Genomic DNA, 67974 nt, shown 5'->3' on the forward strand with positions numbered 1-67974 from the left:
TTTAATTGTTTTAATATGTTAGTTTACGTAAGTGGAATTTTATTAAAGGTAATTAAGTGTAGTTTAGGTTTTTCAACAGCAGTGCGGGTGATGTGTTTGCGTAATAGTGGCATTCTTCTCTAAGTGAGACGAAAGTTTCAAATTCAGGACTCCTTCACTTTCTCGTCTGCTGCACGACATATTCCGGTTACCTCTCTCCCTTTTTGATGCATATGTTCTCAGGATGCACCCTTGATATTCATTCAAGGCATTTTTAGAAGTAGTTAAGAGATGTAGTTTGCCATGGGAGAACGCAGAAATGGATGCAATTTACTCTTTGCAACTTATTCTACGCGATTCTTTTAAGCATGTTGAGGCAAGCAATTCTAAGGCTGTCGTGCATGCTCCGCCGGGAGAATTGGAATTGCAAAGAATGGATGAGCTGAACTTTGTTGCCAGAGGAATGGTTAGATTGATAGAAACTGCAACCACTCTGATATTTTCTGTAGATGCTGAAGGACGCATAAATGGGTGGAATGCGAAAGTTGCTGAGTTGGTGGGGTTGCCAATTGAAGAAGGCAAGAAGCAATTGGAAAGTCATTAGTTCATGATCTTGTTCATATGGAATCACAAGAAACCACCGATAAGCTTTTGTTTAATGCTTTAAGAGGTTATCACTTTCTGTCTATGTTTAGTTTATTGTGCTATACCGTATCATATAATCCTTATGTGTTATAAATATAGTTAAGTGTGGACATTATGAATTGATTATGCAATTGATGTAATGGTCGCATTTATGTATACCATTATTACCTTCCATTACAAATGTATATTATATATATGTATTGTTGTAATATGTAATGACAAATGAATGAATAAGAGATTCTCCATTTCCTCCCTTATCTCTCTATTCTGTTTTTCCTTTTAACATTATGCAATTTCTTTGGACCCCATTGACTTTAAAACTAACTTTATTTTTCACCACATCTGAAATGCAAAACCACATTTCACCCATTGGTTCTTTAATTTGAGTTGTTATTGAACTTTAAAGTGATGTTGAAGCATGTGAGTATAATTCCTCAAGATGGCACATACGCATGACCACAGATGCACTACAACTTGTTTAGCCAGTTGTACTTATAGAAATTAAGTCTGCACGGTTTGTCACACCTAGGTTAACCAATGTGCACACACTAGATATCGCATCATCCTGGTTTGCGTGTATTCTTGATGAACAGTATTGTTGCACATTATGGCACACACCGTTCTGCCTATATGCACACGCAGCTAATTTGTTTAGCCAGTTGTACTTATAGAAATTAAGTCTGCACGGTTTGGCAAACACATGTTAACCAATGTGCACACACTAGATATCACATCATCCTGATTTGCGTGTTTTCCTGCTGATCAGTATTGTTGCACGTTCTGGCACACACCGTTCTGCCAATGTGCACAGGCAGTTGTTTTCCAACTTTTCACCTAACGTTTATTTCCCTAATGTTTGAATATGTTGTTCTTGGCATTTCCTAATGTTTTCTATCATTTTACCATGTTGCCAAAAAGATTTATTGCCTGTGTTCCTTGATGATGCGGTTAACGAACGGTGTGGGACAGTCGTTTCAAAGTTTATTCCTAGAAGGGTGCATATGCGGTGGCGCAATGCACGTAACAAGGTGGATTGTGGCGTCTTTGCGATGCGGCAATTGGAGACTTTCTTGGGGCAATCAGTTAATCAATGGGATTGTGGTTTGCAGAAGGGTTATACTAGGGGCCTTGATTTGTTGCGTATGACTTGTATGTGTCAGATTTTGATCGTTGAGTTTAACATACACCATTCCAAGAACATCTGTAGCGCAATTGAATACCATGACGCAGATTAACAACGCTAGCTACCTATGCTCATTTCAACTAGTTGATTAGGGCTGTTGTTAAGTTCATTTAGGTACTTTTATGTTTTATGTTTATGGTGATTGAGATTTAACCTAACACAGTGCGACTAGATAGCACACCACACCCGTTCACACTAGCCTTTGTGGGTTTCATTCAATCATTAGTTTCGCCACTGTCCATCTATGAGCAATAGTCGTACCTAATTTGTGGTCGCCGTCTCTCTTCGAAAATTGACGTTAGGTGATCGCCCGAGGGTGCTGCGCTTTCGCAAAATGCAAAATCAACCATCAATAGAATTCCTCCCTTATTTTGTCATCCTAAAATCTTGGAAAAAATCTAAATATAATATTTGATTTTAATTGGTAGCTGGACAGAATTACACTCATGTCCTTTCTAATTAATTATGGTAAAGAAGATGCTCTAAGATGTTTAATTATCTTAACCATTGATTGAGAGATTCTGAATGGATTTGATTAGTTCTTATGTTCCTACCTAACAAAGAGTTCTTACTTGAAGCCCATATATATATATATATATATATATATATATATATATCAGGTGAGGACCTAATCTTAGGTGAGGACGTGAAGACTAATCTTGTGCGTTTGTTTTTTTATTTGGATGGTCCAGATTTGAGTTCTTGAGATGACATGGATTGATTTTTTTGTTAAAGTGGGATAATAGTGTCTTTTTCTATTTTTTTAAGTGTGAACGCATGTATAATCCTTGGCCAAATTGGTTTCCTATTTTCTTGGATCATCACCGTTGCAATTTGGAGCCGCGATTTCTTCATCATTGATTGAGTGTTCGCCCATGCAAACTAATCAGTATTTTTTATTTTTTTTCGCTTGTTCTTTTGAGTATAATATTGTCTATATTTGGATTGTCGTGTATATGTATAAATGCCTGGGTAGTACGATTGTGCATTCGTGTGTGCTGATTGTGCAACCTAGTGTTGTAAGTTGTGCACTATAGGCTAGGGAGTTGTGCATTATAGCACATAGTTCAATGCATCGTAGAACATTGGATGTTCACTGTATGATTTTTTGGCGGGGTTTGAATGCACAACAATGAAGTTATTGATGCACAACACTCAGTATAGGAATGCACAACATTTTGTATAGGAATGCACATCTTTTAATAAGACTGATTTACCCTAAATTTATATATTTTAATATTTTAAAGGGATTTGTTTTCTTAATCCGTGTGAATTGTTTCTTTTAATCTCAATCATACATCATTCTGATTTAATGCTCTAGATTAGTCCTCACCTGATCCGGACCCTATATATATATATATATATATATATATATATATATATATATATATATATATATATATATAATTGTGCATTTTTTAAAAAGAAAAAAAATAGAATTCTACAACATTCTCTGATCTTCATTGTTCTAAAGAATTGATATTCACATTGTCCAACCGCCTAACCTCCGCCGGTCCTACTCACAAAGTTTACGAAAATGTTATGAAAGTATTGACATGATGATGATGATGAATACATCAATTTCATAGACACTGATTGCTTTATCGACAAGAGTAACACTATATAGCATATGTTGTTTTGACGTATTAAATCATGTATGTCCTAATGGTTTTTTTTTTTTTTTTTTTTTTTTTTTTTTTTTTTTTTTAGAGTTATACAACCTACGAGTTTAAATGAGAGATTGCTTATAATAATAAAAATCGCGATTTTTATGTAAAAAAGTTATGTTCTACTAATTCGATCACTTTATTTTTTTTAAACATGAAATTTTTCAATAAAAAAAAATAATTTCGGATTTGATTAGGGTCGCACCAAATCCCTAACTATGTAGTTGCATTAATTAGCAAAGGATCACACTTGTGTGAGACCGTCTTATGGATCTTTATTCGTGAAATGGATCGGGTCAATATGTAAAATGTAATATTAAATATACATTTCATCTTGACCCGACCCGTCTCACGAACAAAGATCCGTGCAGTGTGACAGTAGCAAGGGTTACATTTGTGTGAGACCGTCTCACGGATTTTTATTTATTCGTGAGACGAAATAGCTTATTACTAACTGTTCCAAATTAATAGGTTGCCTAATTTAGATATTTTGGGTTGCCAGCAAAACTAGTTGGTATTCGATCATGTGGTAGATTGTGGGTAAAGATCCATAACTGAGACTTGACAGTCGGGCAAGGATCCATAACTGAGATCTGACAGCCACAATATGGGAGTTAAACCTAATTTGGTGAGCTTATTGTGGACACCATATATTAGTTTTGATCTTTTCATCTAAAAAACCGTTGAATTATCATGATTCACTCTTTTATTATTTTTTTTTAAAGTTGAAATGTGGTGTCCTTGGGGCGAGAGTTTGCTTTTGCTGGCAAGATATTTTGAGTTAACCAAAAACATAAAACTCTATCATGTGTTGTGTTCTACGTCATCCTTCACACATGCCATAAGGTCAAAAGTTCTTATTGGCTATAAACTAGAAAGTAGAAACCAAAATCTGAATATTTGAAGCCACGTTTTTTTATAATTATAAGGTGAAATTAGGTTCATCTATTGACAGGTTAAGACACCTTCCCCCACCTAATTAGTCGGACCAAATCAAAAACGTAAACATGCATGACAAGTGATAAGTAATATAATTTACATGTATTGATGAAGATTATATGTGAAAGAATATATACCTCATTGCAAGTGGAATTTTTTAAACATTTATTACGAGTATCATTTACTGATCTATTATAAATCAAATACTTGTTATACGTATTCACTTCAATGTTACATATTTTATAAATAGTAAATTAATATTTTTTTTTTGTTTTATTTTTGTATATAATGAATTAAAATAACAATTTAAAACAAAAGTCATCACATGAAACGAGTCCTCATAACCCTTGGTGCATTAGCCATGAGTAGGGAATGAAGACCATCATATCGGAGAAAACATCAAGAGTGAGATTTATTCAATGTCCGCATATTATATTCTCGGGATAGTGATTGTAATCGTCATCACATGAAACGAGTCCTCATAACCCGTGGCGATTTCCACACTAGGCTCCCACCTAGGAGACCGGCCGCCTAGGCGCCCGCCTAGCGCCTAATTCAGCCGCCTAGCGCCTAACTCGACCGATTACGCCGAGTTAACTCGTCAATTTCTGTCGAGTTAGCCGAGTTAACCCGGCCGACTCGACCTTGCTAATTTTTTTCATTTATATGACATATATACGCACCTATGTATGAATGTATGTATGTAAGTATGTATGTATATATAATATGACATATATGCACCTGTGTATGTATGTATGTATAATATGACATATATGCACCTGTGTATGTATGTATCTATGTATAATATGACATATATGCACCTATGTATGTATAATATGACATATATGCACCTACACACGTGCACTGTTTTTCATTTTTTCAGTTAGCCGCCTAGGCGACCGCCTAGGACGTCTAGGCGCTAGGCGCTAGGCGCTACTCTACCGCCCGATTAGCGCCTAGCGCCTATTGCAACCATGATTAACAACAACAACAACAACAAATGCGCAATCCAACTATCGAATTACACTTTTAGTTTAATTAGACAGAATAAATCATTCTAAGTAGGAGTAGTTTACTACTCTTCATGGATCATGTTTTATGCACCAAAATTTTATATTAAATTTCAATATCTTATGTGACAATATGTTATTCGTATTTAATCAATTATTTAAATATCAAATGATAAAAATTTGTTGGTCATTATAGCACTATTCCTCTATAAATATACCAAAGCGATCCGAGCATTTCCAATCCAATTTAGTTTAACAAGACTCTTGATTGTTTTTAAAAGGCGGAAGTGATTTTTTTTTTTTTTTTTTTTTTTTTTTGGTGCAGGAAGTGAGGTCTGCAACCACTATGGATGGTGTTGGTAAAAATTAAACTCGTTACCCTCGAGACTTAACGGTATGGTTCGTCGTCTGGCTTGATGTCATGACTGAAGGTGGCAATGTGGGGGTTCAAATATCACTAGAAACATGAATGGGAAAATGTTCATGATAATGGAAGGTGTAGACTGGATCTCTTGTGTGCGTATGAAAATTAGGATTTGACCGATGAGCTAATTACGCGACTAGTGATTTATCTCTGTAGTAGCTCTAGGATCGAACTCTTGTGAACTTAAGATTAGTTCAGCAAAACTGAGATCATCAAAGAATTAAAAAAAAAAAATCAAACTCATAATCTTTTAATACAAAATCATACTCTACACACTTAATCACCTCTTGTGGACATCTTTACCTTATTAAAACTATATTTAGTATTTAAATAACATACATAATTTATAAAATTCCAAACCAATTAATATGCCACCATAAAATCTGTTCACCCAAATTCAACAGCTATATAAAAACGGATACTTACCAAACGGATATAAACGGTCACCGTGGCAACAACCGACAGTTGAGTAATTGACTGTTGTGTGTTTGTGTTTCTTTTTTAAATATAAAAGATTTAATAAAAAATGTCCAACAACACACGATACTTGACTTTGACTTTGTTGTATAGAGCCATATAGGGCTGCCACCCATATGAATTAATTGAATCAATAATAATGGCCTAACTTCGCATCACAAGTAAAACCGATTTTAATTACACGTACTTCTAGTTTTTTTTTTTTTTTTTTTTAATTCATATTAATTTTTGACATGTAGATTGATAATTGATTTTAAGACACGATTTATTTTATAAATCATTTTATCAAATCAATATAGAATATGTGATATGAGTATATTGATTTGATAAAAATCAATAATTATGTTAGGATGGAGTGTTTACCATTATACCAAAATGTATAGCAGATAACAAAAAGCATAATCTTTTTTTTTTTTTTTATATTAGTAACTAACCTCATGTTTTAAAAATATGTCGATCACAAGATGCTAAATTTGGTATTCCATATCTTTATCCCTCCCGTGGCTTAGCATAATGATTTATCACCTGACTTGATGTCATGACTGAAAACAATAGTGTGGGATTCGAATTTCAATGGATCCCTTGTTTGCACATGAAGATAAAAGTTTCACCGGTAAACTGATTGTGCTACTCACAGTTTATTTCTGTAGTAACTCTAAAATGAGGTCTTATGAGCTTAGGATTAATCTTGTAAAATTAGGATTACTTAAATTATTTTTTTAAAAAAAATGGACTAGAAGCCTATTATCACATGATAAATGATTTGTAAAACGATTGCAGCCATATAATTATTGGCGGAGAATAGACCCAGGTAGGCGATTCTTTTCCTGATGCAAATAATAAAATATGGCGGGTAATAGGGCAAATTATGCTGTGGAACAAGGTGGACACGGTTCCAAAACTGTTCATAATTATAAATATATAATTCAGAAATTATGAATATATAGTTTTATAATTATGAACATAGAGTTGTGAACATATGATTATGTAATTATGAATATAGAGATTCAGTTAATAATTGTGAATATGAAGTTCAAAAATTATGAATATATAGCTTTATAATTATGAACATATAGTTAAGTAATTATGAACATAGAGTTCTGTAATTGTGAATATAGAGTTCAATAATTATGAATATAAAATTTAAAAATTATGAATATATAGCTTTATAATTATGAACATATAGTTCAGTAATTATGAACATAGAACCGTGTCCACCTTACAAGGTGGACATAGTTCCATCACTTCCACAGCATAACGATTGTCCGCTGGTACGGTTGGCCATTCTGCCCTGTAACGGGTTGATGCAAATATAAAACAATTTAAATTAACATCGAAAAGAATAATTGAATGAATATAGCATAATTCTCATATTAATATCTTTATAATTGAATTCATTACACAAGGTATTCTTACAAAAATTTAAACAGGTTCAAATCAAAACAAAATAAAATGTTTCCAAACATGAATGGTATAAAGACTTAATTATAAGTCTCTACAAAAGCATCGCTAAGTAGGATTTTATGGCAAATTATGCTGTGCATCCGTATGCACCAAAACGACGTCGTTTTAATAAAACGCGCGTCTCCCCTTAAAAAAAAATCAGGTTCGATTCCCAGCAACAACATATGAACTAAAATTCCATAATCGATGAACTATAATTCCATAATCTAATCTATGAACTAAAAATTCCAGAATGAATGAACTAAAATTCCATAATCTATAAACTAAAATTTCAGAATCGATGAACTACAATTCCATAATCGATGAACTATAATTCCATAATCAATGAACTATAATTCCATAATGAATGAACAATATAATGTTGTTGCTGGAAATCGAACATGAATTTTTTTTAAAGGGAAGACGCACGTTTTTTAATAAAACGACGTCGTTTTGACATCCGTACGGATGCACAGCATAACGATTGGGATTTTATGCATACTTTAATTACAATATATTAACTTGGGGTGACCCGTGGGCTTAATACACTATTGGTCTATCTGGAATTGGGCTTCTACGCATTGGGTCAGTGCTCCATTTCCATTTGTTATCTCTGCATCAAACCAGTTTAGGAAATAATTGCAAACAATAATCATATCTATGAACACAATGTAATTTGTATTCATGGGGTGGATGTGATAATCTGAGTCTTTTCCTGTTTAATTGTTTCAGCCCTAAGGGAGTGTTGTGATTGTTCTGTTGGGTGTCAGTTGGCCAAGAAGGGTCTACTTTAATCATTATTGCATAGACCGTGGTCCACACAAATGTGTTGATTACGGTCCAAAAACACATAAAGTACATTATTCTAACTCAAAAAATATATTATATTATCCTAAAAATTTCATTATTCTAACACATGAAGTACATTATACATTATTCTAACTCTCGAAATACATTATTCTATACTAATACATAAAGTACATTATTGTAACTCATAAAATACATTATCTTACCTCAAAAATTTCATTATTCTAACATATAAAGTACATTATCTTACTCCAAAATGTTTATTATTTTAACACGCACACAAAATAAGAAAATTTTTTAACATCAAAATGACGTTATTTTGAACCGTAGACTACGGTTTACACAATAATTTGCCGGTCTACTTATATATGGTGGTAGCATTTGGGAATTCGAATAATATTAATGTAAATAAACTCCAACTTATTATTATAAATATTATAGTCATTATTCCACTTTCCCACTTTTGTGTTGTCAATGGACAGTTATTATCTTATTATCTTATTCTTCCAAAGGTTGAACCCCAACCCTAAGGGCCCCCCACACCCCGGCTCGACAGAGCAGTGGGAGGTTGTAAATCATGGTGACTCAACTAAACATTAATCACAGAGACTAGACCGGTGCTCACTGCGCACAAGGAGCCCCCCTCACTTTGAGGGGTTGCTCCCACACTGCCGCTGGTGAGACTCGATCCCTTATTATTTTATCTATATATTAGTGAATGGGGTTCCTGCATTTTCTTTTTCCAATTTATCTAAACTTTATTTTTCTATCTATTTTCTCTACATTATTCTTGGCGTACAATTGCACTAACATTATTGCCAAGAACTGAGTTACGGACCAAACTTACAACAAAACTCACTATAGTAGTATGCTCAATCATTGGATTAAATTACGTGAATTAGATAATACAAATTGAAGGGACTACATAATAATTTACTTTTAATTTAATTAAAATTTTATTTTATATGGTTATTGAATTTCAAGATATTATTTTTTTAAAAAAAAAAGTGCATTGAAGTTTAAAAATTATTATTATTTTTTAAAAGTAGAGATGAGTTATCAGATCAATAAATGAGCTTCATGGATTATGGCTATGTTTACTTCCCCATACCACTGTGTTCCCCACGTTACTGACTTTGGACATAAAAACATGAAACAATTATTCATTTTTTAATTACAAAAATAATTTAACTTGTGTCTGACCAATTATATATATATATATATATATATATATATATATATATTAGAATTTTGCTATAATAGGATTAATGGACTTAAACAGAAAGTATCTAATTTTTAATGTCATTAATCTATTTATAATTTGTTCATAGTAATTATATCACACTTGATAATTGATCGATTGGCAATTAAGACATGCACGATGCATCCCAACTATCTAGACGTGATCATTATAGTTATTAATGATGTATATATATTGTGACATGCATTCTTAGAATATGTTGAAACATATAATTCAATTCACATTAGATTCTTAAAATTGAACTAAGTCCACCTCTTAGGTTCATTTTTGTGAGTCATAATTTTTTAATTGAGTTATAGTATTTTGTTCAATTCTTAAAACTTTATTATATTGCAATGCCTTTGAATCTAACCAAAACGTGTAGACCATAGTATGGTAATTTATTTGAACAAATTAATGCAGATCATCACAATAAAACAATATATTTGATCAAACTGATAATTTAAAACTATCCCTATAATAACTCCAAAATCAAAATGGTATCTTAATCATGATTTTGCAATCGATCTTGCACGTGCGAATACTAGTGAGTATGGGTTTGACTTTTTATTTTTTTTTTAAATTTTTTTTTTTGTATATCTTTATTAATTAATTATTATACATATCCAAATCGAATTTATTATTACAATAAATTTTTTAAAAAATAATTTTTATAGTATTATCGCAACACAGAAATCCACCCTGGCATTCTCTTGCTGATGATTGAGGCAGGACAATTTCTACGTACACCCTCTTGCTTATGTCAAAACATGTGCTTTAACATGTTTAACAGCTAGCTTTAATTCGAAATTATAAATATTAAATATTATATTATATTATATTATATTATATATACAATATACTATAACATTCCTCCATACCATATTCCATTTCCTTATTTATCAGTTTGTTCGATTAATCATTAAAAAAAAAAAAAAAAAAAAAAGACATTAAAGATCATAAGTACCTAATATAAATTGTTACTATAATATTGTTGGAGCTATGAGGGAGTTAATAGGCCACGATTAAAAATGTACTGTGTGATTGTGTCGCATTTATTGTGAAGCTAATTTCTTCCTCAAAAGGTTGAAACGCAAACTCCAAGGGCCTCTTATATCTCGATCTGATAGAATATTTGAGAGAATGTAAATCACAGTAACTCAGTAGTTCTGTAGACATGGTCAAATGTCAGTGCGCACAAAGGATGTGTCCACTTTAGGCACAATCGGACACTGTAATTGTCGAGTTTCGAATTTTATTCTCTTCCCTCAAATACTATCTATTGAACTAGTTAGTGAGCTAAGCTCGTATACACATTGAATGGTGATTTATTTCCGATTCTTATGACTTGGTTTTCACGAGTTTGATGTTCCTTTATATGGCCTAAGACTTCTAAGGACTACTAATTTTGTGACATATTACTAATGTAAAGTTAAAGTTTATCCAAATTAAAAGTTTTATATAGCAGCAATATAACCTTTAAACAGATTAACGCAATAATATGAGTTCTTACTGTTGGTGATAATGAACCACAATCGATTTAATATCTCAAAAAATAATATTTATATATACACACACAAGTATATAAAATATTATTGAATATTTATCCGAAATATATATATACACACCAATATATATAAACGACTTAAAGGTTATATATACATGTATATCTACGAAAAAGATATACCAATATATATCAACCACGAATATATCAAAAGATGGAGAACGGATTTTTGCTTACAAGCATAATCCAAACAAGAAGGGAAAAGGATGAAAATTCGCTCTCTCTAAAAGCGATTCTTTCCTTGCGTTCTTGCCGGTTATTTTAGGTATCTCTTCCCGCGTCCGCCCTAGCCGTTACGGCGGGCTACGGTGGACTGCCGGCCATGCAGGCTTCCTCGGAAGCCCCCAGTCCTCCGCCGGTGATCACGATGATGGAAACGGAACAGGAACAACGTACGCATAAGAAGGCTTGTACGACCAAGAGATCCTTTGCTGATACAATCGGATCTCCGACAACCCTGGAGGGTGATGAACCACCGCCTACTGACCTCAACGATTGGGCTTTCGAAGACCCGATCTTGGAACCTGATGGCGACATGAACACGACACCAAGAGAGGATGGAATACCCAGAGTTTACATCCCCTTGGCTGTCCGAAAGGAGTTGTGCCACCGTTGGAAACTCGCCTTGATTATCAAATTCTTGGGGAAGAACATTAGCAACACCGTTTTGAACAATAGGCTGCCGTTGATGTGGAACTTACAGGGTAAGTTTGAACTGGTTGATGTTGGCTTTCGTTGTTTTATTGTTAGGTTTGAGAACAGGCGAGACTACCTTCACGTTCTCTTGGGTGGTCCTTGGAAAATTTTCGACCATTATCTTGTTACTCAAAGATGGATGCCGCAGTTTGATCCAGCAACGGCCAAGTTGTCAAAAATGGCGGTTTGGGTCAGAATTCCGAACCTCTTCCCGGAATACTATAGGGATGATATTATCAAAAAGATCCTGGAAAGCGTGGGCAAACCTCTAAAACTGGATAGGACTACAGTGGCCGTGACGAAAGGGCGCTTTGCACGAGCAGCGGTGGAGATCGATCTCGACAAGCCCCTGGTCTCTGAAATTTGGGTGAATGATCGGCTTCAATCCGTGGAATACGAAGGCCTCCATGTGGTTTGTTTTGGCTGTGGCATGGTAGGTCACCGAGAACTGGCATGTCCGCTATCCCAAACCAAAGCTTCTCCACCAGGAAACGGTATGGACCTTAATGAGTCTCCAGCGATTGAGAAGGAGACTGACAAAGGTCCGACGCCGGTTGTTCAACCTATTGACACGAGCGAACCAAGACCTAAATATGGGGAGTGGATGCTCGTTACGCGCAAACGCTCTGAAAAGGGTGCAAAGAAGAATCAACATCAGAATAAGCAGCGCAAAACTCCCTCCCATGGCAGTTCTAAAGGGAACCAGTCCCGGCCACTAACGGACTTGGAGGCTAACAGTGGTGGCAACCAGCAATCGGCTCCTAGAAGGATCCCGCAGAGGGGAGTTTCTGTTCAGAACTCCAAAGGTAAGTCACCTATCTCTAGCTCGCCTCCCTTGGCGCCTTCTCGCCAACGGCCTAGCTCCTCTATGGGAGCCGCTACTCCTCTGGCACGGCAGTTCCCTCCGCCAGATCGGCCACCCCCGTCTCAGGAAAGGCCGGTTCCCCCTTTGGAACGGCCCGCTGCTCAGACCTCCCGCCCGGCTGCCTGGAGCCACAGCAGCCAACCTAATAGGGGTCGTGGGGGCAGTCATCGGGCCTCCAAATATCCGATGAGGGGAACTAGCAAAGGTGGTTTCTCTCAAAGAACCTCCATGTCCTATAACGCTGAGCTCTTTGCACCAGGTGAGGCAAATGAGCAGGGAGAGAGTTCCTCTATTTTTCAGTTTGGAGTTGTGCATGGTCCACCACCCTTTGACCATACCTTGGGGGACAGGGCATTTAATTATCCCGTCCCTATTTCGAGTTCCACGCCCGGGGAGGCGGTTGCCAAACTTCCCACCCCGATGGTGTTTCCCGATGAACGTCATCTCTTGGAATTGCAGAGGAGTTGTTAATGCTCGGGCAAAAAAACATGTAAAAGAGCTTTTATTATCGTCCAAAGCTGACGCCCTTTGCCTCCTTGAGATCCGTTCCCCAAAAGTGGAGGGGATGGTGAATTTGGTCAGTAAGCTTGGCTACACTAACCATTTTTTGGTAGAACCCTTGGGGTTTGCAGGTGGTTTGCTTCTTATATGGAAACAGGGACAAATTGACCTCGAAGTTATCAGTCACTCATCCCAAGCTATCCACACTAAGGTTAAGCAAAGGAGGGTGGACTGCTTCATCACGTTTGCCTACGTCAGGCCTAATCCTTTGGCCAAGAGTAGATTTTGGGAAAACTGTAAGCTTTTCTGTAACTCTATCCAGGGTCCTTGGCTTCTTCTCGGAGATCTTAATGACATTTCGGGGGTAGATGAGCAGTGGGGCAGTGAAATCACTAATGACTCGGCCATACAGAGATTTGTTGAAGCCTTTGGCGATTGTGGCCTTTTAGATCCTGGGTCATCGGGTCCCAAATTCACCTGGTGTCGCCAGGCGGGTAACAGAGTTGTGCAGATGCGCCGCTTGGATAGAGTCTTATGGAACATTCATGCCCAGTTGGCTTATCCGGAAGCCAAGGTGACCGTGCTGCCTAGGCTTCATTCGGATCACAACCCGATTCTCTTTAAGGAAGTCGCGGGGAACCCGCCAGATAGAGAGCTCAGGCCTTTTCGTTTTGAAGCCGCTTGGTTATCTAGGAGCGACTATGCCTTGATATGGAAAAATGCCACGAGAATGGAGGATCAGGCAATGGACGCCATCATCAATGACATTACTGAAAAAAGCAAACTTTGGAATCGTGATGTCTTTGGGAACATTTTTAAACGCAAGCGTATCCTTGAAGCCAGAATTCGGGGAGTCCAAACTAACGCCAACTATGCTATCTCTAGAGGCCTACAAGCGTTAGAAAACAAGCTTATTAAAGAGCTCAATTCTGTCTTAGACCAAGAGGAAGCGCTTTGGTTCCAAAAAGCTAGATTGAGCTGGATTAAAGACGGGGACAGAAATACCCGCTTCTATCATAACTCTGCCATCATTAGAAGGAATAAGAACAGAGTCAGGTTCCTCAAGATACAAGGTAACTGGACTGATAACCCGTCTATTCTTTCTAACCATATTACCTCTTTCTTTGCTTCTCTTTTTAGCAGGGTCAACCGTGATGGGGGTACCGAGGTGGCTCATATCGCTGGGCTCCACAAGATCTCTAGCTACCAGGCCGGTTTGTTATCTAGAAGAGCCTCGATCGAAGAAGTCAAGAAAGCTGTTTTTGGTATGAAAAAGTTTGGGAGTCCTGGTCCGGATGGTATCCAAGCGGCTTTTTATCAATTCTTTTGGGAAGAGATTGGGCCCGCCCTAACCGACCTTGTCAACCAAGCCTTGTCAAGTGGATCGGTGCCGACTTCTCTTCTCCAAGCCTTTATCACTCTTATACCAAAAAAAGAGGTTCCAGAGTCAGCTGCCGACTTTCGCCCCATAACCCTTCTCAATGTGGCTTTTAAAGTCATTTCTAAGGTTTTGGTTAACCGCCTACGGCCCGTCATGTGCCGCTTAATTGGGCCGCACCAGAACAGTTTCCTACCGGGTCGCTCTACGCTTGATAACGTGATCCTTACCCAAGAAGTTATCCACACTATGAACAAAAAGCAAGGCAAAAAGGGACTTATGGTCTTCAAAGTAGATCTCCAAAAAGCCTATGACACTGTTGATTGGGTCTTTTTGGAAGAAACGCTGGATAGTTTTGGGTTCCCTAGAAAGATAACACAGCTTATCCTCTTCTCTCTCAAGGAAAGCGATATTTCAATCCTTTGGAATGGAGGCCGTTTGCCACCCTTTTCGCCGGGCCGTGGCCTCCGACAAGGAGATCCTCTTGCCCCCTATCTCTTTAATCTTGTGATGGAAAGGTTGGCCTTCGATATTCAGAATGAGGTCTCAAGCAAAAGATGGAAACCCATTTCAGTTTCAAGAGGTGGGATTGGTATTTCCCATCTCTTCTTTGCGGATGATCTCATGCTTTTTGGAGAGGCATCGGGCCATCAAGCAGAAGTCATGATGAATTGCCTCAACAGGTTCTCCAATTCCTCAGGCTTAAAGGTAAGTATTACTAAATCCCAAATCTTTTGTTCTCTTAACACCAATGCAGGAGTCAAAAGGGCTATTGGAGATTACACAGGTATCCCGATCACCCCTGAGCTAGGTACGTACCTTGGGATTCCGCTTCTTCACAAACGGGTCTCCAGAGATACCTTCACCTCGACTCTGGATAAAATGAGACGGAAACTGGCTAACTGGAAGGCTAGTTCCCTCAGCATGGCAGGAAGAAGAGTGTTAGTCCAAGCCTCCCTGGCCACGACTCCGACGTATATTATGCAAACTATGGCCTTACCGGTAAGTACATGCAAAACTATTGACAAGATTTGCAGAAACTTCCTGTGGGGGCACTCCGAAGACACGAAGAAGATCCATACGGTCAACTGGGAAAAGATTTGCCAACGGCGGGATATGGGTGGTTTGGGTCTCAGACGAGCCAAGGACTTTAATGACGCTTTTCTCACCAAACTGGCGTGGCAAATGATGACTAGTCGGGACAAGCTCTGGGTTCAGGTGATGAATCAAAAGTACTTAAAAGGGGGGGATTTCCTCTCGGCTACTACCCCTACAAACTGCTCTGGGGGTTGGAAGAGTATTATCAAGGGGAGATATTTTCTTAATCAGGGTATCAAATGGAAGGTGGGCAATGGAGGTTCAGTAAACTTCTGGCATGATTTCTAGGTAGGTAATGGCCCAATCGCCTCCCTTCCCAACCTCGTGATCCCTCCACAGTTGGCGCAGGCAAAAGTTGGACAATTCTTTTCATCAAACAGGAACTGGGAGACTGATTCACTTGAAAGCTTCCTTCCGGAGAATATCATGAATCTCATCCGGGCGGTGCCTATCAGCATCAGAAGGGACCAAGAGGATACGTTAACGTGGCCTCACTCAGGTACAGGTCTTTTTACTGTTAAATCTGCTTACTCTTTAATTGCAGGACATACAGATGAAGAAATCGACCAAGGCTGGATGTGGAACATAAAGTGCATGGAAAAAATAAAAATTTTCTTATGGATGATTGTGAACAATGGCCTCCTCGTCAACACCGAAAGAGTACGTCGCGGCCTCACCGATGATGGTACCTGCCCAAGATGTGGGTTAGATCAAGAAACCCTGGATCACCTCTTCCGGAGATGTGGGAGGACCGCGGACTGTTGGAACCGCTATAATGCGCCACCAAGCTTCAACCACCTCTCCATCACGCCTCTAGCGGAATGGATAAGAAATGCAGGATTGCCGCCGTCCCAGCAGTTTCGAAGCAGCTACTGGAACCTTGCCTTTCCTCATCTTTTATGGAGTATCTGGAAAGCTAGAAACAATTGGGTCTTCAACCATTCTTCTACTCCGGCTGAAGAGGTCTGTAGACGTGCCAGGAAACAGACGGATGAAGCAAAACATCTCCTCCTCAAGCATAGGGGTCCTTTGCCAGGGAAGCTCACGTGGGTTTACTGGTCTCCTCCGCCTCCGGGGACGCTTAAGTTGAATACGGATGGTTCAAAAAGATCTCCCTCGGGTTTGGCTAGCGCAGGTGGGATTCTCCGCGATCACCTGGGCAACTGGATTAGGGGCTTTTCCTCCAAGATAGGAGTGACGAGTAGCTTCATAGCAGAACTCTGGGGTCTCCGGGAGGGTCTAATCATGGCCAAAGACCTCGGTACTACTAGTCTCATTGCGGAATCTGACTCAGAAGCCTTGGTTCATGCCTTACACAATGCTTCGGACCTCACTCCGGAAGCGAGCACCTTGATTCTCGACTGCAAGTCATTGATGGAAGAATTCCAAGAATGTGATCTCCGCCATGTCCTTCGGGAGTGTAATCAATGTGCGGATTTTTTGGCCAACTTGGGACACAGCTTTCCTTGGGGGACTTCTTTGCTTGATCTCCCACCTACTGATATGAGCACGCTTCTTGCTCGGGATGCCAACAGTGTGGCTTCACAAAGACTCTCTTAATTCTCTGGGGCTCCTTAGCTCCTCTTTACTCACCAAAAAAAAAAATAATCCAAACAAGAAAGAAGGAGAAGGAAGAAAGAAATGTACGAGTTAGGCGAGGTGTCTTTCTTTCCTTAAAACCTTATTTGCCACCTCCCAAAAGTGCTAGGAGCGTTGTGACCTAGGTCTCCCAGGATAAAACGTGCAACGGTTCGATGTTTGAGCACCCAAACGAACGAACCTGGCGAACAAGAGCGCGGGCAAAAACACAGCTTCAAGAATGGAGTAGAAGCAGAAGTATTTTGAGGCTTGGAAAAATTATTTTCTTGTGTGTTTAATAAAACACTAGCCTTTAGGGGCACCCAACAGTCACACGAGATTAGGCTTGACCCAAGCCTTTTTTATCTCATTCTGGGATTTGATTTGCACCCCCCCCCCCCCTTGCGTGCGAGAGAGAGCCTCTATGTTATACAATTCAATAAGCTTAAAAAGAGGTCTTGTATAAATAGTGGGGCAAATCCTCTTCCCAACCCAATGTGGGACAAAAGCTCACTTTTTCCCTTCATTTTCCAATTCAAATGGGTCTACTTTGAGAATCAATATCTCATTCACCCATTATCCGTTTTGAGCGTACAATATATCAATCTCTTCGTCTCACTACGAAGAACCCGAATCCACTTTGACCCGACCCAAATCGGAAGTGGACCCCACTGATAATTGTACCACAAAATAACCACTTAATATGCCATTTTATGCCATTTTAAGCTATTTTTTTCCAACACTTACTTTGTGATAAGTTTCAGTCATAATCCAACAGGAATAGTTACCATACATAATACTCCAGACATAATGCAATGAAAATAACCAGGCTAAATAAAAAGTACACACGATATTTTTTATTGCAGTTGGAGAACGCCTCATACTCTATGGGGCCACGCTCAAAATTTTCCACTAAAGATCAACCGATATTTTTACAAATACAAGATTCAAATGATTTACAAAAACTAGATCTATCACATATTTTTAACATTAACATTATACAATAATTCAATAAGAAAGTCTCAAAATATAATCTGAGCTAATCTGACAATAACATGTATACCAACTTGAATTTTCACACAACATGTACTAGTCTTAAGTGGAGCAACTACTCCAAATAGTAATCCAAGTCTCCAATCCCTCCCTCCCTAAATTGCTCCAAGATTTATCAAAATTTACAAACTAATCTTATCAGCAGGCTAGAATTCATTGAACCACCAATAATAAAATAGAACATGTACTAAATTAATACCAATTAATTTCGTGCTAACACCCAAAAAAAAAAAAAAAAAAAAAAAAAAAATCTCCAAAGAAATACACTATATCACTAATATAAGTGAAATGTACATATTTTAATAAAGTCAAGATCTGAACATACATTTGTTTAAGGCAGAAGATGACAATAAATAGTAAGAGAAAAGCATAGATAAAATTGAGCTAAAATCAAGGTGAAGCGTGAAATGTGGTTGTATTAATTCCATCATAGAATTTTGGAAAACTTCAATTCTTCCCGTGATTATATTCCGTGAGTAAATAAAAAATATGAGCAATCTAATCGAATTAATAATCAAACAATTAACTTAGTAATTATAATGTTTCAATTTTAACCTTTTATGAGTGCTACTTAATTGACCCTCTTAATTTATTCTTGTAATTCTTTTTTGATTATAATTACAAGACGAGTTTTATCTGTAACACTTTAAATAATTACATCAGAATTTCTTCTGAATGAGAAATAAAAAAAAAAAAAAAAAAAAAAAAAAAAAAAAAAAAAGTAACAAATTCGATCTGTTGTCGCGAAACCAAAGCCCGACAAGCCCCCAATCATTGCCAATAATATAATATAACTAATGTCTAAGGAGGGAAACGCTACTGCAATTAATTAGACTGTATATAATAATTAGAAATTAATTTGCCATTTGGAGAATAAAATATATTTTTCTCAATACACTATACTAGAGATTACATATATTTACATTATTTGAAATTATCTTTTATTACACTTAAAATACCGAACTCTATCGAAAGAATGTGTGTTAACAATAATTAAACTTGTGAGTTTTTTATATGAAAATTCTACCTAGCTATCTGGCCAATCCTTCTAAGGTTGTTTTTCTTTTTCCCTTTCAAAGAAAAGAATGACAAAAGAATTAGATAAATAATATAGGTCATTACATATTAACAAGATCTATAGAAAGGAACAAGTAATTCAGTTGATTTTTGAGCAGCAAATTGTAGATAAGAACATAAGATTAAATTTAGACAATCATATTACATGCTGTGATTTATCTTTTTATTATTTTGTTGTATTGAGAAAATTTTACATTTACTTGAGGAGCACAAATGCATGTGATTAGACATGTGAACTTTCTTTAAAGGTACACATGTCATACGGGTCCCTTCATGCATGCATATGCTTCCTTGCTTAAATCAACAAGGTAGATGAAAATAAAAATAAAAATTTGTACATACATGGTGGTTATTGTTTATGATATATAGAGGCGGCTAACTAAATTAATGAAAATTCTATTGTCAAATATTGTATATTTATGAGACATCACATTCTATTGTATAGCTTGTTTGTTGGTTCGATTGTTAAGTAATATCGTATGATTGCTAGGGTCATTGGGAACGTGTCTGTTCACCATGTCAAAAAATCAACGAATTATGTGGCTCATGTATGACACAGACAACTGGTTCCTTGTCTATCTTGGGGTCATGGATGTATATTCCACCGGCCTGTATCTCTTGTTTAGTTGATTCTTAATGCAGTATTTGGTTATTTTCACACACTCACACACACACACAAAAAAAAGACATAATCACATTTGTATTTAGTTAACACTCCACTTCATCATCTTGATTGTTGTATCCATTTACTATAACTTAGGAAACGAGTTATAGAGTTATTACATTTGCTAATTAACCAGCTTGAGATCTTTTGCTACACAACTACTATTCGAAATTAAAGAACTCAATGCAAAAGAAATACAGGGCTAAGATAGAGAAAATTTACACTCTTAATTTAATTAATTAATTAGAGAATAATTAATGCATAATTAAATTTAATTATTTTCTGAAATATGGATCTATCACTTGGAGCTTGAGTTTCTGTCTTTCTGAGATGCAAGGATTATGGCATCAATGGCTTCTTTCACTTGAGAAAGATCTGGAGCTTTTCCACCTTGCATTGGCCAGAATTCATCTGTTGCCAACACCTAAAGAAGAAAAAAAAAAAAAAAAACCCAAAAAAAGGGTTTTTAATTACTACTCGGCAACTTTTAATTATCATTAATTTTTTTTAAAATATCAAGTTCTTAATTATAAATATACTCACCTTTACTTGCAATTGAAGAAACTTTACATAACTGATGGCTTTCTCTAACATGGTGACCAAATCAACCTGCAACATTTTGTTCAAAAATAATTAACTTACAGTGAGGAAATTCAACAAGTCATACAGTTAATTTGGTAATTATAAAGTTCTGAGTTTATCTTCCAATAAAAACGATCTATTTGTCTTCTTAGTTTGAGCTAACATTTTATGGACAACCTAATCTGATTTATCTCCTTATAATTTTTTGTCCGTTATCAGGATCATGAAGTGAAATTTACCCAACGCACAACCTCCAATACTAATTGCAGGTTTCGGGTTTCCTCGTGACCAATTTTTTTTTTAAGACATTGAAACATATTTACCTTGGATCCATTAGGCACAAGTTCTTGTAGTATCTTAAGCCGCTCGCTAATCCGTTCCCTTCGATTCTACACAGGAAAACAAAACATTCTTTCCTTCATCAACACGCAAGTTGTATGTGTTTGATGATAAGATCTAACTAATTGCAACCAACATTCTTAATTAATTTGTTAAGATATATTATTGCTTCAAAATTAAGGAAATTAAATTAAACAAACCTTGGCTGCTATACTTTGTGGATCCTTTGATGGAATTGATGATGTTTTGGCCTTCTTTGTGGCCGTCGTGCACTGCTTCTTGCTAGCTTGCAAGCTTTCCTCCTAAAATTTAAAAATTAAAAAGAAAAATTGTCAAATTTTTTTAACAGTCTTATCATAAATAAAAGTTTTAAACTTTAAATTACCCACACAAGCAAAATTCTTCGCTCTAGACCCCACATTAGAATTACTCAGCCACTCATTAAGTGAGAGGATTAGTATCTAACGTCCACAATGAGTTAACTTCCACACTAACTAAAAGTTTAATTCATATGAAATAAAAAATTACCGTGTAAGGACGTTTAGTCAAGGATGATGATTCTTGTCTTCCATGTTCCTGGATGGTGGCGGCGCCGCCGGAGTCTGTGTTAGGGTTTAGCCATCCAAACGGGATATTGCTGCCGGAATTCTCCACCAGGTGGCCGGGACTGGCGGCGCTACACTTTGGGGTATTCTGGTAATTCCCACTAGTATTATTGTTGTTATACTGCATTGTCTCGTCCCAGAAGGAAGGGTAAAAGGCTTGGTTCTGGTCAAAGCTAAGCAAAGACGGTCCACTCGCGTGCGTTAAATTCCCAAATTGCCCACCTCTGAAAGTAATGACGGAACGGCCGTCCTCCTCCTCCGACAGGTACTTGGTCGCCGCCGCGTGATGGTATCCTTGCATGCCGCCGTTAGAATTGGAGCTGCTCGGACTGGAAAGCCGAGAGGAAGCGCCGCTCGGGACAAAACTCTTGGCGGCAACGGCAACACCATCTCTATTACCCATCGTCTTCTCCGACGATCCGCCGCCGTCGTTAATCGCGTAAATCTCCGGCGAGGAATGATCGGAGCCCGGACCGAATTCATTCGCGTAATACGATTCACATGACTCCAAATTCTTATCAACCTCCATAGGTACAATAAATCCGCTTATAAAGAATACAAATAAATGATGATCAGAAGCTCCTAGTATTAGCTTACTAGCTTAGTTTTCCGGTAGGTATAGGATCAAGAAATAGATGTGTATATATAGTGGGGACGTCAGGGAATATTATATATATATATATATATATATATATATATATATATATATATATATATATATATATGATCAGGGGAGAGATTCTCAGTTGTACGGTTGGACGCACCTTAAGCATTAAAACGGCTCCCACCACCTTAAGCATTCAAATTGCGCATTTTAAGTACACAACACACGCACATTAAGCATGGAAACAAAACACCTTAAGAACACTAATTTCACGCATCTTAAGTTTCAACACTACTCACATTAAGAACATAAATCTCACACACATTAAGCACAAAACTCGCGCACCTTAAACACAAATTTCATGCACCTTAAGTTTCAACCTAATCACATTAAGAGCACACACGCACCTTAAGCACAAAAGTCACGCACCTTAAGCACAACACTCACACACCTTAAGTACAAACTCACGCACATTAATCATCGCACAACCGCACGGAAACTTAAGCATATATATATATATATATATATATATATATATATATAGAGAGAGAGAGAGAGAGAGAGAAGGGCTTACCCATGATAACACACTCATGGATAAAAACTAAAAACAAATTTTAGCCTTACATTTATACGGTGGCAGTTTTGTAATTATCATTAACTCTACCCTGCAAACTTAAACACTTAAATATGTCATTTGTAATAACTAAATATGTAAACTTAATAAAATCAATGAAAAAACTAAATTTTAAATCCAAATCTAAATGTTAGACCCTAAGCAATAAAAAATGAACCACTAAATCAAAAAAAAAAAAAAAAAAAAATCAGTGATAAACTCTAAAATTGAAATCCTGCAATGTACTTTAATTTTACATTTTTGTACGTAAGTGCAATTTTTTAATATTAAATGTGCAAATTTGAAAAATTCTGAAAATTTCATATTTTAGTGTTCAAGTTTGCATAATAAAATTGGTCACAATTATGAAAATGCCACTGTATTTAAAAATAATTGGTCATAATATATATATATATATATATATATATATATATATATATATATATATATAAAAGAAAGTTCAAATGCGGCGGGGTCTTCCCGTGCGGCAGTGCGACAGAATTTTAGAATACACCAACAGTGTAGGGGAAACACACCACAATGAAATGCAACAAAAATACAAAAAATACACCATATAACTCACCACACTCCAATGGTATATTTCCGAACACTGTATAGTGTTTTTACTCACACCTAATGGTGTGTTTTTGGTGATGCGTACCTAATTTGTGTGTACTTTTGTGGTGCATTTTCTTAACGTTGATGGTATATATTTGTTGAACTATTAGTGACGTCGCACCGCCGCACCTAAGGACATCGTCCTGAACCTTCCTCTATATATATATATATATATATATATATATATATATAAAGTTTTATAATATATGGTTGTATGGGGATAGTAGAGTGTAATTAGCTGGCTATAAAAAATAGGAGGGGGAGGCAAGAGCCGGCGAGACCTACGGCGGTTCTTCCGCAGAACCCACGTCGCAGATTCCAGTACACCATGGCATGCATATATAGTTATTATGTCTGGTCTGAGTTTCAAGATCGAACTCTATCTTCATCACTTGCTAAGCTAGCTTGATGGGAGGGAGGGAGCTTCCTATGGAGTTTCCTTCACAGTTTATAAGTTTTATGGTATGGGAGCACGTGGATCATTGTCTTTAAAAATAAAAAATAAAAAGTATTACTACTCATATGTATATATAAATTATGGATCGGAACTGCATGCATCCATCTTTCATGGAGGTGTTCAACATTTAGGCTATATATGACTCCTTATTACGGGTACCAAATCAAGAAAATCACAGTAAATTCTAAGAATATATTGAGGGATAGATATTTTAGATCGGAAAGGTAAATATTTGTAGAAATTATTCACAAATATTCGAAATTAAAAATTCTCCAAACAATCGATTTGGTAGTTTCTTGATTAAGCTCACGTGTGTGACACATACTCACACTTCCGTTGAAGGAAGTGTTGGCAACACAGAGCTGGAACTAATTATTACTCCGTAGCAGTTTAGCATTAATGGCAAGCCTAGAGACCATTTATGTAATTATTGGACGAAAGTCGATAAAAAGTCAAGTTTAACATGCAGTGGTTGGGAGATTGTCGGACAGAGGTCGATAAAAGGCGTAAAGACCAAGTCCAGCACCTAACGTCTCGAACAATGTGATACAGTGATGACAGTCTATAAGTAAGGAAATAAAGTTGCGCCTTCGCTAGAATCTATAACTTTTGGTGTAGGGAGTTAGGATTGGGGAAGGAAACAATAGAGGGATAATTTTGAAAAAAGAAGCTCTAGGTTAAATCCATAAATAGCAAGAAAATATGGTGCTACAAGTGTAAGGAGATTAGGCAGATGAAAAGAGACTGTCCAAAGTTGAAGAAGCAGGAGATTGCAAACGTGGTACAAGCTGATGACTCATATTCTAATGAAGGTGATGTTCTAGCAGTAACTAATGACAAGATCGAACATTGTTTGGACTTGTTGGGTGTTTTCAAATACTAAATGAGAATGTGGTGAGGGACGATGTAGTGTTGGGCAGCGCGGGTACCAGGAGGGGTCATAGACTTGGTATGGGCAGGTACAGCATGGGTCGTGACTGGTATGGCAGGTCAACGGCTGAAGGCGAATAGCTCGAGATGAAGCGATTCGTGATCATACACTAAAGAACGGTAGATGGTGTGTGGTGCATGTGGCTGGCTAGTTGGGATGAGCATGAGTCGCGACTGGTATGACATGTCAACGGTTGATGGCGAACGTCTTGGGATGTAGCAGTTCATGAGCATGCACCGGGAAAACACTAGATGGTGTGTGGTGCATGTGTCTAGCCAATTGGAATTAGCATGACTCGCGGCAGGAATTTCAGGTCGACGACTAAAGGCGAACGTCTTGGAATGAAGCGGTTCGTGAACTAACATGTGGCTAGCCAGTTAGGATGAGCATGGTTGTTCCGATCCATGGGTATATGTGAGATAAGTTTTTCTTCTAAAGGACATGCATGTTCGCCAAGGTGGAGATTTTGAGATAAGTCTTTTCTTTTAATGGGCATATTCGCCAAAGTGGAGATTTGATGAGTTATCTTTTCTCCTAAAAGGGCATATTCATCAAGGCGGAGATTATTAAGTTTGTCTCATATAAGGATTAAGAAATTGTCTCATATAAGGAATATGAGTGAGCGGATTGGGTCGGGCCCATTTTATAAGGAATAGGAGTGGCTACAAGTTGGGACGTTATGCCATGGAACCGTGTTCACCATTCATGGTGAACACGGTTCCAACGGTGTTAGTACACCGTTATTTTCTTCTTTTCTTTTTTTTTTCTTTTTCTTAATTAATTGCGTGACTTTTCTTCTTTATTTTCACATTTTGCAGTTTCACTTTAATTTGAGGTGAACAAAGATTTTGGACATTCATAAATTATGAATTCATGCCTACACATTCACTTTGGAACCATGCCTACACATTCCCGTCCGAAATCACGGACATTCATAAATTATGAATCCATGCCTGCACATTTACTTTGGAACCATGCCTACACATTCACTTTGGAACCATGAGATTATGAATTTTCTGTTATAAGATTATGAATTTTCTGTTATGAGATTATGAATTTTCAGTTATGAGATTATGAATTTTCTGTTATGCGATTATGAATTTTCTGTTATGAGATTATGAATTTTCATTACATTCATAATTTCGGACATTCATAAATTATGAATTCATGCCTGCACATTCACTTTGGAACCATGCCTACATATTCCCGTCCGAAATCACAGACATTCATAAATTATGAATCCATGCCTGCACATTCACTTTGGAACCATGCCTACACATTCACTTTGGAACCATGAGATTATGAATTTTCAGTTGTGAGATTATGAATTTTCTGTTATGCGATTATGAATTTTCTGTTATGAGATTATGAATTTTCATAAAATTCATAATCTCATAACAGAAAATTCATAATTTGATCAAACGCGCGCCGTTAACTCCACATCCGCGAAATTTTTTTTTTTTTTGCCTAAAAACGACGTCGTTTTGCCTTGTGTTCACCATTCTCGGTGAACACGATTCCATGGCATAATTTGCGCTACAAGTTTAGGATTTTAGTTGAGAATGAACGCATGCTTCAATTTGGTATCAGAGCCAACCACATGTCAAAGGTACGGTCATGGGTTCGAATATCCACGTCACTTGATAAAAAAAAAAAAAAAAAAAAAAAAACTATAGTCCACGTGTTGCTTGGAGCCCATAAAAAAAATTAATCGGCCCACACACATGAGGGGGCGTGTTGAACATATAATATATAAACATAAATGTACAATTCAACTATCAGCTTAGCCTTTTAGTTGAGATGGAGCACATGTTTCAATTTTGTATCAGAGTCAACCACATGCCAAAGTTCATGAATTCGAATCTCCGCATCTCCCAATAAAAAAGAAAGAGCACATGCTTATCATATATAAACATAAATATGTAATACTTTTAGTTGAGATTGAGCACATGCTTAACTTTTCTAATGTAAAACAAATGTTACTCACAAGTCTTTCAAAACGCTATTTTTTCAATTCAATGACTACACTCTATTTTTGGTAACAAATTAAATATCTCACTTTAAAAGATTTGAATTCATTTTGATATGACCCAAATTAAAAGTGATCCATACTAAAAATATTGCGCAAAAAATGTCAGTTAAATAATTTTTTTAGTTAATTTTTGCAGCAATATTTGTAGGGATGGTCTAGATAGAGGAGCATACGCGCGAGGTACACCCATCCATAATATGGTTATTGGTTGCATCGTCGGCCATTGTGAGGACATTGTTTTTATAATATTCGATATAATTCAAATAGCATATATATGATTATAGTTGATATAAATATGATGTTAATCACACCTTAAAATTTATTTATATTTATAGAAGTAAAATTTAACTTTTTAGTCTCCTAATTATATAATTACAATTCTCACTATAATTTTATGCCGATGAACAAATTTATTTATTTAAAACATAAAGACAAATTTACACTATTAAGTTTTAACATCTATTCATAAAAAATGAATTATTTTGCCCTGAATAAAATTACAATATAATATTCTCTCAAATTTTTATTAAAAGTGATGATTGTGTTAATAGAACATGATTCTCATATTTAAAATGTCACGAATTTCATTTTCATAATACTCTATCAATCAAATAAATTTACCAAAATATACACTATCAGATACGGAGTAATATTTATAAATTTTATCATCACAAAAAAAAAAAAAAAAAAAAAAAATCTAAATTGCATCTCAAGCAATGGTACACAAAAAAAGAAGTTATATTGTTGGATCAAGGTCAGTAATAATCTAATGGGATAAGACAAGATATTAATGCGGTCGTAATCAACTAGAAACCTTCACAACCCCGATGAAGATAGCCATTCACATGCATGCATGCCTTTATATAGTTGTTTAATTATTTTTATGACATATTTGAAAGTTTATATATATATATGGGATAAATTCAGTTCATGTATAATAATTTACAAACCAAATAATGAAAAATAAATTGTATTAGAAAATTTATGTGCAACAGAGAATAAGAGAGAATTGACAATAATTAAACTCATGACCTTTACATATGAAAATTATTCTCTACTTACTCGATGATCCCTTCTCGACAATTTTTTAATTAATCTTAATTTCTTGTAGAGCTCCAGAAATGGATGAAGAGTATGGGAGTTGAAGTTGTCTAAGTTAAGTCAGGGGCTTTGCTTGTGATCCAATGATTAAAGAACAATAGTATTGACTCATCTTTTGATCTTGTTCTATTAAATATTCGTAAATTAGTTAATGAATTTTCTAAAATTAGCTTTATGTTTGTTAAGCGATATGTGAATGCGACTGTTCATTTATTGTTTGGGACGCCGTTTTCATTGCTGATTACAAAGAATGTACTTCCATCCTTCTTGACTTTTTGTCTATTTTTTGTAGTATGATACTTCTTAATGTGAAACGTAATTATTATTATTTTTCTTTTAAAGGATGGGGAATGAGAAAAAAATCAAAGGCAAAGCTGGCATTGGGACAAGAGAAATTCCTTGTCCCATGGAAGTTGTTCTTCTTCATCAATTCGCCACTGTCTACAGTGTTGTCGTTCCACTTAAAATAAAGCATTAAAATAAGACTTAAGTATATATCTAATCTTGAATATAATTGTTTACAGCTAAAGTTCTGCTGCCTTCAATCATGCATGCATTTCAGGGATTAATGGAAGGATTAGGTCAGTTTAACTCTCCAATTATATATCATTTTATTTGCGACGATTAAGGGTGTTAAGTGTCCATAGCCCATGTGATTTAATTTTCCAATTTAAATTGGAGATGTGAAACAAGTTTTGTTTTCAAGTTCAATTTTGGGAATTATCTTTGTGGTGAAAATAATGTCATTATTAGCTAAATCCTTTTTTAGATTTTAATTTAGAAAATTAGTTCTCGAGCCATGATTTGAAATACATTTACAAATTTTCTGTGAGAATTTATTACTTATAATATTGGCAATTATAGCACATTGGAAGCAGAGATTTAGGCCGAGAATACTTAATGTCGATTGTTATACTGCAAATTCTGGTACAAAAATTATATATTTGTAGTTTGATATATTTTACATATGTAGTTAACAATTTATATGCCTAACAAGAGAATTTTTCTTTAATATAAAATATAAAATAAGAATAAAAAGTTGATAAATAATTCATAAATTATGATAGGCAAAAGATGTGTGACAAGTGACATCGATATCAAAATGTGATACTAATAACAATTTATAATTGTTTACATTTTACAAAAAATATACTCCCTTCGTCCCTTTTATGTGTCTGATTCGATTAACGAGGCTTGACTAAATATTTTTTCAATATAACTTTTTATAATACTAAGTTTTCAAAAAAAAAGTTTAGTATTAGTATACAAAATTTATATAATTATAAATTATTACAGTAAATATTATTAAACCCAAAAAAATCAAATTTAAAAATAAATAAATAATACTAAAGAAAATTAACAAAGAAAAAAGAGTTAGGGGGGAGTATTCAATCATGACTTTCATAGAATTTTAAAGACTTTTATAAACTTTAAAAGTTTGGGGGTATTCAATTCAAATTTTGAGAGAGTCTTTAAAAGTCAAGCAGTATTTAATCAAGATTTTTAAAGAGTCTTTAAAAGTCGTGTGGTATTCGATTAAGATTTGTAGAGAGTCTTTAAAAGCCACGTGGTATTCAAAAAGTTATGAACTTTTGTAGACTTTTTAATTTTAAGACTTTTGTAGACTTTTTCTTCTCAAATATAAATAGTTGAAATCCAATCATCAACCCCCAGATGGCCAGATTTCAAAATTTTCTTTCTAACAACTTTGAATGTTTTCTCTCTCTATTTAAACTCTATTTTTTCTCCCAATTTAAACTTTATAAACCTATCTAAATTTAATAAAAATTATTTTTTTCTTTATTATCCTATATTTTCTTCATACATAAACTCTACTAATTTTTCGCTCTCCTCAACTTACAATCTTCTTCTAAAAATTCGAAATAATATTATTTTTACTTCATTATTACTTGTTTATATTGAATTTTATTTTTTCTATGAATTTTTTATCCATAACTTTCTCTAATTCTCCCTAAATACATGAACAAAGCAAATTTTTCATCATCAAATTTTAGTATATGTTTCTTAATATTCATATAAATACTTATATATTTCGATTTTTATTCTTTTTATGTTTATATTCATAATATATATTTTTCCTTTTTTTAACAAGTTACTACGAATAGCGAACTACTGTTCGCAACAACAATTTAGGGTTGCAAATTGCTATTGCAAATAATAGTTCTTTGCGTGATGCCTAACAATATATAAAGTATAATTTTATATATATATATATGCAACATGTAATTATATTTTTAAATATTTTATTTGATCAATTCTTTTATTATAAATTTTATTATTCAATGTTGTTATGAATTTCTAATGAAATAATTTTTTTGATGTTTATTAATAATATATATAAGTAATTAGCATATAAGTCTCAACATACTATCAATAAAAATAATAATGTTGAGAATGTTGATGTGGGTGAAGAACTACATAATAAGAAAATTTTATGATATATTATAAATGTTTTGTAAGAAAATTATAAATGATAAGAATCAAAATCATTGAAAGTTTGTAAGGATGTATTCAATTTAGAACTTCAATGATTTTTGTAGACTTTTTAAAATAAAAATTTGATAAAAGTCTATGAATGTTTTTTATATAGACTTTTATAAAGTTTTAAAAAGTTTTGAACAAAACTATGAAAGTCAATCAAAGTTTATTAAAATCTATCATTTTAAAAGTCTTTAAAACTCTACAAAAGTCATGATTGAATACACCCGTTAATTTGACCAATAAATAGTGAGTATGACAGATAAAAAGTATTATAGATCTCTATTCTTCATTTGTTACAATGAATATTATCTGAAAATGTGATGCATTGAATTTGCCACTCCATCCTAAACTTGACTGGGGTGCATTAGAGCAACAGGAGACCTAAATTTCAAAAACAAAAATATCATTAATCAAATACATATCCAACTAGAAACATCACAAAAGTTTACTGGTTAAATACCATAGAGAAATATATTGTAAGGCAAATAATTGATAAGCCACAAAATAGAAAGTTATATCAGCAGGAAACTCATAATCAAGAATATACGATGAGTCAATGAATTCCTGATATTAGCTCTCTTCAAATTATGCAACGCCCTCCTTTACTAGCCTTAAAAAGGGTGGCCAAGTGAGTGAAACGTAATTCTCGTATCTAAAGATCATGAATTTAATTCTTACCAACACTGTTTGATCAAACCCGTCGCAAGGGTCTTCCGGGGCAGTATACGTCAAAAAATGGTTGGTTTGTTTCTTAATGATTATTGGAGTCATTTTGTTTTATAAAAGCTAGCATTTTCATACTACAATTGTGGATTTGTGGGCATAGAAAATGTCAATCTTCTAACATCAACATGAATTTTCTCAATATATGGACTATGGAGTGCAAGGGTAAACCTATTTCAGCTACTGTTACCTAAAAACAAATGTCTATGGAATATAGCCCGGGGCAACCCAACAGAGTTGGTCAGGTTGTTGACTTTATAACCAGTTCAAGTTCAACTTCCTGTGAGAATTGCCTATTAATCTCCTCAATTTGAGTGAATCAGCTGTGGGTAACCTAGACTGTTTACATCTTAGGCGGGTTTCACCCAGAGCACACCTTCAGGAAGGAGCTACGTTACGGGCTTTTCCCGTATATCAAGAAAAGTTCATAGCCAAGGGTGCGTGTAAAGCCACACATAAGATGCATATATCGTGCAGCCAAATAAGGAACAGATATGAAAAGAAAAAGATTGTCATGAAATGAGTCCACAGAATATCATACAAAGATTGAAATTGGCATATATCATGACACAGAAACCTATTGAAAATTTTTCATTATAGAACAGTGTAGAGAAAGAAAAAAAGGCACAAGAAATGACAGGAAAAAAGAAAGACTTACTGAGCACCAACTTGTGCACGTTTCTTAGCCTTTTACTTGTCATTCCATTTCCGCTTCTGCCCACATCTATGCACATATTGAATGTATTGCTGAACTGAGGGGGGCACCCGCAATGATTTTGGTAGGGCTACGCTCACTGTTGAAGACTGAACCACTGGCTTATTGAATTCATGGTTTGGCGGACTCATAACTTGAGCACTTGAAACTTGGACCAATCCAGGCTGCGAACTTCCATCATCATTATTCTTCAAAACACCTTTACCAGTATCATGACAGGGTAGATCTGCAGCTGGAGCACTTGAAACTGTTTCCGAACCAGACAGTAAACTTTCAATAGCATTAATCATTGAATCATCCTCTCCAACGTCATTTAATTTAGCAAACACCTGCTCAGCCTCGGATATGATCGTGTTTAATAAGGCATCCTTGAGTTTAGACTCTGCAAGTAATAATTACAAGAAAAATTAAAATAATTCAAATTGAAAATTTACCATTCGTCATGGCTCACATAACAATGTGTGCCATTCTCAACAGCACATATTTCCGCGAGACTCATTGCTTAGCATATCATTTGCGAGATTTCGAGTGTTTTTACCTAAGAGGGAGAGAATTGCAGCACGAGCAGCTAACTGGTCAGCCTTCTTTTTGTGTTTGGCAGGTTCTCCGGTATAATTCTTGCCATTAAAAGAAACGACAGATTTGACATTTGGGTGGATATGGATTGCATTATAAGTTGGTTTGTGGAAATGCATCCTCATGGCGAACACATTTAGGATAGATTTGCACAATAATGCATACTAAAGAAATCCAGAAGGGAAAACAAAATTAGTACAAGTTAATTCATCACTCCATACACTTTGGATTGAAGGGGAAACCACACTCACACTAGAAATTTGTATTAATCAAATGAAAGCACATGAGAATATAGAAACATATATCAATTACAGAATGCAATCCCAACCATAGGTTGGCAAAGATTAAAAACACATGTATGGCTACAGTTCACTTGTTTCTTTCACATGAGGTTTCAATAAATAAAAACTTTGAGTAGGATCTTACTGCAAAAATCATGTGAATATTCAATCATTTACTCTTCTAATTGCTAAACTTTGCAAGAAAGAGCAACTTGAACAGACATTGCTAAATAGTTTATAATGGACCAACCACTAATTTTATTTCAATTATTTGTAATTAGCACTGTGTCATTTGTGCTCTTTCCTGTTATCAAAACCTCTGTTAATGAGTTTTCTTTAATAAAAATATGAGTTTTGAACGTGTTATGTGTTTTGCCCTATGTTCTGTCCTACATTTTTTAAAATTTCGATTTCCAATTTCCCGATTCTATATCATGTCCAAGCTATAGGGATAAAAATCTAACTATTCTATCTCATTTGAAATAGATAGAGAAAATAAATTAATAGCACTAGACTATTATTCATTTAGTTCATTCATTATTGTAGAAAAATTAAATGTAATGACAACCATTTAGCGATTAGCCCAATAGATGTTATGCACTTCTTTGCAGCACTTTTTTTTGTAATCGATGATATAGTAAATCTAGGTAGACTTTAAGATCTCATGATACTAACTAAAACCCTGGTTCCTGATATTTAAAAATATCGGAAATTTATTTTCTTTTTATGTGTATATATATTAGGGGGAATTACCGAATTAATTGTCAAATTAAGCTTATAATTGGATACCAATAATGAATATACCTGCATACCTTTAAGAAGAATTTTAAACTAAAATGAACTCAAGTAACTCAATTGCATAATAAAATATAAAGCATAGTGACTAAAATGAAGGCATATATCTAAAACTATCACCTCTTCAATATCCAGAAGCTTTTCCACATCGTCTGTTTTTTGTGCAATATTATCGAAAGCATTTGGTGGAATACAATCCAAAGCAACCCTGGCAGCGTCCTGCTCTGCAATCCTTTGCTGAGTAAATGTAGTGTGAGAAGTATAACGCTTTCCACATACTAAAACGGTTGCTCTGTACCGCGGGGCATGTTCAGGGCCCTCATTACGAACCTCATAGGTAGGCTTTAATATGTTTGCCTTTTGAGTAAGGTCATCGAGGAAGAACTTGTAATCATTGAAAGCTTTCTGTATGGTATCTGTTCAAACAAAATGAGAGAACTACATGTTGGATTGAAGAAAAATACAATCCATATTGATTAGATAAAGACAACTAAAACATCACGAACAGAATATGTCCCTTGTAGGATACAGTAAAAACGCCAAAGCAAACTAATGATGAAAAAAAATAGATAAATTGAAAAGCCCTACAAATATTATCCTTAAAAAATACTCCGTAAAAGATATAGTAACAAAACAATTTAAAATATAAGTTCCCTAGAAACTGTATCATACAAAACGACTGCATGAATTCGAAAAGAGGCATTTCCATTCACATTAGTCATTTCAGAAGTAATTTTAAGGGCCATCAAGGGTAGCAAATCTAATCAGGCACAGGTGAAAGAAACTTCAAGACATAAATAACCGAGCAAGCCCAGAAGAATGCCTAAAAGTTCCCAAAAAAAATCACTTCTAGGGATATCCATGGCAGGATTGACAGGGGCCACAAAATAGAAAAAGGTAACAGAAACAAGTCAAACAACAACTCACCATTGGAGATGAACTCTGAAACACTCACAGACAATTCTTCAAACCACAGAAAAGATACTATTTGTATTTTTTACCATCCTAATGTCCCCACAAATAAATGTAGAAAAAAAATCTACAAAAATCAATTAGTAAAAACACTGCAGGGCAAGAAATTATTATCAATTGGCTAAGTAGATGTAACCTCAAATCCAAATTAGTTGATTTCCAATGAAATCTCAGATCCAGGGGAAGAATAGTATAAACTGAAGCATGCCCTAAAATAAACTTCGAGACTATAAAAACTCCTAGACTTGAAAATAAAGAGCAGAAAACCATAAAAGATTGAAACAGTTCTGACTGTAAAGCGCCAATTTTTTCTTTAAAATATAAACAAACGGAGAGGTACTTGCTTTGAGTTTCAACGACGGAATTGCCTGTCTGGGAACTGTTATCTGGAGTTTGTGTTGAATGCTTAGTAGAAGGCAGCAGCGCAGCCACGCTCGACTCTAGGGTTTCAGGTTTATCCTTGTGGGAAAGTGTTTCAATGCCTGGACATTATAATTGGAGTATCTCAGACTCACAGACCATTACTCTCTAATCTCTTCGACCATTGATTTAGCAAAAAAGAAGAGAAGCCCAAAAAGGAAGGTGATTATATATATATATATATATATAATTTTTTTAAATAGGGTGTTGGTAAAATTATAAGTAATGTGCTCTCCATCTCAAATTTTATTTTATTAATTTAACTAATATATTAATATCAATATTTACAAAATTAAATATCACTAATGATTTTAAATAAATTCAAATTCTCAACCTCTTTATATATATATTTAGCCATTTTTTAAACACGATTCTTAGCATATCATTTGCGAGATTTCGAGTGTTTTTACCTAAGAGGGAGAGAATTGCAGCACGGGCAGCTAACCACCGTTCGGCCTCCCTTTTTTGTTTGGCAGGCTCTCCGGTATAACTCTTGCCATTAAAAGTAACGACAGATTTGAAAGAGCGAACTAATTTATCTGGCCGAAATGTCTTAAAAGTCGGTTTGCCAAAATGCATCTTCGTGGCGAACACAGATAGGATAGGTTTGCAAAATAATGCATACTAAAGAAATCCAAAAGGGAAAACTAAATTAATACAAGTTAATTCATCACTCCATACACTTTGGATTGAAAGGGAAACCACACTCACACTAGAAATTTGTATTAATCAAATGAAAGCACATGAGAATATAGAAACATATACCAATTACAGAATGCAATTCCCAACCATAGGTTGACAAGGATTAAAAACACATGTATGGCTACAGTTCACTTGTTTCTTTCACATGATGTTTCAATAAATAAAAACTTATCTTACTGCAAAATTCATTTGAATATTCAATCATTTAGTCTTCTAATTGCTAAACTTTTCAAGTAAGAGCAACTTGAACAGTGTTGGTCTCGAAAGGGTGGCGAGAAGTCTAGAGGAGGGGGGGGGGGGGGGGGGGGGGGGGGGTTGAATAGACTTCTCTAACTTTTCAAACTTTCTTCGTAAACACACAATGCAAATAACACTTTGGTAATTTCAACTCTAAGTAACAAGCATTAACAAGTTAAACAACTTAGAGTGTGCAGCGGAATAGGTAGCGGTAAAGTGTTATGCTTAATTAGTGCGGTGCTCAAAGAGAGATTCTAAACATGCAACACGTTAGAAACACTTGATATGGTTCAAAGATGATGTATGTAAATTTTGACTTGCATGCAAACGTGGGAACTATCAAACCCAGACAGATAAAGATATGCGATAAATCGTAATCGGGTTAGTTCATAGTTAGAATAAGCATGCACAAAATATATGAGCAGTAAGTAAAGAGAGAGAGAGATTTATAGTGGTTCAGAGGTGGTGTAATCCTCCTAGTCCACTCTTCTCCTTTCACTTCAAGGAGGAAATTCACTATTATTCGATCACCCAGATACAATAGTGAATAAGTGTCCACCGACACTTCTCCGAGTGCTTCGCACAAAGCTACACTCCTCCAAGATTTTTCGCAAGCTCCTCTTGTTACTCCGCCTTCCCGAGTACTTCGCACCAAGCTGTACTCCTACACCACGAGAACTACGCACAAAGCTACGTCCTCACAGGGTTTTCACAAGCTCCTCTTGTTACTCAGCCCTTTACAACGAGTGCTACGCACAAAGCTACACTCTCACAGGGTTTTCACAAGCTCCTCTTGTTACTCTACCCTTTACAACGAGTGCTACGCACAAAGCTACACTCAATCAGGATTTTTCACTCTCTCTAGTTACTCCGCCCTCTTTCTACACTCAGTAGAGAAATCTACAAAGAGATAAAATTTTTCTCTCACTCAGACTTGAATGTAATTCTATGAAGCTCTGTTTCCCCCTTTTCGGCTAATTTGAAATATTGCTTATATCTCTTGCTTGTATGTCTTAGCCGTACTTAATTTGTAAAATCGCTCAAATCGGAGTTCTTCTGTCTTCAAGTCTGCTTGGGCAATTTATAGCCAATGAAAGTTATTTGCCCGTTGATCAACTTTCGATCTCGATCGTCCATTTTGAATTGCAGTTGATCAAATAATATTGTCAACTTGATCTGAAATATTAGGTAGAAGTCATTTCTCCTTTTGTCAGATGATTTGAATAATTTGCCCGTTGCCGTGTCTTGAATTGATATTTCTTGTCCTTCATAAATGCTCTGACATGTCAAAACTTAATGTTCATATGAAAATATATCAGATATTTTCTCCGCTAGTCTCCCATACAATGGAACGGCATAGCTCACACGCGTTTCTTCCAGCTCCTCTAGCATGGTTCTTGGTAACTTATCCGCATCATAATTGTGTTACGCTATAATCCCGCTTAACTTCTTCAAATAAATTATGATCTTCCAGACTTGTACATGGGTTGCATGATATGGGTGCACCATACTCCGTAGACTTAAACTGACTCAAATAGAATAAAAAATGGGGACTACTTGATTTTTCAAAAATACATTCGGCTCATCAAAATTTACAATATATTCCTAACAAACAGACATTGCTAAATAGTTTATAATGGACCAACCACTAATTTTATTTGTAATTACCTCTGTGTGATTGTGTCGTTTGTGCTCTTTCCTGTTATCAAAACATCTGTTAATGAGTTTTTTTAAATAAAATTCTGAGTTTTGAATGTGTTAAGTGTTTTGCCTTATGTTGTGTCCTACATTTTTTAAAGTTTCCATTTCCCATTTCCTGATTCTATATTACATCCAAGCTATAGGGATAAAAATCTAACTATTCTATGTCATTTGAAATAGATAGAGAAAATAAATTAATAGCACTAGACTATTATTCATTTAGTTCATTAATTGTTGTAGAACAATTAAATGTAATGACAGCCATTTAGCGATTAGCCCAATAGAGGTTATGCACTTCTTTGCAGCACTTTTTATGTGATCGGTGATATAGTAAAACTAGGTAGACTTTAAGATCTTACGATACTAACTAAAACTCTGGTTCCTGATATTTTAAAACAGCGGAAATTTATTTTCTTTTTATGTGTATATTAGGGGGAATTAATTGTCAAATTAAGCTTATAATTGGATATTGATAATGAATATACCCTGCATACCTTTAAGAAGAATTTTAAACTAAAATGAACTCAAGGAAGTAACTAAATAACATAATAAAATATAAAGCATGGTGACTAAAATGAAGGCATATATCAAAAAGTCAATCTAAAACTATCACCTCTTCAATATCCAGGAGCTTTTCCACATGGACCACATCGTCATTTTTTGGTGCAATATCACCCCAAGCAATCTTGGCAGCGTCCATCTCTGCAGCTTTTCATTGAGTAAATGTAGTGTGAGAAGTATAACGCTTTTCACATACTAAAACGGTTGCTCTGTACCGCGGGGCATGTTCAGGGCCCTCATTACAAACCTCATAGGTAGGCTTTGATATGTGTGACTTTAGAGTATGGGCATCGAGGAAGAACTTGTAATCATTGAAAGCTTTCAGTATGGTATCTGTTCAAACAAAAGGAGAGAACTACATGTTGGATTGAAGAAAAATACAGTCCATATTGATTAGATAAAGACAACTAAAACATCACGAACAGAATATATCCCTTGGAGTATACAATAAAAACGCCAAAACAAACTAATGATGAAAAAAAAAAAACCAGCTAAATTGAAAAGCCCTGCAAATATTATCCTTAAAAAGACTCCGTAAAAGATATAGTAACAAAACAATTTAAAATATAAGTTTCCAAGAAACTGTATCATACAAAATGACTGCATGAATTCAAAAAGAGGCATTTCCATTCACATTAGTCATTTCAGAAGTAATTTTAAGGACCATCAACGGTAGCAAATCTAATCTGGCACAGGTAGAAACAACAACTCACCATTGGAGATGAACTCTGAAAATTTTTCTGAAACACTCACAAACAATACTTCAAACCACAGAAAATATACTATTTTTTTTTTTTACCACCCTAATGTCCCCACAAATAAATGTAGAACAAAAATCTACAAAAATCAATTAGTAAAAACACTGCAGGGCAAGAAATTGTTATCGTTTGGCTAAGTAGATGTAACCTTAAATCCAAATTAGTCAATTTTCAATGAAATCTCAGATCCAGGGGGAAGAATAGTATAAACTGAAGCATACCCTAAAAACTCTTAGACTTTGAAAATAAAGAGCAGAAAACCATAAAAAAAATTGAAACTTTTGTCACTGTAAAGCGCCAATTTTTTCTTCAAAATATAAACAAATGGAGAGGTACTTGCTTTGAACTTCAACAACGGGATTGCCGGTCTGGGAACTGTTATCTGGAATTTGTGTTGGATGCTCCGTAGAAGGCAGCAGCGCAGCCATGCTTGACTCCAGGGTTTTAGGTTTATCGTTGTGGGATAGAGTTTCAATACCTGGACATTATAATTGGAGTATCTCAATTCTCAGACTCACACCATTACTCTCTAATATCTTAGACCATTAATTTAGCAAAAAAAAAAAAAACAAAGAAGACCAGAAAGGAATGTGCGCTCCATCTCTAATTTTATTTTATTTATTAATTTAACTAATATATTAATATCAATATTTACAAAATTAAATATCACTAATGATTTTAAATAAATTCAAATTCTCAACCTCTTTATATATATATATATATATATATATATATATATATATATATATATAGGGACGCACTCAGGTGCGAATAAGTGCCCAGGAAGGAAATGCGAACGAATCAGCGCGCGACACATGTCCAGATCTAATAACTTAAAAAAAACGCGGTGGTATTTTTGTAAATAATTGAACATCGAAGTGTAAGTAAAATCTCTTATAAGTGCACCTATTTTCACTTATAAAGGCATGTAATTTTGCCTTGTTAGCATTCACTTTCCGCAACCATTCATGCACCTGGGTGTGCTTATAACTATATGTGCAACTATTTATAACTATAGGTGCGACTACTTATAACTATAGGTGCAACTACTTTCACCTATGAGTGCATGTAATTTTGCCTTGTTAACATTCATTGATCTGAGTTCAGCGGGTAGTAATACTCTTGAAAACCACTCGCAAACATTCATACACCTAGATGCAACTATTTATACCTATGTGTGCAACTACTTAGAACTATAGGTGCAACTACTTAGAACTATAAGTGCAACTAAGTATTGATGCTCAGTGTAAATTTTTACTTGCACCTATAATACATTTTACATGCACTTGTAATACATTTTACTTGCACTTCGATGTTCAATTATTTACGAAAATGTCATCGCATTTTTTTAAAAAATCAGTGTTTCTCATCCATTAGATCTGGACACGTGGACGAACAGAATCCATGCCTATTTCGCGCCTGGGCGAGCCGTTCGCACCCGAGTGCAAGTCTATATATATATATATATATATATATATATATATATATATATATATTTAACACGATTCTTTACAAGTTAATATTTATAGTTCGATCCTATAATCATTCATTTAAAATGATCATAGTTGTGTCATCACATTACATGATAGTTAGTCAATTTTATCAAAGAGTAATTACACAAAATGATCCCTCGACTATAGCTAAATTCACAAATTAGTCCTCGCCTTTCAATTTCAACCAATTAAGTCCTTAACTTTGTAATTTTAACACAATATGGTTCTCTGTCTATTTGACCGTTTGTTGACTGTGATTTTTGAGGATATATATGTAATTTCATGGTCCATCGTCAGTTTTTTAAGGTTCTGGTTGCATTTCTAGACCGCACTGTTACATTTGAATCCATTGCCGAAAGCAATCTACCAAATCCGGTCGCCTTTCTTCATCCTCCATTCGAATTCAATGTAGTTGAGTTCGTACCAGAGCGAAGAAGACGACGTGTTTCCGAACCAGTGCAACGTCATCCTGGAGGCCTCCAGGTTCTTCTGGAGATCGTCGATCACGGTCAACAAACGGTCAAATAGATGGAGGACAAAATCGTGTCAAAATTACAAAGTTAAGGACTTAATTGGTTGAAATTGAAAATCGAGGACCAATTTGTGAATTTAGCTATAGTCGAGGGACCATTTTTGGTATTTACTCTTTATCAAATGTAATTGAGATAAGTCGCAAAAAGTTTGATTTATTTTATAAACCTTATATTTTTCATAGTATAATGAGAATCTCATTAATAAATCTATAAAACACACTGATCTAAGCCTTGCCATTGTTATGTTATGGAATCGTGTCCACCATGCAAGGTGGACACGGTTCTATGTTCATAATTATAAAATTCTATGTTCATAATTTTTGAATTTCATATTCGCAATTATTGAACTCTATATTCACAATTACAGAACTCTATGTTCATAATTACTGAACTCTATGTTCATAATTTTTGAACTTCATATTCACTATTGTTGAACTCTATATTCACAATTACAAAACTCCATGGTCATAATTATAGAACTCTATATTCATAACTCTATGTTTATAATTATATAACTCTATGTTCATAATTTTTGAACTCTATATTTATAATTATGACAGTTTTAGAATCATATCCACCTTGCAAGGTGGACATAGTTCCTAAGCAAAATTTAAGCCTTGAGAGTGGGCTGACCTTTTCGTTATTGGTTTCTTTCCTTAGGGTAAGAACTTGTTGGGCTGGCCCATACTGTTGGCCAACATAAGTTACTCTGACAAAAAAGATATATAATACACCTATAAGACATGGGCCACCCAATTTAACCAGCTCATATAATAGAGTGTTTGGTTGGAAAGAATGAATTAAAGGGAAAATAAATTGTAATTCCGTGAGAAAAGAATAAAGTGGAAATTTAAATTACATTATTTGGTAGGAAATAATAGGGTGATGAGGAATTGAGAGGAAAAAAGTGAATAAATACTAAAATGCCCTTATATAATATTAATATAATAATGATAATGAGGGTAAAGTGGTAATTTATAATGAAATTGCAATTCCATCCTACCAAACACTTCATAAATTCAAACAGTTTAAAATAGCTCTGATCAAATATACCCGCCAAGTAACGTACAACACAATACACAACGAATTAGAACTTGGAGGGTGTGGTTGAGTGAAATAGACTCAATCATCCTTAAATCAAATGTCAAGAGTTCGATTTTTCACTTAGAGTATGGAGTAGTCTTAAGTTTCGAGGTCAGTTGTCTCACCCTTAGAGGTCCCTACAATTTATTGAGGGCATTAATCACTCTGTCTACGGTGAAAACCATGGGCTAATAAAAAAAACAATGAATTATAGTGTGAACTTAAAAGATAAAGTATCAATTGTGCAGACTTTCTGCTTAAAAGGTGAAATAGGCAATGTGTTAGGTTGTATTCTTCGTACCTAAAAATGTGTCACTCGATGATTAGATGAAATTAGTTAAGAACGCTCCAAATACATATAAGTAAACGGTTTTCACTCTTGACACTCCAAACACAAGAATTCCCTAGTAGACATATTGTTATTTTGTCAATTTTTTTTTTCTAACAAAAATACTTAACAATGTAATTAAATATTCATATCGAGTCATTATCATTATTAGTGTTTAACTCTAACACTCAGTAAAGTTTTTTTAAAAAATAATAAAAATTGTACTTGTTTGCTTTATACACTGATGTGTGATGATAGGACCACCCAACTAACTAATACATCCCATATTAACTCCAATAATGACAATGATTTTGCAATTATTATAACAAATATATTATCCAATAATTTTGCCATTGCCATGCATAATAATATCTCAAAAAGATATTACTGGCATGTCTCTAATCACAAATCTATTGTTGGGGAGGACCCATATTTTTGGTACCGACATCTGGCGCACGTGTAGCGACCCGATCCATTTTCCATTTGTTAATCAACACTCAAGAGAAACTAACCCGTACCGGAATCTTCAATTCAATTTTGTTGTTGTTAACCTAGCCATACTTAAGTTATATTTAATGTTGTAATTCGTAATTGCTTTGTACTGCCAGCTGGCATTTGTTCGTCCAACCAGCATACCTGCCCCGAGCCCGCCTTTGTCTACTTTGGCTAGAGTTCATCTCCTTTTTGCAAAATCAATATATTGGGAAGGAATCAAGGAAAAGTCTTGATCCTTCAATTGCTTATAAATTATAAATTTAGTCTATTTTTAATGTTTTATAAATTTGAGTTTTAATTATTAAATGAGTGGTAAATTTAGCATTAATAGGGATATAGGGATATATAAAGGACTTGTACGTATATTCGTCAATCACATCTAACTTCAACAGTATGTCTCTCGATTCGAAAAATTGGGGAACCAGCCCCATCTAAGCAAACTAATGACTTGTGAAGTGTCTTCTTAGTTGTTCAATTATCCGAATCAACTCAATATGGACTGTGGCGTGACCGACCTTATTGAACATGGGTAAGCACCATGTAACTCCAATAGCAAGAATCCTGACATGTGTCTTATTGCCCAACACTATAAAAGTTGGCTAACCCATCGAAAAAACTGACTCTTATTAGACGAATACTATCTTAGCACTACCTAACCTGGAAACTCCAACTAATGCTTGTTTACTAAAACACTATATTTATTAAATGCAATATTTTAACTTGTTTTATACATTTTTACTCCTAACATATCTAAATCGTACTAAAGAATCACATTGAATGGTAGTTAACACTATTAAGCATATTAGTAATTGAGATGTCAAAATTGCTGGTATCTAGAGTTTTATGAGAAAATAGATAATTGATTATATGTTAAAACTATACCTTCAAACATTTCTAAATACAAGTAAAACTTAACGTCATAGTTAGTTGAGGAGTTAGATTTACATTTAATTTAACAATAATTAATCAAATTGTAAAAATTGAGAGATACACTCAATTTGTAACTCTGAAACAATGAAGAGATCAAAAGTATGATTTTAAAAAAATAAAACGAGTTAACAATGTTAACGTAAGATGCATGATAATTAATTCTCTATAATAATTTAAGATATTAATTACTCGTGAAAAAAGTTACATAAAAATTATGCATATAAAGCAATGCTACAAATCTTTTTGGCGTGACAATAATTCAAATAATTTAAAAAGTACGCATGAATATTATTTGTCATTCTTTCAACATTTGAAATCTTACAAATACTAATTGATTTTTTTAAATAAAAAAATAAAAAATAATCCACTTGGTTTGTCACGCAAGATTATAAGCATATGACCCACAAGGGCAACTCAGTTAATTTTTAGAAAATAATAAATTGTAGGCAATGACACATGTTTGAATATTGACAGTCGTAGTGTAGGAGTTACACCCAATGTAGTGGTTCCTTGTGGGCACCATGCACTAGTCCTCCCACTTAATGAGTCGTTGTGTCACCATGATTTACCCCTCTAATATCCTGTCGATCCGAGGTGCGAGGGCCTAGTGACCAAAGAATTTCACCTTTTGCGGGCAAGATTATAAGCATATGAATTGCAAGGTTAAATGCACTCTTAGTCGTGGTTGATTGATATGTTTTAATCTCCATGCAAAAATCTTCTCTCTAGGTTTTCATTGGGGACTTTCCTTCCATGGACGCTGCGGCCGTAGCGTCGTCGTCACCTCCCTCTCCGGTGGTGGAGGGAGATGTAGGAAGGCCTCAACCTGCGAGGAAGCGGGTTAAAATTCTAAAGCGATCGTTCACGAAAACTACTGCGGCTTCGACCATTCCGGAGATGACCCCATGTTGAGAAGATCGACGATGACTAGCTCGAGGAAGAGTTGGTGATGGCACCTGATACGACGAAGGACGTCGACTTCGAAGGGGTTCCGGTCATCAAACTCCCAAAGGATTTACGTGTTGAGCTTGTGAAGCCCTAGCGTAAGGCCCTGATTCTAAATTTCTGAGAAAACCCCATGCCTTCCCGATGCTCCAACAACCCCCTTTTCATCCATGAAATACGTCGGGAAAAGTGGAGTTACTGGACATCGGAATGGGCTTTTATATTGCGAGATTTGATCAACTGACTACAAGCATGTGTTGTTGGACGGACTGTGGAAGCTTTTCGACTACTATATTATCCCGTAGAGATGGCGGGCAAATTTTGATCCCCAAACTGCCAAACTGGAAAAGATGGCGGTGTGGGTTCGCTTGTCGAGGCTGCCGGTGGAACTCTTTTCCGGAGATGTGATTAAGAAGATCCTTGAACCTGTGGGCACTCCGCTTAAGTTAGACAAAACCACAGCGGGGGTAGAGAGGGTGAGGTTTGCGAGGGCAACGGTTGAAATCGATCTGCTCAAGGCTCTTATATCTATGGTGGTCAAAAACAGACTGCAAAATGTCTTGTTCGAGGGCCTTCATGTAATCTGTTTCGAGTGTGGAGAGGTGGGCCATGTCTCACCCAACTGCTCCAAAGGGACATCACCAGACGTTACCACTTCTGATTCTCCATCGGATACAGGGATGCATGTCGATGATGGCGGACATGGGGGGGTACCAAGATTCTTCAAGTTCTGGAGAAGTATGGCACTTGGATGATCGCCACTAATAAGCAAACTAAAGCTAATGATAGTGGGGCAGAACAAGGGTGCGAAGATGATAGGAAAGTCTCATGATACCAAAATAAACACCTTGAATGGGAAGCAACCGCCTGCCAAGTCTCCTCCTCAGTCTTCCAAAACTGACGGCGGGAGGACTTACAAGGGGAAAGCAGCCACTGCGGTCACCATGGTCAGTGCTCCTTCTCCCTATTTTTCTGACCATAACTTATTCACGGTGTTACAGGACGTTGGGGAACTTCATGAAACACCCGTTTTTGTGGAGGGCGAGACTAGAAACATGAAAAATTTTGGGAAGAAAAATAAAAAAGGGAAAGGTAATGTTAACTCTAACTCTTCAAGCAATCAGAACCAGGTTAGAGCTACTGGTAAAGTGTCGGCTAATGGTGCTTCTCCTAGCCTTGGTAATGAGGAAATAGTTTTCGATTTTGGCTCAATTTCTGGAGAGGGTTTGGCTTTTCAGTCAGCAAGTTGTACTGTTGTTGATCACACCATGGGGAATACGCGTAAGGAAGGCGATGGCCAAACTTCCTTGTCGCGCAAATCTTCCCAGTGAATGTTATTTTCTGGAACTGTCGGGGTGTTGGGAACCGGGAGACTATCCACCACCCAAAAATCCCTTTAGCCAACAAGGACGTGGGAGCCATTTGTTTCCTGGAAACCAAGACGAACAATGCCGATAAGCTTCTTAAAGCGTTAAGTAAGTTGGGTTTTAATAACTCCTTTTTTGTTAACACTCTTGGCTTTACAGGGGGACTCTTTTTGGTTTGGAATAAAAGTTTGCTTGACTTGGAGGTTGTCCGTAGTAACTCACAAACGATCCATGTCGGGCCGCTTTATGGGGTAATTCTTGTGTCCATGTTTCATTTACTTATGTCAGACCTAACTTGAGGGCAAAGGAACTGTTCTGGACGGATTGTAACGCCTTTGGCAATTCCATTTCGGGGTCGTGGGTTCTGTTAGGCGACTTTAATGACGTGGCCTCATCCAATGACCAGTGGGGTGGGTAAAATGCCAACATGGCCAATATCAACAGATTTTGCGACGCCTTCGAAAATTGCTGGTTGCTAGAGGTTAACTTGAACGGTCCTAAGTTTACGTAGATTAGACACATGAGAGGGTGCACCCGTGATTAAACGCAAGTTGGATCATGTTTTCTGGAACTTAGAAATGCAATACCTGTCCCCCGAAGTTAAAGCTAGGGTTTTAACTAAAACCCACTCTGACCACAATCTTATTTCCTTCGTTAGTCCTGCGGATTCTGCTCATCCAAGAAGCAACAAACCCTTTAGGTTTGAAGCTGCTTGGTTGACGCACAACGACTACAGGGGTATCTGGAAGAAGGCTTGGTCGAATTGTGAGAACGATGTGGGTGGATCCATTGACGAGGTGACCAAACTTAGTAAATAGTGGAATGAGGAAACGTTTGGAAACATCTTCAAAAGAAAGCAGCTCCTTCAGGCTAGGATCCACGGTATCTAATCTTCCCCGTGGTACAACACCTCTTAAGGTCTTCAGGCCCTCAGAAGGAAACTTCTTGTGGACCTTAATAAAGCATTGGAACAAGAGGAACTCCTTTGGTTTCAAAAATCTAGAAAAGCTTGGATTGAAGATGGTGATAGAAATACCAAGTTCTATCATACACCAACGGTCATCAGACGGAATAGGAGAAAGGTCCGTGCCTTCAAAATCAATGGTGAGTGAAATTCTGACCCCAAAATTCTTACTGACCACATTTCTCATTTCTTTTCTAATTTATTTGACAGGTCCGCCAACGTGGAAATTATTCCCCCTTAAGTCTTGCCGGCAGACGGGTTATGGTCCAATCGGCTCTTGCTAGTATCCCAGTATACACCATGCAAACTTTGGCTCTGCATGCAGGTACGTGCAATGACATCGACAAAATTTGCAAGGACTTTCTTTGGGGGTCAACTGAGGCAAAAAGAAAAGTCCACCCCGTTAATTGGAGGCAAGTTTGTAAACCCTGTGAGATAGGGGTCTAGGCCTCAGAATGGCCAAGGATTTTAATCTGGCTCTATTATCCAAGCTGGCCTGGCAAATGTTGAATAACCTGGAGAAGCTTTGGGTCAAAGCTTTAAGTCATAAATACATTCGCATTGAAACCTTTTTCACCTCACCTATTCCCAACCAAGCATCTTGGGGGTGGCGTAGCATCATCAAGGGACGGTCTGTCATGGAACTTGGGGTGAGGTGGAGATTAGGTAATGGGGAGTCTCTCGATTTTTAGTTGGATTGGTGGGTGACTGGTAAACCCCTTGGGCTTGAGTTACATTGACATCCTGGACGAACTTTATAATATCAAAGTTAATAACTTCATCGATTCCAACTATTGTTGGGACTTTGACTCCTTGCTTAATTTTCTACCGGAAAACATTGTGAATAAGATCCGCGCCATACCAATTCCGGTCGAAGTGGAGACACCAGACACTCTTTATTGGCCGGATAACTCTTCTAGTACCAGACACCAGACACTCTTTATTGGCTGACGGAAGATAACACCTACCCTCGGTACAGTGGCAGGTGGAAACTACAACGCATCTTTTCCGCGATTATCCCTTTGTTGCTGAAGTCTAGAGTCTGGCATCGCCGGATGGAGGTATCATAGGGCACAAATTCACTCCTATTAAAGATTGGATCACAAACAACTGCGCCAGCAACTCGTGGGGTTCCTTGTTCGTCTACTCTCTCTAGGAGATCTAGAAAGCCTGAAATGGATTTATTTTTAACGCAAGTAATATCGCTCCGCACCAAGCCGTCTCTGTGGAGTGCAATTGCGCTTTGGAAGCACTTAGTTTGCTGGTGAAACATAAAGCGGTGGCCCAAGGGAGCTGGAGATGGATCTCTTGGATGCCATTCGAACCGGGGTGGAGTAAAGTAAACATTGATGACGCCATGAAAGGCTCTAGTGGGATGGCCAGTGCTGGTGGGATTGTTAAGGATGGATCTGGGATATGGGTAAAGGGTTTTGTGGCGAAAGTTGGTTTGACTGATAGTTTCTCAGCCGAGCTGTGGGGCCTAAGGGAGGGTCTACGGCTTTGCATGAGAGAGGGGGTGGATAATCTTTGGGTAGAGATGGATTCGGTGGCGGTGGTGGCCACCATGAACAGGGGCAACACTCCAAATGGTCTGGTTGGATCGCTTATCAAAGACTGCTTGGATTTGGCTCGCAGATTCAACAAGCTTCGGGTCTCCCATATAGGTCGGGAGGGCAACAAATGCGCAGATTGGCTTGCAAACATGGGTCAATCTACCAGCTGGGGAACGTCATTCTTGATAATGCTCCGGATAGCTTACATGGCCTGTTCTATGCTGACACTAAGAACACGCCAAACCTTAGGGTTAGATAATCGCTCTCGTATGAGGGCTTCTGATGTACCAAAAAAAAAAAAAAAACACTCTTAGTTAGTTAATGAATTAATTTAACATTCATTTAACACTTAAGAGATCACATTTACAAAATTTGAAAGAAAAATATTAAATTTATAACTCAAAAATAATTAATAGATCAAAAAGTGTTTTTTTTTTTCTTCTTAATTTGAATTAGTTAACGTTGTTGTTATTACATAAGATGTAGGATAATTAGTTTGTTATAAATATTTGAGATAATAATTATTCGAAAAAAGTGTCAAATGGGCCCCCTAAATCGATTAGATAGTGCAATTGGGTCCCCTAAGTGAAAAAAGCTACATTCAGGTCCCCTAAACTTGTAAAATTGTTCAATTAAGTCCAAATTGACTTGTTTATCAGGTTAAATGCATACGGTGTTGACACGTGTTCTTATTTTATTTTTTTATTAAAAATATTATTTATTAAAAATTAATTAAAATAATAATAATAATAATTAAAAATAAAAAAAAAATTAATTTAAAAAAAAAAAAAAAAAAACAACCACTAGCTGTCGACGCCGGACAGCCGATGGCTGCCTTCCTTCTTCAAGGACAACCGTGGTCGTCTGGCCATGGCTGTTTAAGGAAGACGTTCATGGCCGTCTTCTAGATCTGGACGTGGACTACGGCCTTCGCCGCCGCCCTGATGAAGGGGACTGGAACGACCGTCTTCCTTAGATGGTTGTGGCCGGACGGCCACAACTGTTTTTTTTTTAATATTTGTAATTATTATTATTATTTTAATTAATTTATAAAAAATAAAATAAAGACACATGTCAACACCGTATGCATTTAACCTGATAAATAAATCTACTTGGACTTAATTGAACAATTTTACAGGTTTAAGGGACCTGAATGGAGCTTTTTTTCACTTAGAAGACCCAATTGCACTATCCACTCGATTTAGGGGGGCCAATGTGATATTTTTTCCTAATTACTCATGAAAAAAAAAAAAGTATATAAAAACCATGCATGCATGTAAAGTACTCCGTAATATACTACACACCTTTTGGGTGGGAGAAGAATTCAAATGAATATTTTATTAAGAATTACTAACTACTATAATGACTCTTAATTGATTACGTTAGAGAACATGAGTGAAATTAAACGTGAAGACGTCACTTATAATAATGCAAGTAAAAAGGTTGATTGTCTGAAGTATATAAAGTGAAAAGGAAAAAAGAAAAAAGGAGTGTTTGGGAAAAGGAGAGGCAGCTTGGTTGTCAAGCCTAGTTGTTGGGTGGGATAAGAAGGTACATGGCTGCTCACCAAACAACATGCATCCTCATCATCTTTTTATGATTTTCCCTAACTTTGTTTTTCTTTAAAAAAAAAAAAGAATATTAATTATTCAACAATTATTTCAAATCCCTCTTATTAACTCCCAAATTCTGCCTTTTCCTCACCCAACATAGCCAAGCAACGGCAGCCACCACCTCAAGCTATAATTGCTAACCTTTTATTCTTCTTTATGTGGATTCCCCATACCCACAAAGCAATCAAACATTACCACAACATTTGAGCCTATAGGTAGATATAATAGCTGTTCAGTTTTGATTATAGTTTCAAATTATCAATTCACGATTTTTGAAAATGATAAATTAAAACTGAAACTTTTTAGAAAGATTCTAGTTTTATAACCTTCTGATTTCATCAATTGGTTCAGTTCAAACATTTTTTTAAAAAAATTCTATTTTCTATTTTAAAATTATAATACTCACAATTTAACAAGTTTTCCCTTTTTTGTTCTTGGTTTTGAATCGGGATTTTCTTTCTAATTTTAATAAATTGGAATTGACAATGGCCTTACAATTCTAATTTCTATTTGGTTGGTAAACTATGGCAATCCTTACCTATATGTCAATTGAGACACATTTTATAATTTACCTCTTTCACTATTAGGACTCTATGTATATGAGTCTGTTTAGAATTTCTTATCCTTGTCACACTGTGACTCTATACTTCTTATCATTGTCACACTGTGACTCTCTATTCTATATATTCACATCATCTGATCTCATTGTAATCAAGTTCAGAAAATATAATACAATCAGTTCTCATCTGGTATCAGTTAGCTAGGGTTTTGTGATTCATAAAATTAAGAAGATGCAGCGCTGCGATGGCAACCTTAATTACCGTGGAGGTTAGCAACGTGGCTTCGATGATCCGTGTCAAATCTGTAAAGGTTTCGGCCACACAGGAGTCAATTGTTTTTGGCGCTATGATGATCCGTGTCAAATTTGTAAACGTTTTGGTCACACGGGAGCCAATTGTTTTTGGCGCTATGATGATCCGTGTCAAATTTGTAAACGTTTTGGTCACACGGGAGCCAATTGTTTTTGGCGCTATAATGATCCGTGTTAAATTTGCAAAAGTTTCGGTCACACGGGAGTCAACTGTTTTCGGCGATATTCAGGGGCTCCGGGTTCTCAGGCTAATTTGGTGTTTCAGAATGGTTTAGTTGCTAAAACCTCGTCAAATTCTCATACTTGGGTTCCGGACACTGGAGCCACAAATCATGCAACTCCGAACATCGCTGCCCTTTCTACATCGGAGAAGTACACTGGTAATGACACTTTACGTGTCAGTGACGGTATGGGTTTATCTATTAGTCATGTTGGCCATGCCTCTTTTAATACCCCTTCTAGATCATTTACATTGTCTGATATACTTCACGTTCCGCGTTTGTCTAATTCTTTATTATCTGTTCAGAAGTTTGCATCCGATAATAAAGTCTTTTTTGAGTTTCACCCCTCCTTTTTTGTTGTAAAAGATATCAATACCAAGGAAATACTTCTTCGGGGCAATAGTTTGGGGGGACTATACACACTTTCATTACCTAGTTCGTCTCCGTCAGCGTTTATTTCCGCTCGTGCCTCGGCTTCCACTTGGCACAATCGTCTAGGTCATCCTCATAACCGTGTTCTTAGCCATATACTTCGTTCTTGTTTGGTTAGTGAGTCTCGTGATAATATTCGTTGTCATAATTCTTTATGCAATGCGTGTCAATTAGGCAAATCTGCCCGTTTTCCCCTCCCCGTGTTGCTTCCTCTAGTTCTCAAGTCCTAGATCTTATTTACACAGACATTTGGGGTCCTGCGCCCACTTTATCTACTTCTGGCTTCCGTTATTTTGTGATCTTTGTGGATGACTATTCCCGTTATACATGGTTCTTTCCTATGAAATTAAAGTCTGATCTTTATGTCATCTTTGATAAATTTCGTACTCTTGTTGAACGGTCCTTTAATTGCAAAATAAAGGCCATTCAGTCTGATTTAGGTGCAGAGTACAAAAAGTTGCATTCTTTGTCTGTTCAATTAGGAATTCAACATAGACAATCCTGTGCCTATACACATGAACAGAATGGTCGTGTTGAACGAAAACATCGTCACATTGTTGAAACTGGTCTGGCTCTTCTAGCTCATGCCTCTGTTCCTTTGAAATTTTGGGATTTTGCCTTTGAGACTGCTGTCTATTTAATTAACAGAATGCCATCTTCTGTATTAAATAACTCCAGTCATCATCTCCTGTTACATAAATCCCCTCCTTCCTATCTTTTTCTTCGTGTCTTTGGGTGTTTATGCTACCCTCATCTTCGACCATATAATCGTCATAAGATGTCATACAGGTCTTCTCCATGTGTCTTCCTAGGTTATCCTGAGTCCTTTAGGGGGTACAGATGCATGGACTTACATACTAATAAGATTTACACATGCAAGCATGTTAGATTTGATGAAGAAGTTTTCCCCTTTGCTACTAAAACTTCTTTGCAGGATCTATCTACTCCGTTTTCTGGACCTTGGGTGGAATCTGTTCTCAGTCACAACACACCTATTCCTGCCGTGTCCAATGATGAGCTGCCAGAACCGCCGCTACCTGCTTCATTCGAACCAGCCGTGGATCCTGGACAGGCTGCCTCGTCGGGTGATCCTGTGGAGCCTGTTGCTCGCCGGCGAGGCCGTCCACGTGGGCGGTCCATCAGGCCCAATGTCCGTACTCACTCTATGGCCACTCGCAGCAACGCAGATGCTCCTCTTTTTGCTCTAGCAGCTCAAGTGCATCCCACGGAACCCACATGTTACTCTCAAGCTGTCAAATATCCTGAGTGGCGTGAAGCCATGGACCAAGAATTCAATGCTCTCCTGCATAACCACACATGGTCTCTAGTTCCACCCACTGCAGGTATGAATATTATTGGCTGTAAATGGGTGTTTCGTACGAAGAGAAAGGCTGATGGTGCTATTGAAAAGCATAAAGCCAGGCTGGTTGCGAAAGGTTTTAATCAGGTTCCAGGTCAGGACTTCTTCGACACTTTTAGTCCAGTGGTAAAGCCTACGACTGTAAGACTCCTTCTATCTCTAGCTTTATCATCTGGGTGGTCTATCAAACAGCTAGATGTTCATAATGCTTTTCTGAATGGTAATCTGGCTGAAACAGTTTATATGAAGCAACCCCCTGGTTATATTGATGCTAACTTCCCGAATCATGTTTGTTTGTTAAAAAGATCTCTGTATGGGTTAAAACAAGCTCCCAGAGCTTGGTTTAATCGACTACATACGTTCTTACTATCGGTTGGCTTTCAAGCATCCAAGACAGATGTCTCTCTGTTCTATTACTCTAAAGACTCTGCTTTGGTTTATCTATTGGTGTACGTGGATGACATTCTTGTAATGGGAAGTGATCAAGGTATTATGTCTCAGCTCTTGTCCAAACTGTCTGCTACATTCAAAATCAGAGATCTTGGTGAACCAAATTTTTTTCTGGGTATTGAAACAGTTAAGAGTGACAATGGGATTATTTTATCTCAACAACGGTATATGAATGATATTTTAAAACGGGCTGGAATGTCTGAATGCAAACCCCTTTCTACACCTATCTCTGTCTCGAAAACTGTCCCCTTCAATTCAGATCTATATGATGATCCCACACAGTACAGGAGTCTAGCTGGAGCACTGCAATATCTCACTGTCACACGACCTGACCTATCCTTTGCAGTTAATCAGTTATGCCAACATATGCATGCCCCCACCATATCACACTGGGAGCAGCTCAAACGGGTACTCAGATATGTTAAGGGAACAGTTGATCATGGTTTACGCATACGACGGTGCTCATCTAGAGACATTCATGCTTTCTCTGATTCTAATTGGGCTGGTTGTCCCGACGATCGAAAATCCACGAGTGGTTTTGCTGTTTTCTTGGGGAGTAATCTTATATCGTGGGTTTGCAAGAAACAGAGAACTGTTGCCAGGTCATCCACTGAGGCTGAATACAAAGCTCTTGCAGATGTTTGTGCTGAGGTTCTATGGATTATGTCATTATTGCGTGAGATACAGATTTCGGGTATTTCCATTCCAAAATTATGGTGTGATAATCTAGGAGCTACATATATGAGTGCCAATCCAATCTTTCATGCGCGCACCAAGCATGTGGAGATTGATTATCATTTTGTTCGTGATCGAGTAGCTTCGGGCGATATCCAAGTCAACTTCATCTCCACAAAGGATCAACTTGCTGATATCTTCACCAAAGCTCTGCCTGGACCTAGATTTTCTTCCTTAAGGGACAAGCTACAGGTTACTAGTATACACTGTACTTGAGGGGGAGTATTAGGACTCTATGTATATGAATCTGTTTAGAACTTCTTATCCTTGTCACACTGTGACTCTCTACTTCTTATCATTGTCACACTGTGACTCTCTATTCTATATATTCACATCATCTGATCTCATTGTAATCAAGTTCAGAAAATATAATACAATCAGTTCTCATCTTCACCACTCTTTATGACATATAAATGGTAAGAACCCTTAAATTTGGATTCAAATTTATAAAGTTATAATTATTAACATTTTACCTCTAAGTCATCCTTACCTATAAGCCAATTGAGATATATTTTATAATTTACCTCTTTCACCACTCTTTATGACATAAATGGTAAGAACCCTTAAATTTGGATTCAATTTTATAAAGTTATAATTATTAACATTTTATTCTGAGTTAATATCCAATTTGGTCCCTCGACTATATATTAGGGTTTTACCATTTTGGTCATCTACTATCAAAGTTGCTCAATTTAATTCTAACTATGCAATTTTTACCTAAAATGGTCACTCGACTATTTGGATTTTACCACTTTGATCCTCGACTACCAAAATTGCTCAATTTAGTCCATAACTATGCAATTTTTACTTAAAATGGTCCCTCAACTATTATGATTTCAATATTTTGATCATCGACTCTCCAAAAAGATCCCCAAATCCGCACTAAACTTACATTTTAGGTTAACATTTGCATTGTTGGAAACTAAATTGAACAACTTTGATAGCCGATGACCAAACTGGTGAAATCCTAATAGTCGATGGACAATTTTGGAAAAAAATTGCATAGTTAGGGACTAAATTGAACAACTTTGGTAGTTGAGGACCAAATTGGTGAAATCCTAATATTCAAGGGACCATTTTAGGTAAAATTTGCATAATTAGAGACTAAATTGAACAACTTTAGTAGTCGATGACCAAATTGGTGAAATCCTAACAGGGCTTTTGGTTGGATGTAATTTGGTTGTAATTGAATTGTAATTCAGTGAAGGCCACAATTACATTGTTTGGTTGGAGGGAATTGCAATTCGATACTTGTGGGGAAGGGAAAAATAGAACAAATGACAAAATTATCCTTGGTGGACCTTATTATTATTATTACACAAGGACACATTTTAGTTTTTATATCACTTTTTCCTTCTTATTCCCAATTATTCTATTACTTCATACCAAACAATGTAATTTGAATTTCTATATTATTCCTACCTTATTCTTTTTTCATCGAATTACCATTCATTTCCTTCTTAATTCATTCCTCCCAACCAAACACCTCATAATAGTCGATGAACAAAATTGGGTATTAATTCTTTTATTCTTTTTGGATGTGAATTCCCGTACCCACAAAGCAATGAAAATCACCTTTTACCCCGCCCCCGCCCTAACCCAACCCCCATTTGTTCCACTTTAGATCAAAATTTGAACTGAAATAATCGATAACTGAATTCTTTTGAAACATAAAATTGTTATTCCAATTGATATAATTTGATTTGTCAAAATTACTCTGGATAACTTCTTCTCTTTTCTCAAATACTATATATTGAATCAGTGAGCTAAATTTGTGGGGCTACTTGACAACCTTGCTTGAGAGGTCAAAGTCGTATAAAACTTGAGTTAAATTTTAAAAATTAATTAACTTCATATCAATTCCAATTACTACGTGCTGCATTGTATGATGTTAATCTTATTGATTTGTTGTGTGAATCTGTTACAATATTTTTTTTCTAGTACTAACGATCTTTTGACCTTCCTTCAACAAGAGCCACAAAAGCGCCAACTGAGCATAAGCTATTTGACAATCCGTTGTGTTTTATTCAGAAAAGTTTGCTTTGAATTATAAATTCAAATTTTTTTAATTATTATTTAATGCTTCTACAACAATATTCAATTTAATCTTTTATCAAAATGACCAAATTTAACACTAGCACAAAACTGCCAAAATAAGATAAATAACAATCACATGTTTTAAAACTAAGAATTAATTTTAGAACTAAGAATTACTATAATTTAAAGACTAAAAAAAAAACATAGAATATAATATGATTTATTTATTATGTACTTTAATAAAAAGTTTCATAATTTTTTAGACCTATTATTTAATATATGCTAAAATAAATAAATAACAAAAACGTTACAAATGAATACAATGCAAGTTAATGTTAGGTAAACCTGATCTTCAAACTTCAATTCTTCTATAGCCACATCTCCTTGCTCATAATGGAAATTTAATTTGTTTATGCTACGTGGTTGACTTGACTTATTTCTCTCCACACACCTATTATCAAGAGTAACGTTGCATTCCCTCTTAATTTTACATCGTAATTTTTATCTTCATTAATTTCTTTCGTATTTAATTAATACATAAATTTTCAAATGCAAGGTGTGATTCGTTTAGTTCTTGTCAAAATAATTTTGGTTGTGCTTGTCATATAAGATCTTTCTAGTAGAGTGATTTTTCTATGTAATTTGCAAGTTATTATATAGTAGCAGATTGTTTATTAGAGGTAGTGGTTATAAGTTCCTCGTCACATAAATGTGAATTTTGGGAGAGAAATCGAGACAGAAAAATACTATAAAAATAAAATAGTAATCTTTAATCCCATGATGAAAATTAACCCGTTGCAGAGTGGAGGTCCGATTCCTGCTATAAATATGGGGTTTGCATTTTGATTAACATTTTGTGCACGGAAATGTAAATTTGATGTTAAATTTCAAAATTGATTGATCCAATTTAATTTTTTATGGGCATATGTCGAATTTATGGGGTCCATTATATAGAGGTAAAATTTTATTTTTTTTTTAAAAAAAGGAAAATTAATCCGCATTATGATGGAGGCGTACTTCGCGGTTTCTTGTCTTTGATAAGCCTCAAAATCAAGAATCTGTTCACCCTCTACTCATGTGCAGACATATATATAAATGAATTCACACTTTTCTTGTTCTTAGCGTAATATAATGCCATTGATTCGCTACGGTCTTATTTTATATCTCAATTCCTTCTCTCTTAAGGGGCAAATGCAAATTTCAAATGGTTTTCTTGATTTATATATTCGCTCCTTAGTGTAAAGACTCTATTTTGTTCCCTTCCATGTTCCATCATCTCCTCCTCCCCAAGCAAAGTAGTAGTCCTCTAGCTTTCACTGTTTCTCTCTAGCCTTTATTCTATTCCCTCTTTTGCTTTTGGGTTTCTGTGTAGCTTTTCGAGATCCGGTCACCAAATGGGGGTTTCCCAACGCAGTTTCACTAACTCCGGGGGGGATATACAGCCTGTGCCCACCCATTTCTCTGCAGAGAGTGGTGATGAGAGTGATGGGTTTTGTGGGCATGGTGAATTAAAGGTCAAATCTTTAGTTTACAGAATGATTTGGGATTTTGGGCTGGGGTGTTTAATCCCGGCCAGCCGGCGGCGGAGCTCCGGCAAGGGTAAAGGGGGAAAGGGCGGTGAGAATTCAGAGCATAATAAGGCTTGGTTGCTGGCACAGTCCGGTGGGTGTGGGCGTTCTGAATTGACTAATGCTGAGCCACAATCAGTTCACTCCTCCTTCAGGCTTAGTCTTTGCTCTCAGGTTGAGCTTGAGTCCATGAATGTGAGTAGCTGCTCCCCTGCTACTGTTTTGATGGTGAATTTGGAGAATGGTTTGACTGATCCTGGGTCAAGAGAGCTGAAATGGAGGAGGATTGAGTCTCTGGAGAGGAGTATTTCACCTGTGGCACATTCTTTAGTTAGGTTTAGCTATCATGAAATTCTTGCTGCCACTAGCAATTTCTCCAAAGGTACTCAATTTGGTTCTTTTGTTTCTTGAAAAGTAATTACCTTTTTGCTTGCCCAAATCCAACACAAGGTACATAAGGTATTTAGGGGATTGTTGGGTTCTAACACCCTACCTATTTACTCTCGCAAGAGTAAACTGTGCAGTTAAGACTGACAGGTGCTTTGGGAAATTGTTGGGCGGAGGTAGGGCCAAGTCCAATACTATATGATTAGGGGATTGTTAGGCGGAGGTCTAGAGGGCACTCTGCCTATCGAAATAAGGAAATAAAGTTATGCCCTTGCTACCGGCTATATATGGTAATCATTTGATTTTGAAAATGGTATAGATATAAGGAAATAAAGTTATGCCCTCGCTACCAGCTATATATGGTAATCGTTTGATTTTAACACTTTTTTTGTGATTCTATTTGCCTTTATATTTGCATTGGATCTTGACTGGTTTTGTTGAATTTGGGTAGGTAGAGTTTTGGGAAGAGGTGCATTGAGCTATGTTTTCAGGGGGAGAATTGGGTTTCTGAAGGCTGCAGTAGCAATTAAGAGGTTGGATATGGAAGACAAGGAGACCCCAAAGGCATTTTGTAGGGAATTGATGATTGCTAGCTCTCTACGCAACCCTTACATTGTTCCTCTTGTGGGGTTTTGTATTGATCCACAAGAGGGTTTGTTTTTGGTTTACAAATATGTATCTGGTGGAAACCTGGACTGTTATTTGCACGGTATGGATTCATTTCTCGTTCATATCATTCGTTTCCAGTCTGCTAATCTTAACTCCGTTGTGGAGTCTTGGAGTGATTGATAATTTGTTATCTTCTGCTTGCAGATAAGAAGCGGGGAGTGAGAGGTGGCACCGCTCTTCCATGGTCCGTGAGGTATAAAGTTGCTGTTGGCATCGCGGAAGCCATTGGCTATTTGCATAATGGTACTGAAAGATGCGTTGTTCATAGGGACATCAAGCCCTCGAACATCCTTCTTTCTTCAAGAAAGACACCTAAGGTAAGGAACTAAACTAGCGATTTGGTAACTAATGATTATAAAACTATTATTTTTGTCAACAAATTAGTTGGATCTACTAGCCAACAATAATGTTAATGTCACCAATTATGTCAGTCGTGTTAAATTAGTTTAATGACATATGCAGCTATGTGACTTTGGATTAGCTACGTGGACCCCTGCACCTTCGGTACCTTTCCTTTGCAAGACTGTGAAAGGAACATTTGGGTATGGCTTGATTATTGCTTTCTGAATTCTGGCATTCAAAATCAGTTTGTTCTGGTTGTGCCTAACCAATGAAGATGACTTTTCTGGATTTCTGATTTATGGTGTTGTCAAACTATATTTGCAGGTATTTAGCACCCGAGTATTTCCAGCATGGGAAAGTGTCGGATAAAACTGATGTCTATGCTTTTGGGGTAGTCCTCTTGGAATTACTAACTGGCCGGAATCCAATTGAAAGTAAAAGAGGACCCGGGGAGGAGAATTTGGTCTTGTGGGTATGTCATCGTTGCTTAATTTCTGCCTAATTTTTATGTATTGGTACTCACTGTTGAGCATATAACCATTAATGTGCAATCCAACTATCAGCTTAGACTTTTAGTGAGATGGAACACATGCTTTGATTTGGTATCAGAGCCATGCCAAAGGTCATTATTTATCTGAATATGCGTTCTTTTACTATTTATCCTAGGCGAAGCCGCTATTACAGCAAGGATTTGTTGAAAAGCTGCTGGATCCGAGGCTGAGATTTCCGCAGAAGAACTTGCAGAAGATAGCCTGGATGGTCCAAGCAGCAGCAGCGTGTATAAACAACGAGGAATCTCAGAGGCCCAACATTGACGTGATCATTGCCATACTTAGAGGCATAGAACCGGATTACCTTAGCAGGAAGAAGGGTACTAATCTAAGTGGTAATGGCTGTGTTTTCGACTGTTTGCAGCAGAGTAAAAGCGAAATGAAGAGTCACTTAGCATTGGCTATGGTAGGAGTTACCGAGTTTGAAGATGAAGATTTTTACTGCCGCTGAATCTTTGAATTGAAAGATTTGATTTTTAATTGGTTTTTTGTGTTTTACTTGGTTTCTTGATCAAATGAGAGAGAGAGAGAGAGAGAATGGGGGGGGGGGGGGGGGGGGGGGCGGGGGGATTGTTTAAAGTGTATATAAAAGTGGCAGGCTGAAGCAGTATATATACCTGTTTCATTTCCCAGACTTCACTGGGAAATTACAGGTTTTGGTCTGCACATTTAGTTAAACATCTCTGATTTTTTTTTTTTTTTTTTTGGGTTTCATATTTGTAGCTCTGCTTCTTGGACTAATTTGTTTTCTTGATTGTTAGTCTGTATTATATATTTAAAAAAAAAAAAAAAATCTTAACCTAAGTTCTAACTCCATGCCACCAAACTTTTTTTTTTTTTTTTTGCCCCAAAACCTTGGCCCGTGACTCAATAGTTCACTAGACAGAAGGCCAGGATCTATCTAGGGATAGCAATGGGTCGGGGAGGGTTACATCCATCACCAGACCCACCTTATATTTTCTCCACCCACCCCCACCTCCAACTTGTATCGGGTGGACTTTTTTAGAACCCACCCCTACCCCCACCGGGTGCCCACTACGGGTAACCACCACTTATCATCTTATTATGTTTTTCAAAAAATAATATTTAAATTATTTACACATAATAAAAAAATAAAATTCATTAGTGATACTAAAACATAAATAATGGAAATATTTAAATATAATAATTGTTAATTTTTAAAAATAAACTTAGTAGTTTTGATATAAAAAATAGTAAAAAGATACACGAAGTTATATAAAATTTTATAAATAACTACATACTAGTACTTATATATATATATATATATATATATATATATATATATATATATATACACACACACATGGTGGGTCGGGTGGGGTTTTAGACGGGTCTAGTACATAGAACCCGAATCCAACCCGACCCACACCGGACCCACCACTCACTATCACTCAAAAAAACTCGATCCATGTGGGGTGGATTCGGGTGAATATTCACGGGTCGGATTGAAAGATCTGTCGACATAATTTCACATTGTCATTGTCGAGGTTCGAATCTTAGTCTCTGATGATTAAACCAACATAGGGAATATCTCTAACTCTTCGAAACTAGTAATAGGACTTAATTGCACCATAGGTAATATCTCTTACTTCCTGAAACTAATAATATGACTGAACTCCACCCCTATCTCGATACATCACAATTAGACCAATATAAAAAATAATATCCTGTACAACTCTACCACTTTTAACTTCTCACACCGTAAAAATGGGTAAACACCCTCAAGCATATGATACTAAACTGAGAAAAGAATCTGAATCTTAATTAATTATTGCCTATTATTATAATTATATTATGTTTGGGGCATTGCACATAGACACATATCTCCACATGGTCCACTCCAAACAATTCCTAAAATCATAATAGAGGCTGGGAAATGAAAGTAGACCACATGGTATGGAATAGTTCGTTTATGATGCAAGTCATGTCGAAATTAGTAGCAACTAATTAATGTTTTTAATAAATCTAATAATCGTGATTTATAATCTCAAAAAGAAAAAAGAAAACAAAAAAAACTTAGAAGAGAAGATAGCTATAACATTAACCATTTATATTCTTGAAAGTTGGTAAAAAAATGAAAATTAAAAACAAAAAACAATGAAGAGGCATACTGATACGATTTCTACCATGATATGATAGAAATTAAAAATGAAAGTTTACAGTTAAAACTATAAAATAAAAATAAAAATAAGGTATGAAAACATTTATTAAAATGATGACTAGACTAGATTATCTTAGCGACATCTCTCATCAAGCCCCGGTTGGCTCGGGCAAAAGCCAGGTACTCATCGAAGGAGATGAAGCCATCGCCGTCGGTGTCGAGCTCGTCCATCATCCGCTGCACTTCCTCAGTGGTGACGGAGCCCAGCGTTCTCAAGGCGTCCCCCAGCTCCGTCGACGAGATCTTGCCGTCGCCGTTGGTGTCGAAATGCTTGAAGATTTTGTCGCGATCAGCAACGTCTTGAGGATCATCAGCTTCAGCTTCAGCCATTGTGCTTTTGTTTTTTTCTTCTTCCCTTTCAGATTCAAATCAAATGCTGAAATCATTAGGTTATATACTGAGAATTCCTGATCAACAATGGCCATCCTTTGAATACGGGGCTGATTGAAAGAGTCAGACTCGCACTTTTACCACTCAAATTCATGGACAAGATTACATCACAATATTTACTAAATTTTATTCTATGCCTCTAAACACCAAAAAAAAAAAAAAGATGCCAGAAATTTTGCAATAGCTATTATTATTATTTTTTAAAAATTAAGTAACCCTAATTTCTCCCATAATATATGGAAATTTGTAAAAGCTACAAATTCAAATGTGATAATTATTTATTTTAATTGTTTATTGCTATATTGCTATATATATATATATAGGCTTCGGATCCGATGAGATCCTCTAGATAGATGAGATCATGAGATATCATCTTATCCATTAATTAAATTCCAATGGATGGATGGGATTGAAAGTCAAATCCTAATTAAATAAGGCTAGATTTTAACTAGAAGGATAGAAGAGTAATTATAATATGGCGTTTAATTTTGGTTATAATTAAAATACAATCTTACCATAATATTAGGGATCATATCAATAGTAAGAATTAATTATATTGTGTTCAAAGATTCAAACATAGTATCGATGGTGTTATATAAATTCTACAGAGCTTGAGAATGACATTTAAAATCGCGGGTAAGTGCGTCTTTAATTTTAATTTAGGTAAATACTACGTAGGTTTGTGCATTGTTGTGTAACGGAGTGTGCAAATTCGCAGACGATACATTTTTTTTTGAGTAGGGTGGGTGCATTTATGGTGATAGGCGTGAGTTTTTTTTTTTTTTTTAATTATTTTGGTTCTAAAAAATTTCGTAGGTTCTTGTGTGTGCAATTGTGGCGAACGACGTGTGCACTTTGCTGGCAAGGGGACTCTTCTACATGTTTTTTTTTTTTTTTTTTTTTTTTTTTTTGACGGTGGTGTGTGCAGTTATGTGGAAAGGCATTTGCAAATTGTTTATAATGGTATGACCCATAATAGTGAAACATAATGTTATCAGATCAGTGGATATGCATACAACAATTTATATTGAGATCTCCATCTTAGCACTAAACCACTTTGGTAAACATATGAATTGACATTTGCTAATCATGTTCCTCATATGTCGTCATTAGGGTGTGTGCATTTATGGTGATTGGTGTGTTTTTAAAAAAAATTTATTTTGGTTCTAAAACATTTCGTAGGTTCTTGTATGTGCAATTGTGCAAATCGGCGTGTGCATTTACGGGAGCTGGTTGATGCATAGTAGTGAGCGTGGTGTTATTTGCTAAGTAGTGTGTATTTCACATCTACTAGGCGTGTGCGCACACGGCCGTAGGTGTATGCGTTATACTGACTAGTGTGTGCATCGGCATGTAACGGAGCGTGCAGTTTAAAAGGCGAAGGACTGTAATGACCATGTAGAGAGAACAAGTTTGTTAAATAACTTGGCCACATGATGTTGTTCCAAGACCACCCACAAGCTAAACACTTCACCAATCTTTTAAAAAGAAAAGGTCCATATAGTTAATAATGAAAAAATATTATTTGTCTTTCTTGTGTGCATTCTAAGAAAAGAATTTAAGCTCACCAAGCAACAAGCAACATAGGCATGCGCATAAAAAAATAGAAAAAGTACAATACCACTTAGCAACTGAGAAAGAAAATAATTGATTTTAAATAGAAGCATGAATGTCAATGCATCTGGCTTAAAAACACAAACGTCTTCTCCAAAATCAAAGGACAATGGTGATAATGGAAGTATATATAGCAAAAACATTGCATATAACCTAAATCCCTATAACATGATAATATTACCCATTTGTGGGAGACACTTATTTCTCTTGCTTTTTCAAAAAAAAAAAAAATAAATAACAGATTCCTCAAGCTTTCCCAGATGAAAGTAGGATTTGACAGTTACTAAACAACGCCAAAACCTATGTGAATCACTCCTCTGTTTGTTAGAAGCATTCAAGTTTAATTTGCTGGCTCAGAATCTGAAGTGGAAGTGTAACTCACCACAAGTAAATGTCCGCTCACATAGCTGAATTGCTTCTTTGTATGCAGCTGTGAATTATCATTGCAGTTAAGCTAAAACACAGAAAATGAGAGATGTTTTCGTCAATTACTTGCCTATAAAAATTTAAGTTATCAAGTCTTATTTCTCAGGAATACAAACCATAAGAAGAACATATGCTTTCATTTCAAGTAACTTCACTGAGTAAGGGCTTATCATCAAAGCATCAGCTACAACAGCCAAGGCACACTATGCATCATTGGTTGTTCTTCTTTCTAAGAGCTCTGCCAGATTGCTTTTCATGTAATTTGAAAATTTCTTGCACCTAAGGGAAACCAAAATTCAGCTTTCATTTCCTTAGCAATTATACGTAAAAAAAAAAAAAAAAAAAAAAAAAAGGTATCAAATTCAGGTGTGCCAATGAAACATCTACAAAAGGAAATCCTCTCAACTAAACCACCAAATTAAAGCAAAATATCAACTAAGTGAACCAGACACCAATCACCAGGAAGGTGGAAACACGATACTGCACCCACCACTTCCTAAACCTCACGTGGACCACACACAACACCCATACAACAATAAAGTCATAAAAAAAGGGGACTGAAACCATTCACCAGCAATCACCACCATCCCGGAGCACCAAGAACGCCGGCACAATCTCCCAGCACCCACACACAATGAACCCCCCCTCCCTAGCCGAACCCAACTGGAAATACCGACGCCAAAGGCATCAAACGCACAAAAAAAAGGGAAAAAAACGATTTCCACCCCCCAGCCGGACAGAACCCGAAAATAATAATAATAATAATAATCAACGCAACACACACACCTCCCTTGCCAAACCCTATCCACCCACCGCCAATCATCCCCAGCAAAAACCCCCAATCCCCGCCCCCGGAACCTAACAGACCAAAACCCCCGACATTGGACTTGTCGCCGTAGACATGCAACATCAGCACAAGAAGAAAATAAGCCAAGAAACACCAAACACATAACCGCGGCTACCGGAATACCCGGAATGCAACCGGAAGACCCCCCCTCTGACGCTTGGTCTGCCGGTTGGTAGAACCCGCCATGACGACTGTGCGAACGGCACGAGGAAAGCAGGCCGGCGTCAACGCTTGATTATAGAGCACATACTGAGAAGAATCGCACCGGAGAGAAGATCGCACGAGTCGGGCAGGCTTTCGAGAAGACGAAACGGAAACCTCAAAGAAAAGAAGGGGAAGAGACGGGAATTAAAAAATACAAATCATAAAATCTTATTTAACCATAAATAATTAACCTGCACAAGCCCACAAAATCCAGTAGTAATTATTGCAGTCTAATAAAAATACAAAGAAAAAGACATCCTTGCCCCTAAATCTACAAATTAAGCAGCGCACGCGGTAATTAGTTAGAATAGATCCAGGACGTCCAAAGATGCAAATAAACGTACAAGATTGAGCCTCACCACCTCACCTGTCAATGCTAACCTTACCGGATCCAAAATCTATATATATATATATATATATATATATATATATATATATATATATATATATTTGTAATCTTATCAAGAACCTAAATTTTTGTTACTAATCTATAGAGACAATAGAGTAGATTGAGTCTGATGATATTATGTTTGAATAATAGTAAAGTTGTAACGATTTTTAAAATTTTTATGATGAATAATCTTTATAGAGGTAATAATTGAAGTTTCTTATTTTGGTAGTTTTTTTTTTTTTTTTTTTTTTTGGGGTGTATCTCAGATTTTCACAGTCGGATATAGTGATTAATCTTTCGCTGGATTGTAGGTATATTTTTTGGGTGGGACATCTGGCCTAGAAATTTAAGGTTACTCCATACCTAAAGTGATCAAACCTTTGACATTTGGTTAATGATGGATGAGTCTCTTCCACTCAATTACACCATAGATTATTTAATTATTATTTTTTGGTAGTTTCTAGCTGAGGTTTTTACGGGACATATGGTTGGAGGAAATTACAATTCAATACCCACCTAGCTAATTCTCACATAATTTCGAAGGCAAGTAAATTCCTTCTTTTGGTTGGGGGGAATTGAAATTCTCTCATTTTTATGGAATTAGAATTCCAAGGCCCCATTAAAAAATAATAATAAAAATATTCCAAGGCCCTCCTTGATATTTCAATTCTATGGATTTTAGGAAGAAAAAAAATAACTTTTAGACAAAATAACCCCTTTCTTTTTTTAACATAAAATTGATGTTTGATCTCTCTCTTTCAATTATAGTGTCTTTTTCTTCTACTCTCAACACAGAACGTCAATCAGTAGGCCAACCTCAATCAAATATGTTTTCTCAATTAAAACTCCCTTATCTATTTTATTGCTTTCGTTATGCAATTCTAGAGTTTATTTACAACGGGTTACATAAATTTTTAAAAGCAAAATTTAAATTTGGTCATTTAGGATTTATAAAATAATAATAATAATAATAATAATAATAATAATAATAATAACAAGAAGTAGTAGTATGGACATTTTGGACTTTATAATACTTATTTCCTTTCAATTTCCATGTACCAAACATTGAAATTGAAATTTCCATTAATTCTATTCATGCAAACCAAACACTAAACGCCTAGTTAAGTTTTTACTAGTAGTCTAGTTTTTTGTTTTTTTTTTTTTTTTTGGATGATAATGAAAATCATACCGATTATCTAAGGGCATCCACCGGGTTATGATCCTAGCTGGTAAATGATCATAATGAGGTAAATCGGTTTAAGTTATCCATAATTGGCCAATTCAAATCAAGGACTAATCTAGTATTTTTAATTAGGGGTGTAAACGAGTCGAGCCGAGCTCGAGCTTGGGTTGGCTTGAGTTTGAGCTCGTTAAGGAAAGCTCGGCTCGAGTTCGAGCTCGAGCTCGGCTCGAGTTCGAGCTCGAGCTCGGCTCGAGCAGTTCAATTGTTCGAGCTCGATCTTGAGCTCGAGTTCTAGTTCGATTTTTGGTTCGAGTTCGGGCTTAATTTTGACCTCAAATTTGACCTGTTTGATTTTAAATTCATGTTTTAATTAAAAATAAACTACTTTATTTTATTCATACATAATTGGTAGTTGTCGGCTAAGTAAATTGACGGAGACCAGAGACTACTCGACTGTCTTCGTGTCTCGTCTTTTGTCAACTGAGTGCCTGAGCTAGGGCGTGGGGAATGGGGAGTTTGGGAAGCAATAGAAGATTAGAAGGGTAGAAATTGAATTATTATTATTATTATTAGGGAAAATGACACTTTTTCCCCCTGTGTTATATGCTTATAGCACTTTTTCCCCCTGAGTTATTCATGCATTCACATTTGCCCCCTCAATTATTATAGAAGTGGCGGTTTTTCCCCGTGATAATAT

The 67974-nt window shown here is 36.1% G+C and overlaps 4 protein-coding genes across 4 annotated transcripts; 1 reads left to right on the top strand and 3 right to left on the bottom strand.

Annotated features, from left to right (window-relative positions):
* Positions 1-20507: 20507 nt before the first annotated feature.
* On the bottom strand, positions 20508-22410 carry LOC109168388 (transcription factor bHLH83-like). Its single transcript, XM_019317398.1, has 5 exons — positions 21738-22410; positions 21410-21511; positions 21194-21259; positions 20832-20897; positions 20508-20712 (listed from the first exon to the last, which is right to left on the bottom strand). The coding sequence occupies exons 1-5, from the start codon at positions 22341-22343 to the stop codon at positions 20587-20589; spliced, it is 966 nt and encodes a 321-aa protein (XP_019172943.1). The 5' UTR covers positions 22344-22410; the 3' UTR covers positions 20508-20586.
* An 8496-nt stretch (positions 22411-30906) lies between these two features.
* Positions 30907-39626, bottom strand: LOC109168389 (double-stranded RNA-binding protein 4-like). The gene is made up of 6 exons (XM_019317399.1): positions 39454-39626; positions 33883-34178; positions 32649-32850; positions 32358-32492; positions 32054-32258; positions 30907-31053 (listed from the first exon to the last, which is right to left on the bottom strand). The coding sequence occupies exons 1-5, from the start codon at positions 39539-39541 to the stop codon at positions 32086-32088; spliced, it is 894 nt and encodes a 297-aa protein (XP_019172944.1). The 5' UTR covers positions 39542-39626; the 3' UTR covers positions 30907-31053; positions 32054-32085.
* Positions 39627-57605: 17979 nt separating this feature from the next.
* Positions 57606-60566, top strand: LOC109168393 (serine/threonine-protein kinase CDL1-like). The gene is made up of 6 exons (XM_019317403.1): positions 57606-58473; positions 58930-59187; positions 59292-59464; positions 59610-59689; positions 59814-59961; positions 60156-60566. The coding sequence occupies exons 1-6, from the start codon at positions 57918-57920 to the stop codon at positions 60489-60491; spliced, it is 1551 nt and encodes a 516-aa protein (XP_019172948.1). The 5' UTR covers positions 57606-57917; the 3' UTR covers positions 60492-60566.
* Positions 60567-62094: 1528 nt separating this feature from the next.
* Positions 62095-62674, bottom strand: LOC109168470 (polcalcin Che a 3-like). Its single transcript, XM_019317495.1, has one exon. The coding sequence runs from the start codon at positions 62550-62552 to the stop codon at positions 62286-62288; it is 267 nt and encodes an 88-aa protein (XP_019173040.1). The 5' UTR covers positions 62553-62674; the 3' UTR covers positions 62095-62285.
* Between the last annotated feature and the right edge of the window lie 5300 nt (positions 62675-67974).

Source organism: Ipomoea nil, unplaced genomic scaffold (assembly GCF_001879475.1).
Source record: "Ipomoea nil cultivar Tokyo-kokei standard unplaced genomic scaffold, Asagao_1.1 scaffold3199, whole genome shotgun sequence".
In the NCBI taxonomy this organism is placed as follows: Eukaryota; Viridiplantae; Streptophyta; class Magnoliopsida; order Solanales; family Convolvulaceae; genus Ipomoea; species Ipomoea nil.

Excerpts from the sequence above, each read along its gene's own strand:
- LOC109168389 (XM_019317399.1), bottom strand. The coding sequence starts at position 39,541 with ATGGCTGCGCTGCTGCCTTCTACGGAGCATCCAACACAAATTCCAGAT. Across the intron at positions 34,179-39,453 it reads TCCCGTTGTTGAAGTTCAAA|ATACCATACAGAAAGCTTTC; the intron begins GCAAGTACCTCT and ends TTGTTTGAACAG. Across the intron at positions 32,259-32,357 it reads ACTGTCTGGTTCGGAAACAG|TTTCAAGTGCTCAAGTTATG; the intron begins TTTCAAGTGCTC and ends GATTGGTCCAAG.
- LOC109168393 (XM_019317403.1), top strand. The coding sequence starts at position 57,918 with ATGGGGGTTTCCCAACGCAGTTTCACTAACTCCGGGGGGGATATACAG. Across the intron at positions 59,188-59,291 it reads CCTGGACTGTTATTTGCACG|ATAAGAAGCGGGGAGTGAGA; the intron begins GTATGGATTCAT and ends TTCTGCTTGCAG. Across the intron at positions 59,465-59,609 it reads CTTCAAGAAAGACACCTAAG|CTATGTGACTTTGGATTAGC; the intron begins GTAAGGAACTAA and ends TGACATATGCAG.
- LOC109168388 (XM_019317398.1), bottom strand. The coding sequence starts at position 22,343 with ATGGAGGTTGATAAGAATTTGGAGTCATGTGAATCGTATTACGCGAAT. Across the intron at positions 21,512-21,737 it reads TGACTAAACGTCCTTACACG|GAGGAAAGCTTGCAAGCTAG; the intron begins GTAATTTTTTAT and ends TTTAAATTTTAG. Across the intron at positions 20,898-21,193 it reads TTGTGCCTAATGGATCCAAG|GTTGATTTGGTCACCATGTT; the intron begins GTAAATATGTTT and ends AAAATGTTGCAG.
- LOC109168470 (XM_019317495.1), bottom strand. The coding sequence starts at position 62,552 with ATGGCTGAAGCTGAAGCTGATGATCCTCAAGACGTTGCTGATCGCGAC.